General features: G+C 35.6%; 3 protein-coding genes and 1 long non-coding RNA gene across 4 annotated transcripts; 2 read left to right on the forward strand and 2 right to left on the reverse strand.

Moving 5' to 3' along the window:
• Positions 1-22,534: 22,534 nt before the first annotated feature.
• Positions 22,535-22,874, forward strand: LOC121237511. The gene is made up of 2 exons (XR_005934932.1): positions 22,535-22,669; positions 22,776-22,874. It is a non-coding gene; the product is annotated as an uncharacterized LOC121237511 (long non-coding RNA).
• Positions 22,875-25,155: 2,281 nt separating this feature from the next.
• LOC121236590 (protein FAR-RED IMPAIRED RESPONSE 1-like) lies at positions 25,156-26,916 on the reverse strand. Its single transcript, XM_041133035.1, has 3 exons — positions 26,854-26,916; positions 25,817-26,634; positions 25,156-25,720 (listed from the first exon to the last, which is right to left on the reverse strand). The coding sequence occupies exons 1-3, from the start codon at positions 26,914-26,916 to the stop codon at positions 25,156-25,158; spliced, it is 1,446 nt and encodes a 481-aa protein (XP_040988969.1).
• Positions 26,917-28,615: 1,699 nt separating this feature from the next.
• Positions 28,616-29,547, forward strand: LOC121236591. The gene is made up of 2 exons (XM_041133036.1): positions 28,616-28,948; positions 28,993-29,547. The coding sequence occupies exons 1-2, from the start codon at positions 28,616-28,618 to the stop codon at positions 29,545-29,547; spliced, it is 888 nt and encodes a 295-aa protein (XP_040988970.1).
• A 5,029-nt stretch (positions 29,548-34,576) lies between these two features.
• Positions 34,577-41,346, reverse strand: LOC121236918 (ATPase 11, plasma membrane-type-like). The gene is made up of 22 exons (XM_041133428.1): positions 41,185-41,346; positions 40,984-41,085; positions 40,752-40,871; positions 40,546-40,644; positions 40,315-40,452; positions 40,048-40,182; positions 39,740-39,919; positions 39,437-39,643; positions 39,233-39,352; positions 39,007-39,126; positions 38,783-38,905; positions 38,592-38,696; positions 38,222-38,366; positions 37,575-37,739; positions 37,203-37,441; positions 36,997-37,029; positions 36,740-36,821; positions 36,158-36,318; positions 35,788-35,973; positions 35,517-35,699; positions 35,262-35,440; positions 34,577-34,899 (listed from the first exon to the last, which is right to left on the reverse strand). Exons 2-22 carry the CDS (start codon positions 41,035-41,037, stop codon positions 34,803-34,805), a joined length of 2,871 nt encoding a protein of 956 aa, XP_040989362.1. The 5' UTR covers positions 41,038-41,085; positions 41,185-41,346; the 3' UTR covers positions 34,577-34,802.
• Between the last annotated feature and the right edge of the window lie 30,743 nt (positions 41,347-72,089).

Below are 72,089 nucleotides of genomic sequence, written 5' to 3' on the forward strand. Positions count from 1 at the left end.
AGATGAATGGGATGGGTTGAAGATGAAATGAGCACTGCGGATTTCGAGAAGACGAAGACGAAGCGTGTTTAGTTTTTAATTTTAAAACACATACAACATGGCATTCCACGTCAAGAGGGAAGAGGAAACGGGAAGGGGGAGCAGGGTGCATAGCATTTTCCATTTAATTAGTTCCTTTCTATATGTCTATCTCTTACATTAATAAAGACGTTGAAATGGAGTGATTATATATCTTGTATATATATGTACATTATTTTGTTTCAAATAATCCCTTTTATAGAGTTCTTGCTTTCACTACAATAAATTTTAGTTTCAGGGACGAACTAAATTTCGTCTCTAAAAGTAATTATTTAGGGATGAACTACAAAAAATAGATGACTTTATAAAAACATTTGAACGGCAAAATATCCATTCAAATTAGATCTTCTATGATGAATTAGGTCGTCTCAAAAAGTCAAACCATTTCAAATGACAAAAAATCTATTCGAACATGGAATTAATGTTTGTTCGAATGGTTTATAATTTGTTCGAATAGTAATCTTGGTGGGGAAGTAATTTATTTTGCCGCAAAAAGTTCAAATACGTTCAAACCTCAATTGGTTTGTTCAAACGGGAAATATTTGGTTGGAAAATTTGGCAGGAAGGTTGCAAGATTGTTCGAACAACACATATTGCATTTGAGTACAACATTTATGCATTCGAACGGATCATTTGGTGGAAAATTAAATTAAAATTGGCAGGGATTTTTTAAAACCTTATTCGAACGGAACATAAAATATTTACGAATTAATAAATTAGTTTGACGTAATTAATGTAAAAATATTTTAGTGATTTATTTTATGTTAAATAAGATTTTTAGTTAAATAAATATTACTTATAGAGTACTTTTTTATATTATCGTGAACAGTAAGTAAAATGAAAAAAAAAACATAATTAACAATAAACAAGCTAGCAAACACTAAAAATAAAAATCATACTTTAATTGCATCCCAAAAATATAATGTATGGCGGGAATATAATGTATGACTATTTGAATATTTAAATTAATTATACAAATTACAAATAGTCATGATTGTCCATATAAAAAAAATACATTTAATGCAAATCAAATATATACACTACTGGGCCAAATCGTGTAGCACTGCCTCGACTCCAACAAGGCGTGTCTCAATATCAGTCACTCGAGACATGAGCTTCGACTCAGTCTCTGCGAAGGCAACCCTGACTGCATCAATGATCTTTGATGTCTGTGCGCGCATCTTTGCACGCACGATATCTGCAATCTCCTCACAAGTAGCACTGCGTGATGCACCCTATGTAGATGCCTCACTAGATACGCCCTGTGCACCTCCCTGAGTGTGGACTGCCTCTGTAATGGGTGCACGAATATGAAATTTGGAGTGTCCGGTGCTACGAGACAAGGTCGTTGAGTTGATTGGTCCAATCGGCTCCTGAACACGCTCAAACGCATTTGGCCTGACTCCTTTCGCTAAAAGAAATAGTGTGAGCAAGACTCCAAACAGCAATATATCTGTCATAAAATTGTTTTGATAAGTAAAAGTATTATATATATCAAAATGAGTAACCAAGTATACTGAATAAAATAAAACTCTATTTGTCATAATATAGGTGGCCTCTGATCGAATCCTAGCGAATATATATCTCGCTAGGTATATAGGCACCCCACTAGTGACCCGTAGAATTAATCGTGCCTGGTCCATGCTCACCTCAGTCTTGTACAGTCGCGGATCGATGTTGTTGGCTATTATAATGTTCATGATCTTGAAAAAACTAGATAACTCCACCTGTTTAATGCTCTTGCTCCCATCATAGGAAGAAGCATCTGGACCCACAACCAACTGACGAACCTCATGATCAACGAGGCCATCGATCTCATCAGGCATCACAGTATCCTTTTCCTCTGTAGTCTCCCCATCTCTTGCAAGTGTAGACTCTCTAGGCACCACATTAAGATATGCAGTGGGCAGTCGAGTGATACCAACAAAATCAACAACTGCATCAACTGAAAATTGTACTGAGACGCCTCGAGCGGAGAAGGTGTATGCATCATCCTCCTAGCTGGCACAATCAAGTTCAAATACAATATTGATGTAGGAAATTATCTTGTCCGTCCCTTCTTCCTTCTAATCAATGATCAATCTCCAACCACAATCAAGAAAGACAGATACGAGAGAATGTCTCTCCCACATAAGGTCCATAAAATTATCTATCTTCACCTGGCGCTCCAACAAAATAGTCCTCTCTCAAACTTCTTCGCTAAATGATTGCCCTAACGCGACCCGCTTCTTTCCCCGAGAAGCCATTGGAATGACGCTAAATTTTATTTATAAAATTAAGGACAATGATTACAAAATATTATGATTATAATTATATCAAGGAAATAAGAATATACCATTCAAATGACTAACAACATGTTCCAATGGTATTAGAGTGCGTTCGAGCCGTAATAAATATCCATTCGAATGCTAATACATTGCCGTTCGAACCATATAATTGTGGTTTGAACGATCACCATGCATATGCTGTTCGAACGTCTAATAAACGTTCAAATGGTGATTTCTGGATCGAGCTCGGCAATGGCTGAGTCGAGAACCATATAATTGTGGTTCGAACGATCATCATTCATATGCCTTTCGAACGCCTAATACACGTTCAAACGGTGATTTCTGGATCAAGCTCAGCAATGGCTGAGTCGACTCCGCTATTGCCAAAACCGTAAATAATCGATTTATAACCTTCATTTTTCCTCCCACAACAACAATGAGAGGCCAGGATGACGATAGAGTGATCCTGTCCTCCATTTCCAACCAACTACGGGATTGAAATGGAGTTCGTTTCAAAATGCCATTTTCAAACCATTTAAAACAAGTTTTAGGAGAAATTAATCAGTAAAAACGTTGGGGAGAGAACATACTTGTTGCGGGTTGGAGAGTGGTAGTGGACAGTGGCTTTGACGGCAATGTGTGGTAGTTCTTGGCACTGGTGCGGTGAAGTTGTAATACCCTGCTCCTTCCTTCTTACGTACACATCTTCTTTCTGATATACGCTCCTTCTTTCTGACGTAAGCAAATCCGATGACGGGATTATGCAACAGTCTGTCCTTCTCTCTAACGACTGCGAGCCTCGTCATGCGTGCCAAACCCCGATGACGTGTTTAAAAGATATTATGTGACTTCTAAGGCACGCCCAGTGTTTTAAATGTACTGAAAATATTTATAGGGAGTATTTCCAGTGTTATTGAACTAAGTTTGATTTTAAATACGACAATTATAATATTCTTGAAGAGCTCCAAAAATATTATAATTGTCGGAAATCATTTTAATATTATTATTAAAATGATTCCAGTTATTTAAAATATTATGAGATTTAAATTATGTTGGAAGCTTTAATTAATTAAATGGTTTTATCCTTTTAAATATATTAAATAAGACTTCATCATTTATTAATGATGAAGAATATTATTTTATAAACTAAAGCAAGTTTAAATAATATTCTACCTTAATTTCTCTAAGTGCTTTTAATTAAGTTAACATTTACACATTTTCAAATCAGTGTTTTAATTCCCCACCGTTCGATTGTTCTGAGGATCCCAAGACGAAGGGACCGGGTTAAATACCCAGACCCCTCTTCCTTCTCCCTCACTTTTCCCTCCTCTCTCTCTCTCTCTCCTTCGGCTTGCACTGCACGACACTCCCCCATGCCTGATTCCTCCACTGCACAGCCCGGCACCGCCGTGCGCCGCCTGGCCTCACCACCGCCGCCATTAGCTCCACCACACTCCGGCGAGTCCTCCCATGCCGGCCTCCCTCTCTCACACTCTCTCTTCCTCTCTCTCAGCAATGCACAGCCCGAATGGGCTTGGTGCTCATTGCACCGTCGTGTGCGGCCCAACGGTGCCACCACCTCCACGGTAGCTTCCCCTCCCACCGGCCATCATCCTCCAGCAAGCTCAACCTCCACCGCAAGGCCACATTCCTTCCATGCACGTAAGTGGCCTCCTTCATGCACGGGTTCACTGTGCACGTCCCTAGCGCCACCTTGCGCGACCACATTGGCCACCAAACACCACCACGAGCTACTCCTGGTCTCCCCCTTCCTCCTCCAAGTGACCCGAGGCCCATAGCCTCCCTCCACCGCATGGGCTTCTCCCCTCTCCAATGCATGGGTTCTCCTCCCTCCACCACCGTACGCCGCCACCCACGGCGTGTGACCGCCATCTCCAGCCTTCTCCAGCCACCACTGACATATCATGATCACCCATGGCCCCGATCTGCCACCCATTCATGCACAATCTCCCTCACTCTCCCACAGACTCTCCCTCCTTCCCAAGCTCAATCCGCCGTCGTAGGCCACCGTGGCGCCACCCCAGCGCCACCACGAGCTCCACCAACAACCCCTAAGTCCCTCCATGGCCAACCACGACCAGCCAAGCCTTCCCCTTCCAATTTCATGCTTTGAGACAAACGGGTTTCAAAGGGGAACCCACCGTGTTCTGCCCCTCACTGCCACCTCGAGGCCACCATGAGACCACCCTCAGCCTCCCTTGGTCTAACCCTAAGCCTGAACCACCACTTTATGTGGTGGGTAGCCACTGCACATGATGGACAGCCACTGCGCATGGCTAGATTCGCCGTGTTACGCTCTTTGCCACCATCACAAGGCCACCATGAGCCCTTCCAAGTCCACACTTAGCTATCCAAATGCCCAAATAGCCACCGTACATGGCTTAGCCACCACGTACGACCCTTCTGACATCGTCGGTTGTGATGATCAGCGAGTAACACACGGGTTATCCCGTCGATGGTATAACCCTCTATCCCTCGTTATTTATGTTAGATGTTAATTAGTTGATTAGGTTGTGGACTGTGCTGTTAATATTTATGGAGTTCGCTATGTTGTGATGTGTTGTATAGTGAAGTGTTGGGCATTCTGTGTAGTGAAGTGTTGGGCATATCTGTGTAGTGCGCTGTGAAGTGATGGGCGTAGTTGGGAAGTGTGCTGTGAAGTGTTGTGGACTATGCTGTGTAGTGTGGTTGTGGAGTATGTGCTGTATTGGTGATGTGGCATGTAGAATGGGAATAGTACACGCTTAGTGTACTCTATATGTGGTGTAGTATAAGATAATGAGAGTATATGTAAAATATACCCTCCTGGTGTATTGTGAAATGGGAAGAGTACACGAAGAGTGTACTCCATGTGGTGGAGTGATGTACCATATGACGGGTATGCCATAATGGTGATGTGGCGTAGTGTGTATGAAGGGAGTACACGAGGAGTGTACTCCATGTAGTGAAGCAATGCACCATATGGCGGGTATGCCATAATGGTGATGTGGCGTAGTGTGTATAAAGGGAGTACACGTGAAGTGTACTCCATGTGGTAGAGTGATGCACCGTATGGCGAGTATGCCATAGTGGTGATGTGGTGTAGTGTGTATGAAGGGAGTACACGTGAAGTGTACTCCATATAGTGGAGTGATGCACCATATGGCGGGTATGCCATAGTAGTGATATGGCGTAGTGTGTATGAAGGGAGTACACGAGGAGTGTACTCCATGTGAGGGAGCAATGCACCATATGGCGGGTATGCCATAGTGGTGATGTGGCGTAGTGTGTATGAAGGGAGTATCATGGAGTGTACTCCACGAGGCAGCGACACTCTATATGGTGTGTCGCAGAGATAAAGATGGTTGTGTGGTTGATTGGTGTAGAACGTGGTAAATAATGTCGAGAATTGTGGAACAATGTCCCAAAGTAGTTATGGCGTAGCCTGTAGTCTGAGGTGACAAGTGTCACCATGATGGACTTATAGCTAGAAGTATGCGTGAAGTAGCAGAACAAGTGTAAGAGTACGCAGCGGAAGCATGACTGGGCAACGTCACAAAGTGATGTGGTTACTGACACTCATGCTTATGATGGGTGAGGAGTTAGTGTAGAAAAGATGTAGCAGGAACGTACAAGATGTCACGATGTAATAGGAGTACGTGAGGAACCGTACTCGTGATGAGTTAAGGATTGATGTAAGAATGACATAGCAAGATGTCAGGTGACGTGACAAGGTCATGGTGTAGCTTCGGTGTAGTCTCGAGCTATATGACGTGACATAAGACGTAGTGGTGAATGGAGTCTTGTCGTATTAAATGTTAGGATGAACTGTCAAAAGGGACGAATAGCATGAAGAGTCATGCTAGCCGGGTTAAGAAAAGGTTGGTATCAGAGTATGACCCTTGTCCATGTGAGCAGGTGATCAACGTGTCATATGTTGATCTTAGGTGACAAGGGGGTAAGGTACATGTGTAATCTGGTTAGACACATGTGCCGGATGGATTCACCATATGTAATGGGTAATCTGTCCTGAGCACAGTTACACAATGCTTAAGCCTCAGAGTTGGCTTAGAGCCATGTGGCTTGTATGGATGGAAATAAGAATTTAGTGTGGGTTAAGGTGCATGAAGGTAGTGATGGGTGTATTATTAGGATTGGGATGTATGATTCCATCGGTCGGAATCATGCATCGAATGTGGTTAGTAAGAAGAGTAAGATAAATGTCTTATGTCTTAATCCTAAGGTGAATCATGGGTTCACTTTAGTGGATGAGCACTCGAGGCAAGACCTTGAGTTGAAAGATGTGGTGACCGTAAGTGGTTCCCGAAGGGTTTAACATAGTAAAGGGCACGAAAGAGCATGAGATAGAAGGAGAGTGTTCCAAGTGATGTGTAGCTCTATGTCTAGTTTAAGTTGCCTATGCATTAGATAGAGAATGACGTTAAGGTTATGTATATGCATGTAGGTTGTCATCTGACACGCACATGAATGGACTGCATGATATGCAAGTAGCATAGAGTCCAGGTAAGTGTTACGTTCATACTCTTCTAGAGTCTTCTAAAATATAAAGAATGAAAATGAAACGTTTTTCCTCACGATGCTTTACGAAAAGACACGAAAGATGTTTTATGAAAGAAAATGCTAAGTGTTCAAAGGTATACATATGTACGGCCCTCCTTGGCAGCCCCTTTTTACGCAACGAAAGTTTTAATTGTACGCATGTGAATAGATGACTATACGATGTATCTATTGTATGTATTTTCTAAGAAAATCCACGAACTGCACGAAAAACATGAAAATGGACGCTTTTATGGATCCTACAAACCGACGCTTTCATGCATGCTATGAGGTGATGCTCATGGATGCTGTGAAAGACGACGTTTAAGGTGACGCTTATGGACACCATGAAAGTTGACGTTTAAGCTCATGTATGTTTAAAATGATGTTTTCTACGAACGAACTATTAAATGAAGCATAGAACTGAAATGAATTGAAAAAGGGAAAGAAGATTTTCGGGCTTACGCCCCAAACGATGTTTTTCTCATGAAATGATGTTTTCTCATAAAAAGGAATGTCTTCTCATGAAATGACTGTTAAATAAAAGAAAAGAAAATAATGAAAGCTCCAGCTCTTTAGAGCTGGCATGAACGAATGAAAAGCAAAGAAAGACATGAAAGCATGAAATGTATGAAAACACGTAACGGCCACATGAATGAATACAAAGCGTACCAATGAATGGGCAGATTGTAATGCCGGATAAGTAGTACTAGAAGTGCACCCAGTGCTGCCCCTGACAGAAAAGGGATTCCCAATCCGTGGCCATGGGCGGAGTCCGGGTCCAAAGGAAGACCGCTAACCCCAACACACGGGGCGTAACAGTGTGTACTGGCCTATGAAAGTGATAAGAAAGAATGTATGAACGCATGTACGCATGAACTTTTAAGAAATGAAAGCACTGATGGGGGAAACGTTTTATGAAAAGAAAGCCTCTTTTCAAAAGAAAACCCCATCCAGTGATGTTTTCAAATGAACGCACGTATGTATGAATGCACCGCATTCTTGCAGAAATGAAGGCACTGACGGGGTACACATTTTACGAAAAGAAAACCCCTTTCAAAAGAAAACTCCATCCAATGATTTTTTAAATGAACGCACGTATGCATGTATATATAGTATGTGTGAATGATGAATGCATGAATGAAAACCTATGTTGTTATATTTTAACCATATGAAGTAATGCTTACGAGTCATCGACTCATTTTAGTTTTTATGCATGTCCCTCCCCCTCACAAGAACTGAGTGAAAATAGTGGACGCGGCCCATGGGGAAGAGCACGGAAGTCTAGGCACGAGTTTTAATCGTACGAGAGACCCTTTTATTGTAATATTAATGTTTTCCACTGTAAACCTCTTTTATTCTAAAAACACATTTTTATGTTATAAACGTAGAGTCTTGCACCCTGGGTATGCAAGTAAAAAGTTTTAAATCGAATGGTAATTTTCGTCGTCTTTTATAAAAACATTTTATAAAAAGTCCCACCACAAGGACGGGTGTTACAGGAGTAAAGAAGTTTGTGCGTTCTAATGTCACTGGGGTCTAGACACGATGGCTAATATTTACTTTTTACCATTCGAATAGATAGTTATGACGTTTTAATGGTTTCCATAAATATTTTATCCGTTCGAACGTCTTACGAATATCGTTCCAATCGGAAAAAAATATTGCGTTAGTTATTATTATATTTCTTATATAATATAGTATATATACTTAAACTACTTATATATATACTTATACTTAATTATTATATACTTAAGTATATAATTATATACTTATACTTACATATATAGTTATATATATACTACTATATATATAATATACTTATATATAATATACTTATATATTTAATATACTTATATAATATACTCTTATATAATATACTTATAATACTTATGTGGGTGTGCTATATAATTAAATAGTCTTGTACACTACTATACCCTTATCTTCTACTATATATTTAGACTTGTATATATTCTTCACATAAATATTATACTTATATATACCAATACTTTTATATATATAGTTATAAAATTAGATATATAATATAATTATATATATTTTTTGTACGTTCGAACGGGTGTGAGCTGAATTAATCCAAGTGGGAAACGTTTCCCACTTTCCTTTTTTGGGTTTGAAAGGTTAGTAAATTCCGTTCAAATGAGAAAATAAGAAATAAGACGTACAGAAGCACAAATGTGCTGGACATTTGGAAAATTTTTTCTTGAGATACAGAGACCGTGAGAAAGAGAGAGACCATTTGAGAGACTGCTTGTACTGGACATCAACTCTTTCTTTCTCTTCAATTTGGTATTTTTTACTTTCATATTCTAGTTCCATGGAATTTTGTTATTAAAAAACTCAACTTTATGTTCTCTTCAATTTAATTAGTTCTTTTCCCTTCTGTTTTTGAACAAAAGATTAACATTAGAATGATATATTGTGTTTGGATGTGAGAAACATGTAAATATATTTGTGTTTGGATGTGGGAATATATTTATGTTTTTGAAAAAATATGAAAATATATTTGTGTTTGGCTGTGGGAATATAAAAATATATTTGTGTTAGTACAATGTTTGTGAAATATATATCTTATGAGATTGTGTTTATCCCATAAATGTATTCTCTGAGATTGTGTTTTGTCTATGTTTTGTGTTTGGAATCTGTGTTGCAACCATTCGAACACAATGATTTCCAGTTTGAACGTGTTATCCTGTTCGAACAGAATTTGAAGTGTTCGAACGGTTGTACTCCTATGTTGTAATACTTAAACTCAAATTTAATACTTAAAAGATAATTTATTAAAAACGATAATGTATAATTAAAAAATAAGTAAAGTTAAATTATAATTAATACTTAAAAAATAAGAAACATAAGAATTTGTAATACTTAAACTCAATTTAATACTTAAAAGATAATTAATTAAAAACTATAAGATATAATTAAAAAATAAGTAAAGTTAAATTATAATTAATACTTAAAAAAATAAGAAACAGAAGAATTTGTAATACTTAAATTCAAATTTAATACTTAAAAATAATTAATTAAAAACTATAAGGTATATTTAAAAAATAAGTAAATTTAAATTATAATTAATACTTAAAAAATAACAAACATAAGATTTAATATTACTTAAATTAGAATTAATACTTAAAAGATAATTAGGTTAAAAGCTATAAGGTATAATTAAAAAATAAGTAGAGATAAATTATAATTAATACTTAAAAAAGAAGATACATATGAATGATCTCCCACTTAAATTAAAACTATAATGTATAATAAAAATTTAGTGAAATTAAATTATAACTATTGCTTAAAAGATAATTAACATAAGAATTAAAAAAATATGTAATACTTAAATTTAAATTAAAACTTAAAATATACTAAACATAAGAATTATTAATATTTAAATAAAAATTTGTACTTATAAAATAAGAATAATATTGGTGATTTGGAATGTGATTTGATTTCAGATGTAATAATTATAGAAGTTGGTTTACTAGTGGTTTAGTTTACTAATTAGGAGTTAGATGGATTTCAGAGTTATTTTTATATACAATCGAACCTTAGACTCATTCGAGAGTTGTGGCCAGATATTCTCTTAAAGAATGTTTGGGTACAACTCTTGAATTGTCCAAACTGGACAGTTTGGGATTCTATCATCTCTATGGCAGATATATTCAATTTAAACTCTTGTGTTAGTCAATTAAAATTTTGGTTCAGTGTTTCCTTACATTCTTTGGTATGTGGTCTGTAAGTTTCTTGGTCCATGAATAGGGTCGACGACTTATCATGACTAGCATACTTAAATAATTGTAGGAAAATGCTACCAAAATTTTTACTAACATTAGAGTTTAAACTGAGTATATATGCGATAAAGATGATAGAATCCCAAACTGTCCAGTTTGGACAATTCAAGAGTTGTACCCAAACATTTTTTAAGAGAATATCTGGCCACAACTCTCGAACGAGTCTAAGGTTCGATTGCATATAAAAATAACTCTGAAATCCATCTAGCTCCTAACTAGTAAACCAAACCACTAGTAAACTAACTTCTATAATTGTTACATCTGAAATCAAATCACATTCCAAATCACCAATATTATTCTTATTTTATAAGTACAAATTTTTATTTAAATATTAATAATTCTTATGTTTAGTATATTTTAAGTTTTAATTTAAATTTAAGTATTACATATTTTTTTAATTCTTATGTTTATTATTTTTTATGCTTCTGACTGAGATGTTAGGTGGTCTGGGTGCAGGAGTATTTGGGATAAGAGATGGAGAAGGAACATCTACACAGTCATTTGAGGGCCATGGAAACTTTGGAAGACTATGGGAGGATGCACAACGAGAGTTGTACAAGGGGTGCACCCATCATAGCAAGTTGTCATTCACAGTGAGACTACTCCATATTAAGTCTATTTGTTGTATTTCTGTAAAGGTCACCGACATGTTGCTAGAATTATTTAAAGAGATTCTCCCTCAGGATAACGTAGTACCTTGTAATTTTTATGAAACGAAGCAATTGAAGCAAGGGCTAGGATTTGATTATAATATCATCCACACTTGTAAAAATGATTGTGTTCTCTTCTAGCTGCAATATGCAAATTTTTATTCATGTCCAGTGTGTCATGAGTCAAGATGAACATCCAATAAGCGTAATGTACCCCAAAAAGTGTTGAGACATTTTCTGTTGATTCCTCGACTTCAAAGATTTTTTACGTCCTGTTGACTGCGAAAGATATGTCTTGGCATCATATAGAAAGAGTCCAAAATGAAAACTTCCTCTTGCATCCTGTTGATTCCTTACAATTGTAGAAATTTGACGTCGAGTATCCCTTGTTTGCCAAAGAACCTCACAATGTACAACTTGATTTAGAACCGGATGATTTTAATCCATTTGGCAACATGAGCACTTCTCATAGTACTTGGTCTGTCATATTAATGTCGTATAACTTGCCACCTTGGAAGTGTATGAATAATCCATATTTTGTGATGACTACTGATACCAGGGCCAAGGTCACCAGGGAATGAATTAGATGTATATCTACAACCACTGATTGCAGAGTCGAAAGAGTTATGGGATCAGGATGTTAGTACATATGATGTGGACTCGCCGCGGGAGTTCAAGATGCATGCTGCAGTGATGTGGACAATAAATAATTTTCTAGCATATGGAAACTTTTCTGGGTCGAGCACAAAAGATAAACTAGCTTGTTCTATTTGCAACAAAAATACACAATTTCAATGGTTGACAAATGGTAGGAAATTATATTTCATAGGACACCGTCGATATTTACCACATGATCATAGATGGTGTTCAAGTAGAACGATGTTTCATGGAAGGGTTAAGCGTAGGTCATCACTGCCATAGTTGTCTGGGAATGATATTATCGTGCAATTGGGAGATGTTTCAGAAAACAAATTTGGTAAAGATACAAGAGTTTAAAAGAGAAAACAACAAATATCGGAATTGAATTGGACAAAAAAAAAGTTTTTTTTTCGAGTTGCCATATTGATCTACCTTTACATTACGCCATAATCTAGATGTTATGCACATTGAGAAAAATATATGTGAGAATATATTGGGCACTCTGATGTCAATAGAAGGAAAGACAAAAGATACAGTTAACTCTTGTAAAAATTTAAAAGAGTTGGAGATAAGACTGGAGTTGTATTTGCAAGAGAATGGGTCGTCAGTAAATATATCCATTGGATGGTATATACTTTCAAATGATGAGAGAAAAGAATTCTATAACTGGTTCATGACAATCAAATTACCATATGGCTATGCTTCAAACATGTCATCATGTGTTCGAACTCATGATTGGAAGATAACTGGTCTTAAAAGTCATGACTGTCATGTATTTCTACAGCGTTTGTTGTTGGTCAGTGTACTTGGAAATCTTACTCGAGATGTTCGTACTGCTCTCACAAAATTAGGGAGATTTTTCAGGGATATTTGTAGTAGAATATTGAAAGTTGATACATTGTTAAAAATGAAAGATGACATTGCAGTAGTATATTGCAAATTAGAAAGTTTGTAGCCGCCTTCATCCTTTGATGTAATGGTTCATTTGACTGTGCACCTACCTTGCGAGGTTTTAGTCACTAATCTGGTTCAGTATGGATGGATGTATCCTTTTGAACGTTTTTCAGAAAACTTAAGCAATCTGTGGCAAATAAAGCTCTCCGAAAGGTTCAATTTATGAGACTAGATCGAAATTATGAAAGTGGACAAATTAATAGTTCACATGAACATGCGCAATGAACATATACAACTACTTCACACGAATGATGTAACTAACGTAGAAAAGACGCATGAAGAGGAATTCGCCTTGTGATTTGAACATACGGTATTACTGTAAACTCTCATTTTATAATACGAACTTCATACCGCTAAACTCCACTTTTTTTCTATCTAACATTGATAAAACTATAATAATATTTATTGATATATGTTGTATCAAAATATGGTGAAAATTCAGAAGAAATCTCACCAGAACTGTATGCTCTAGCACGTGGTCCTTCCAGGCAGGCCATCCAATACTCAGGATGTTTGGTGCGTGGATATAGATTTCACACAGCTGATAGAGAACGATATAGGAAAACTCAAAATTGTGGGGTCATAGTCGAAGGAAGCCATGGGGATAATAACATTGACTTCTACGGAATTGTGAAAAATATCATAGCGTTAAAGTACATGGGAGGATATTTGGTCTGGTTGTTTAAATATAATTGGTGGGATATCTCAAATCCTATGCTGGGAGTGCGTAACTATGAATATTTTGTCAGTGTCAATACATCTCGTACATGGTATGAGGACAATCCATTCGTTCTCACTTGCCAAATGAATCAAGTTTTTTATTCAGATGATCCGGAGTACGGGAACTCTCATGGCTGGTAGTGGAGAAGTTTGCACCAAGAAATGTATATGATTACATTCCAGAGGCAGACAAACCACATGAACAAGTTGATAGTCCAGCAAATGAAGAAGCCTATCAAGAAAATGAATCAAGCATCAATCTATTTGTTGATCTAACCCAATATGACACGGTCCCATTGCATAGAGAAAATGTTCAACCCGAAGTAATTGAGAGTGAAATGTCAGAAGAACATGAATAAACTAAAGTGTCTAGTAAGGATGAGGGTGACTAGTCCAGCAAAACTGATAGTGAATGAATTTCAAACAAATATTTGTGTAAGTATCATTCTTATAAATATCCATAACGTTTGTTTAAATAATAATTTATTACAATTTCAAACAGATATGTCCCCCAAACACAAAGCAACACGTGCACCATCCCCATCCATTACCGACTCCCACTGTGGTTCACCTGCCATCAATAGTGGGCCAACATCACAAGACCCAGAACAAGACATTTTATCAAATTAAATACCTTATTTAATGCTCGATTTAAATAATATGTTTCTATAAAATAAAAATAATTTAATTAAAATATATGCTTTAATTACTGTAAATATGGCTGTTATAAGCCAGTGCTGAGATCGAGACACTACGAGGGGTGTCCACATAGAAAAAGTAAGGAATGTGGATAAAACTAAAGTTAATATTCTTAATGATCACACTGGTGGCTCTAGAGATTCGGCACGTGGCTTTCTTCTTATGTTAGTACGCTTACTTGCACGTATGCACCGATGGTTACATCCTCTCGGACTAAAGTTTCCCAAGATGTGAAAGACCACATCAAAAATCGTTGCCTGGTAATAAGCTACATCTCAAGAAACTAAGTATAACATGTTAACAAGACGAGTTTGAACTTAATTTTGGCCGACGAAAGGATCGACAAACGGTTGAGAAACTGATGTTGAATGCATTTCGAAGGTACAAAGGTAGATGTCATGCACACTATTAGAAGTTTAGTACTACAACATATGCGCACCAAACGAATGGGAGAAGGTTTGTGATATGTTTGAAGATCCTGCTTATCAGTTAATTTCATTGCAATCTTTTTTTAATAGTATATGATAGATGTATTAAACATATAGACAAAATATTTTTTTTAGCAACGGAGTACTGTGAACAAAGCAGATTGATCAAATTTAACGATACACCATCATGTGGGTTCTCGATCTTTTCGCCATTTGTCTAATAGAATGGTAAGTTATTCTAGTTCTTGTTAAATATTAACATATAATACAGTTTTCTAATTAAGTTCTAATATAAATTTTCTTTTTGCAGAAAGAAGAAAGTCCTACTAACTATGATATGACCCAATTGTATGCTAAAGCACATAAAAATCGTAATGGTGTTTGGACTAGTCACGAAGCAGAGGCAAATTATGTAAATTTAAATTTCTTTAATTCCATTGTCTAATAATATTTTTGTTACTTATACTAACTTTAATGTTTTTATTTTTGTAGGACAAGATGATATCTCTTAAGAAAATTGATGTGGATCCATCTGATGAATCATCTGTCAACGATGCTCATATCTTTTCTCAAGTTCTTGGATCACATTCTGGATATTTGAAGGGTTTAGGACGTTGCGTGAAGCCATCATCAACATCATCATCCTCTTCTCGAGCAAGATCGAATGACAACAAGACTAAAGAATTGGAGGAAGCAACACTTGAGATAGAATGATTGAGGTCCAAGGAAAAAAGTTGCTGACCCAATTAGATCATGCAGCAGATCTTGAGGGGAGATTAGAAGAAAGGATGCAATTGAATAACCAAAAAATGTTTGAACAATTCCAGTCAATCGTGATGTCCCAAAACTCTATGCAACCACCACAATCTTAAAATTTATTTTTTCTTTAATTGTCTTTCTATTATGATGTTCCAAAACATTTGAACAATTATGATGTTTGAATTAAAATTTGTGTAATATTAGTATAGGATTTTTAATTAAATTCTGTTATGTATGATTTATAGTTCGAGGGTCAATAACATGTTCGAACGGTTAATTACCATTTATAAATCCATTCGAACAAAAACATACCTATTTGAACAAAAACTAACCATTTGAACGACAACCGAGAAATATAGTCTGTACGTCCGTTCGAACAATAAAATATTTGTTCGAACAACATTTATATGCAAAACCTCATTCGAACCAAAAGAATTTAAAAAATAAATAGTCGGTTTGAACAGACATAATTTATGTTCGAACACAAGTCATTTGAAAAATTTATTAGTTCGAACGCATAAAATCTGTTCGAACACTTCGAACATTCAAACAGGTTCAAATATGGTCATTTGTTCGAATGAAAAATTCTTTTAGTTTGAACGGTAAGTGTTAGTTCGAACTGATAGAATCACAATCGAACATATTTTGAATTGAAAGGTTTTCGTCTTAAGAAAAAGACTCATTTGAATAGGTTCGACTGATTCTACCCAATTTCGTCCCTAAAAATCAATTTTTGTCTCCAAAAACCTTTTGAGACAGGTTTTTTGAGACAAAATAGAGACAAAAAATTTTCATCTCCCAAAACATTTTGGGACAAAAATTGGGTTTTTTGGGACATTTTTTTCTCTCAAAAAACCCAATCTCTTGTAGTGTTTGAATGATAGATGTAGAAAATTGCATGTGAGAAAACTCTAAAATTCAACATGTATTGACAATGTACATGGTTGGCCTATTTATAATGTAATAAAGTTTGCAAATAAAGGAAATACAATGAATAACTAAATACAAAATATTCTGACCTAGAATATTTACATAATATTACCCTGATATTATTAGAATCTTAGACAACCTACTAATCAAACCAAGGTATGTAAATATATGCTAACATCCCCCCTCAAACTCAAGACAGTGATGCCAAATGGAGTTTGGAAATAGGAAAACCTAACCGACCAGGTGAATGAGATTTTGTAAAAGTATCAGCGGAATTGTCTTAAGAAGATATAGAGCAAAGATGCGGAGTGCCTTCTTGAAGGTGATAACCAACAAAATGACAATCTATCTTGATATGTTTAGTACGTTTATGAAAGGTATCGTTATGAGAAATCTATACAGCACTGTGGTTATCACAGTGAATGAAAGAATTAGTCTTTTGCTAAACATTCATGTCTGCTAAGAGCCATAAAAGCCGCAATAGTTCAAAAGTGGTGTCGGCCAATGTGCAATACTCAACCTCAGTATTTGATCAAAATACCACTAACTGCTTCTTGCTACATCGAGATATCATAGATGTCCTAAGAAAGAAATAATAGACAGTGGTGGAGTGACGATCAATGCCCAATCAGCATCAGGTTAAGCCCAGAGCTATAGAGAAGACTGTGAGGAGAAGTGAAGTCCATGTAATAAAATGCCCTTGACATAGCATAAAATACAAAGAATATCAACATAATGAACAGAGAGTGGCGCACTTATAAATTGACTAGATGAACAACATAAGAAATATATAGTTGTGTATAAATGAGGTAAATGAGACTACCAACCAACTGTCTGTAGAGTGCGGGATACGAAATAGGCATACCATCATTGGCAAGAAGCTTAGTATTGTATCCCAGAGGACTATTGGATGTCTTATTATCAGTCAATACAACCTTAGAAGTAAATTAGAAGCATATTTGGCTTGAGAAAGATAATAACCATCTACGCCCAACATGACCTCAAGTCCAAGAAAGTAGCTTAAGTTCCCTAAGGCTTGTTTGGAAAGCGAGATGATCTCATCTCAAAACTTCTCATAAATTCCTTCTCAAACATCACTCAAACATAAATACTTTTCAATTTTAAATATTCAACTTTTTCATCTAATCATTACTTAATCATTATAACTTTCCCAAACTTTCAAACAAACCACAAAAAAAATATTACTTTTTCAAACTTTAAACAAAAATTATATTAAAAAATTATATTTTAACAATATTTTAACTTTATAATATTTTTATTTAATTTTTTCATTTCCTTTCTCAAAATCCAATAAAGCATCTTAAGTCAAACTATTTCACAACTATTTGTAAATCATTTCACTACTATTCATAGAATTCTCATCTCATCTCACTTAACAGTTTGAAATAATTACCATTTGAAAGAACATACAAGGTTCGAACGGACAGACATGGTTCAAACAGGCAGAGACAAATATGTATGGTTCGAACGAACAAACATGGTCCAAATGTACACGCATGGTTCAAACGAACAAACATGGTCCAAACCGACACACATGGTGCAAACAATTAAAGACAGTTCAAATTCATGGTTTATTAAAATTATTGTTCGAACATATTAGTTATCAAAGTTCCCTATATGTTCGAACTCTCCTCTTAGTTGTTCAAATGGTAGTAAATTGCAGTTTGGAAATATAAACTTTTCGAATGCCCCAAACCTAATATATGTATAAAAGTCCCCTATATGTTGGGTATTCGAACGAGCATTTTAGGGGAGGGAAGAGAATAATGCGTTCAACAAAAGGATTTGCATATTTGTGCATATTCCATCACATTCGAACGGGCTATTTAGAGCGTCTGAACAGAACATATGGTACATTCGAACACTCTATTAAGAACTCGGACTGAAGATGGAGTAGGTTCTTTATGTCTTAGAACAGAAGCTAGCTTATGAGTTATGATTTCTATATATATGATCTATCTCTATATATGTCTATATAATGGATTATATATATGCATAATCTATGCAGTTTAAATTTGCATAAATCTAATATTTATACTATTATGCTATATAGTGTGTGTGTGTGTGTGTTCTTTAATCTATTAATCTATAGATTATACTATATATGTGGTTTAATCTATTAAAGATGCTATAGCTATATTGTAACGCATCGTACCTAGAAGGTCAGGGAGTTAGTTCCTGTCACTTAGAATCACATCCCAACATTATAAATACAACTCCAAATACAATAGGAAGCAATTCTTTAACACATGAAACTTCTCTAATCAAAGTATATGTTCCTCCACAAAGCCATCAAAATGAGTCATCATACCTGCAAAACAAAACCATGGAGATAGGACAAAGAGGAGATGAAAATTTGCCAGCCTTTGAAGACCCCTACTCGACAACATCTAGCATGACCATGACCAAGCTTTTGGGAGGATCATGGTCTTCTAATAAACATATTACTCCCTTAAACTATCCCATATAATTAATGGATCTTTTTTTGTGAGATACTCAATTTTCAATAAAATTATTGTTTTAGAGCGATTCTTCAGGGATGCTTCATTTCCTTCCTTTATAGTATTGAATGAGAAAGAAATATTTAAAATCAAACTAACATATAGAAGACAATAATATTCATTGCATTGAGATGATAATATTATACTCTATACAATATAACAACACAGCAATTAGCTAGAGTCTCGTCCTGAAAACGTGTTGTAAAATTAAAGAAAAGTAGCAAGAGAATTGGAAGATAGCATTATAAACTTAGCTCTTCAGGAGCTCAATACCATTCTCTTTGGATTTCTTGTGTTGTATAAATAATCTTCAAGACACTCTTTTATAGGTATAGGAGGATATATATATATATAGAAAGAGAGAGAGAGAGAGAGAGAGTATCAACTTTTTTTCATTTGAGCTCCGCTAGGGTTATATTCTTTTCTTGCCCCATAAGGGTTTTCACGTAGGGCTGCACGGCAGCCAACACAGGTTGTCGATACATGGATCTCGTCTCGGCAATGCCTCAACCTCTCCCCGAGTTGTCTGTTCTGCTCCATGCGCCTAAAACCATGGATGGAGAAGTATATTTCCAGTTTTCTATGGAAGAAATACTACGATCGGCGGAATCATTTAAGTATTCCATAGTTTTGAAGTTCCTCAGGCAGCGCCCTTCACTGGATGCCATTTGGGCTTTCATACGTAGTAGATGGGGATTAGAAGGAATCCTAGTTGTTTCTGCAATGAGGTGTCCTTGAAATGAATTTATCTGCATGTCCTCAGAGGATGATTTTTTGAAAGCTTTGTCTCGCAAAGCCTGCGATATTGATGGTGTTATCTATTGTGCATTCAATTGGACGCCTGAGTTTAGTGAAGATGAAGAACCATTGTTGGCCCCGGTATGGATTGTGCTGCCAGGTTTGCCACCTAATTTCTACCATGAATCATTTTTACGTATTCTTACTACTCCAATAGGAAAATTTATTAGGCGTGATAATCCAACTCGGTGTGTTACTCGAACTGATGGCGCACGTTTACGTGTGGAAATGGATGCCACTAAAAAGCCTCTTCCTTACTTCTGGATTAGGGCCCCTGGATAGGCATCGAGTCGCAAGCAAGAAGTTCTATACGAAATGCTTCCAGCTTTCTGTTGCAAGTGCAAGGTGCAAGGGCATAATTCTCGGATATGTCGAGCTGGTAAGACTGTGACTGGGGACAAAATCTAGGTTTGGAAAAAGAATCCTATTTCGAGAGGAGCACTAGAGGATAAACAGCCACAAATGGTTGAGGAGGAACAGCCTGACGTGGAGCAAAAAGAATCTAAGAAGAAGCTAGAAGCAGGGGATATGTCGCTAAGTAATCAGGAAAAGTAGTTGGTAGTGGATACTGGCATTGAAGTTATTCAGGGTGGTGAGATGGTTCTTGTGCAGGACCAACATGTGGATACTATGGTTTCTAATGCTTTGGTTACTGATACTCATCAGTTCCCTGGGGTGCTTGCTGCTAAAATAGAAACCGTGGGAGAGGAAACAGGGGTTTTACAGAAGGCTACTGTGGTGCATGTCGAAGAAGGTTTACTGAGTGTGGATGATTTCTTTCTGGAAGGGAAGTCAGTTTCAAACTGAGTTACCTTCAAAAGTCCTTCCTTAGGAGAAAGGCTATTATACAGAAGCTGAGGGCGATGTTGCTAAAAGGAAATACAACAAAAGGCAGTTTTAAAAAGTAAGGAGCTCTTCTCAAGTTCATACCCGAGCCGCTAAATTATCTCTATGATTGGTTCCATCTTTGCGTGGAATATTAGAGGTATAGGAACCTTTAAGGTCATCTTAAGAAATTAATTGGTACTCTAAAGCCTGATATGTTGTTCTAATGGAGCCATTTCATAGTTTTGATAAAGCTCAAGGTTTGATGCAGTGTTTGCAGTTTGAGAATGGTATTTCTAATGAAAAAGCTGGCTGGAAAGTTTGGGTTTTCTAGAACAAAAAATCTATTTGCACTCGGGAGAGGTACCCCCCGTGTACACCGGCCTCCACGTGGACGCCAAAAACGTTGCGTTTCATTTGCAGCCCTCAACTTGTGAAATCCAAGCGAACACTCCCCTTCATCACAAGCACAAGCAACCTCTCTGCTTCCCACCCACGAAGAGCTTCACCACCGTGAGACCTCTCTGCTTCCCATCTTCTTCACCACGAAAACAGGTTAGCATTCTCAACTTCATCTTCTTCATATTTCATCTTCTTCGTATTTCATCTTGGTCAACGTGCCATCGTCCTCCCCCTTCCCACAAAGCCAGAAACCCTAACCCATGAAGAGCTTCCATGAAGAGCTTCATTTCGGCGAATGTGAAGGGATCTTCTTCGTATTTCTTCTTCGCTGTCGCGGATCCAACTGTGCCCTACCATCGTCTTCCCCCTTCCCACGAAACCCGAAACCCTAAGCCATGAAGAGCTTCATTTCAGCGAATCTGAAGGGTGAATCCCCCTTCCCACAGGCCTTATTACCCTTCGTTTCTGTAATTGTTTCTGAAACCTCAACCCTAGCGAACCACCAATTTCCCACAGCCTTTTCTCTGCAGATTTTTCTCCCTAAAAAATTCTTCTACTTTCTTGGAGGTACTTGACCAGGTATTTTCTATGTTTAATTTAGGTCTCCTGATTTTAGGGTTGCTGAATACTGTGATGTTGGATTGTGTTGAACCTCTTCCCCTTGCTCTGTTTTGTTTAATGCATTTCAAATTGTAACTAAAATGGTTGGTTGCTGAATACTGTGATCTTTTGGCGTATTTTCTTAGTTTTTTGACTAAAAGAGACATTGCAGTGTTAGGTGAACAGGTCATTTTTCGTGGTTGTAAGTTGGATCTTCTGAGGGTACAAAGATTTTGAAGTGGATACCTTTGGATTGGCTGACCTCAAATTGGTTTTAGGATTTGAGATTTTTTTGAAGTAGGTTTTCACTTGGTTACAAAATCTTTGTGTTGGTTTGTTGACAACTACTATATTAGTAAGTCTTAATACTTTTGTATGTGTGGTATTCCATGAATAATGCAAGATTTTGAACAATTGCATATGCAGTCCAAAAGTTTTTCTTTATTCTCCCTAGTTTGTAGCCTGAACCATTTGATATTCTATTAAATTTATGGAACTCTATATGCAGCACTTATGGAACTGCTTAGCTGTCCATAATGAAAGCATTCCTTCTTGGTCATTTTATATGATTATGCGCAAGTTCCAAACATCAAGGCCGAAATTGATACTATGAGTATATTATAATTAGCTTCTGCTTCTTTCTTGTTGTCTAAGATCATGTTGTTAGGATATATGTGGTCAACTCTAAATGGTGGGATGGGGCTATGTTGTGTTTGAGTTAAGGTGGGATGAAATATTTAATATAATATTCATTGGGATATAAAGGCATTTTAATATTTTATGCTTACTGTATTTATGGTGGCAAGCAACTAAAATGGTGATTATTTATCCACTTGGTTGTTCTATTTTTTTGAAAACTATATTGGATTAAATTTAAGAATATGTCATCATCCACCACGGTCTTCTTCATCTTTTGGTAAACAAAGTATGAATCAACCATTATGCTTTTGTGAAGTTGAAGCCCAAGTGAGATACTCATCTACTACAAGAAATCCAGGATGATCCTTCTTAGGGTGTCCTAAGTACAACACAAAGGTAACTACATTCATGTTTAATAAAATTTTTAATATAATGTGCATCTAACATGTTTCCAAAATATGTTTAAAACGATTAGGGATTACCATATTGTAAGTATTTCAAGTGGGTAGAGGGGGATGAATACAGGAAGTCCGATCTTTGAGAAATTCACAATGAACTGTTAAGAACCAAGAAAGAGCTGAAGAAGATACTCGACGATATCGAAAAGAGCAAGATTGATCTCTGTAAAAGAGCAGATGAGATCGAGATGAGAGAGATGGCGCTATCCCATAGAAATGAGGAGGTTGTGAACAAGGAGATGGCGCTTGTTGTACGCGAAGCTGAATTAAGACATTCATGCACACTACTCCGGGTGTATTGGGCATTTGCATTTGTTGTCGTATGTTACTTGTCTTGTCGATAAGTGACTTAGGATTAGTGTTAAAAGTTAGTTGCTATGTGTATCTAAATTGTTTATATGTTGGTGATGTTAAAACTTAGTTTGATTGTGTAGATTAAGACACTCAAAATATTTTCAACGTGTAAGTCAGAACTTTATTTTTATTTTTATGTTAATAACTTGTGGAAGAAACTGGATGAAGCTACCGTGTTTGACTTGTGTAGGCACATTCGGGTGAATCTATTCTTGTTTGCAACCAATTTTTTTTGCACCTAGGTGAAATCTGTTCAGAAATGGATGCACCGGACTATAATTTGCATTTTTCTGTTGCAATTACATGGCTCATAAATGCACATGGGTGAAATATGTTCAAAAATGGAATTACATGGCTCATAAATGCACCTGTCCCAAATCTGTTCAAGAAAATAGATGCACCGAAATATAATCTACCAAAAGTGACATTTACAAAGTGACATGAATATGTGTAAACATTCTACCTACATTAACCTGTCCCATTTACAAACCTGTCCCATTTACAAAGTGACATTTACGGATGCCATTTACAAAAAATCAACTTACAAGTTGTAATTACATGGCTCATATCCATCCAGGTCCCATTTTACAAAAACTAATTACAAAAAATCAACTTACATTCAGTGATTACATGGCTCAGCAGCCCCATATCCAATTTAATGTCAACAAAAATGTGCAAAATATCCAACCACATAAACTATATATGCAAATATTATGTAAATTAGTTCTCTGGGCCTTCCAACCACGGTTGAACCAGTTGTGATCCATGGAGTCCAATTTGCACCGATTGTGATCCATCCAACCTAATCGGCATCGGTTGTGATACATCCAAATCAAATTGCATCTGTAAGGATTAATATGCAAATATTAGTGTCATGTCAATGTTACTAATTGAATCTAAAAAGTGCAGACATATTATACTTTCTTGACTTCTAACCACTGTTTCTCCGAGCTGGGCTCCACCAATTACATTAACTGATCTGTCTTGAACATGCTGGTGATAAATAACAAAAATCAATACATAAATATAAGAACTCAAATATAAATATAAAAAAATAATATATTTGCACGTAATCAACATTGGACATATCTATCTCTGATGGGCCAAATAAATTCCTGCACGTGTTCGGTACTGGTGTATCTCCTCCATCTCTCTAATAAACAAGTAGCATTAGCTATTTGTAAGCTTTTGTATTAATAAAATAACCCACATAAACATGTATATTTAAAATTGAATAAGGTGCACCTGTTTACGTTTCCGGTTTACTGGCGCTTTTTTCATCTTTCCCTTAACTTTCCGCATGTCTTTCTCCATCCTGGATGCTCTCCTGAGAAATGGGGGTCTACCTTTCCCTCTAACAATTACTGGACTGAGTACTTGCTTTGAACTACCCACTGTGGTTGTCTCATTTGTCGTACAACCAATATTGGAACCAATGAGGGTCATCGATGGGGGTTCTTCATTCTCACTATATAAGTCAATCATAGCATATAACTTATGTGTGGCATCCTCAGTATGTTTTTTTGAACCCGCTGCATGAGTAATCATTTTATAACAGATTTTCAATAGACTTGAGTATCTGCTAGCATCTGGCCGCTGATCCCCTGCGTCATAGCTGCTATGGATTAATGTGTATCTTCTTTTGATGTCCTTCCTCTATCGGTCTAAAATGTACTTCTTTGGTAGGGATTTTATCCCGTTACATTTAAATACAGCCAAAATGTGCTTGCATAATATACCCCTCATCTGAAATAAACCACAAGAGCACTTTGCATATGCATCTGCATCTTCCTGACTAAAGTCTACAAAATACTTAACCAACTTAGTAAACTCCTCTACACGAACTTCATCCTCTACCAGATAGGTCTTTACTGCACCATCTCTCTTAAGTAACTCTAGATCCAGATCGATAATGCCGGTAAGTTGCAGCTGAACTTCCCTAAATTTAGCATTTGTGTACAACTCTTGAAATCTTTTTTCGATTGGAGATCTAGATATGCATGGAATGGTAACACTAAATGAGTGGAAGTTTGTGCTATTTTCATTCTCAATTTTTTTTTCAATGCACTATCAAACTGGTCGACAAACTCTTTTTAAGTTTGGCTTAGCATGAACATAACCGTCGAAAAAAGCATTCATACTTTCGCTGCATTGTGTTGTACTCATTCCAGCCCAAAAACACTCTTTCAAGAAGACCGGCACCCAATGCTCACGCTCAGTGTATAAACTTTTCAACCAGGCATTCTCATGCAAGTTGTAAGTGGTGATTAACTGATCCCAAGATTTCTCAAACTCTTCAACACTTTGGGTGTCATAAACACATTTCATCAACGCATTTTTCATCCCACTTTTGTAGGAAGCATAGGAGGAAAGCTTTTCAGGGACTTTTTTCAGTTTATGCCACAAAAAAAGTCGATGTTGACTTTTTGGGAAGACAACAGCAATTGCATTTTTCATCCATCTGTCCTGATCGGTGATAATAGCTTTCGGAGCTATACCACCCATACACTTCAACCAGGTTTGGAATAACCACACAAACGTCTCCATATCCTCACTGGAAATCAATACTGCTCCCAACAGAATTGATTGCCTATGGTGGTTTACACCAACAAATGGTGCAAATGGCATCTCATATCTATTCGTCAGGTATGTAGTGTCAAATGTGACCACATCACCAAATTATTGGTAGGCTTCCCTACTACGGGGGTCTGCCTAGAAGACATTTTTTAACCTCCCTTCATCATCCAAATCCATCAGTACAAAGAAACATAAATTTTTGCACTGCATCCTACAAAAATACTCTTGAAGTGCTCCAGCACCACCTTTCCCAAGTCGTAGATGTTTTGCCTTGTTGATATAATTCCGACAATATTTTTCCAAAAATGGAAGGTTCTCAAATCCACCAGCGCCAACGAAGAGAGATCCGAAACTCTTATTCATTCGGATGCCAGCTTCATCGTTGATATCTAAGACTCTTTTTACGGAGTCACTCACTTCTCTATTACATCGAAAGAAGTGAGATTTCTTTGGACTGAGATTGTGGTTATGGATATTATGAATTATTGTCAGTCGGAACTTTCCATCAACTTTTAAGGCATTAATCTTTGTCTTACATTCTATTTTTCCTGTCGGACGTGGTCTGGCGACATTCAACATCCTATTCCGGGCCTTCCCACCACGGGCACAACCAAGGGTGACATATCGAACAGTCTCATCATCCCTCTTCTTAGTCCTTCTTGTCATCACCTCAAACTCACATTTCTTAGCATACTGCTTATAATAATTCATTAATTCTTCAAAAGAATTAAACTCCATCCCCGACTTTGGCTCCTCAATCGTATCACCATCAACTACATCATCTAACTGAGATTTCCCGGCAATGCCATCCTCAGTTTCCTGTGAGTCTGGTGTATCTTCTTTACTTTCTTCTACTCTAGAAGAGGTACATGGAATATCATTGTGCCTACAATCAGGTGGTTCCTCTATGTTCTCAACCCTTCTGCTCGTAACGGAGCTTGTAGTCATGAGAGGAGTCGGGTAACCAGCATTCTGCAAAAAGAGCGAAAAATCAATTACATTATACTTAAAATAAAAAACAAGCCAACTTATAAAAACAAAAATACAAGAACACAATAGTAACCGTGCATGTAATTTTCAAAGTTTGGACAAGTTGATGGTATGTCCTAACATGTTATTATACAAGTTATTCATGTATTTTGGAAATAAATATCAACTCAACATAGTCTTACAAATATAAATATAACATACCGTGATTGGGAGATTTAAGCTACATGGTATTAGCAGAGATGAGTGTTCTTTCCCTTTTTCCATGCTGTATCGGGGATGAATTGCATGATTTCACAAGAGGAATTAAAACTGGCCATACAAGTAGTCCATCCTAAATGAAAAACTCTAAAATAAAAAAATAAAATAAAAAACTTTCCTATGCTTCCATTAAGCAACAAAATCATTTCTAGAATACCATGATTCCATGATTCCAAGACATTAAAAATATCTCTATACTCAAAAATGTTTTGTTGCTTTTGGAACATGGCGGGTAAAAATATCTCCCCCTGCTTTCTTTCAAATATATATGCTCAGTATGTTATTTAATTGTTGTATAAGGGAAAGAAGTTTGCTTTTGGTTTGCTATTCTCTAGTAAATGTCAATTTGATGTCCGTTTAATAAAGAAAAACCATATTTATCTTGGAGAAATTTTATAATTTGTCATTAAGTAGAAACAATTTTGAAGGTCTTGTGTTTGCTCTGCTGGAGTAAATCGTGTGAGATACTTGGTTTTCATGTTGACTGGATGGTCATTCTATTTTCTTTTATAAATGCATATGACAATTAATTTCATTACTTGTTTCTATTTCCAAGCTAATATTGTAAATGTTATCAGCACCATTCAACAGGGTCGTTGAAGACAAAATATTTAATGAATCAATATTTAATGCAAATGTTATCAACACCGGCTGCGTTTGCTTTCTTCCTCTCCAAATCAACATGAAATATTTATATGCATCCTTTTACTTAGCTCAAAAGCATTAGCTTGTACGTGCAAAACATCACAAATAAAACAAAATAAAATGTGGCTCTCGCTTTTACTTTACAGTCCAGGTGCAAAAATTGTTTGTCCCCTCTCACTTTAATGTGAACTTTCAGATTTTTGCTTGCATTTCCGTGGGAAAAAGAATTGTAGTGAGAACAAAACCCACGGCCAAAAGGAAGAAAAAGAAAATTACAACTTCAATGTAAAGAACTGCAATGGGAACAAAACTCATCCATTTTGTTTCTATAAACAGTAATCCAGGTTGAGAAACCTCGGTCAAGAATCAAATAATGGAAAATACAATCAAACCTTGGTTGTTCTATTGTTCAAAGAATCAAAGATATAGAAAAATAGAAGCATGAAACATAGGAAAATAGAATCAAACCTTAGTCTACCCACGACGGCACGACAACACTCTCCTAAACATAGAAATCGACCACCAGTGCAGATGAGGGTTTGACGGCACAGCGACGCAGCTTCTTCTGGGATGGGTTCGATGCTACGATGGGGGTTGGTTCGACCGGACGACGGCAAGTAGCAGCAAGTAGACCTTCGTTCTTCACAACACACTGGGCTATATTTTGCTTTTGATCTGGTTTTGGCGCTCGTGAGGGCATTTTCATCTGTCTGAAATCGATTTTTTTTTTTTGTTTTTTTTAATAATTAGCCACATCAGCCGGTTACGCAAAAGGTACGCCATGGCAGGTACCTGTAGAATTACTATTTCTAGAATAATGTCGTGGAGGTGCATTGTTCGCAACAGTTCTCAATTTATTTCTATTCGTGTAAGGGCGGGTTCTCAACAGTTCTTATGTAATTTCATTTACGCAAAGTGTACTCAACTGGAAAGGCAGGAGTTATGGGATGACCTTAGCTCGAACCGTCTTTAGGCTGAGCCTTGTTTATTTGTAGGAGAATTCAATGTCATTCGATCTGACCCGAAAAGAAGGGGTGGTCGCCCTAGGCCTCTGGTTGCTATGGAAGAGTTCAACAGTTGGATTTATCAAGGTGGCTTGCTTGAAATGAAAACAAAGGGTAGAAGGTTTACTTGGTGCAATGGTCAGCGTGGGTTAGCCAAAAGCTGGGCGAAGCTTGATCGTGTGTTTCTGAATGCCACTTTAATTTCAAGATTTGCAAATGCTGTTTGTTCATATTTACCGAGATCAACATCTGATCATTGCTCGATGCACATTGAGTTAACCAAAGATCTTTTCTCTTATGGCCCTTCTCCATTTGGTTCCAGTAGATGTGGGTTGATCATCCTGAATCTTTGGCTTGTGTTCAAAGAGCTTGGATGGTACCAACTAAAGGTATGGGTTTATGGAAGCTTGCGAATAAATTAAAACAATTTCAGGTGGCCCTTCGTCAATGTAATAAGGGGGTTTTTGGTCGGACCATGGCCAAGATTGATCAGCTTGGGGAGAAAGTAGAGAGGCTTGAAAGCAGATTAATACAGGGTTGGGATAAAGATGTTGATAGGGAGTTACAATTGGCTGCTGCAGAACTATCTTCGTGGAGGCTCAGGGAGGATACTAGGTTGGCGCAGATGACTAAGTTAAAATGGAATGTGGATGGGGATCAAAATTCCTCTTTTTTCCATGCTTGTTTGTCGAATAAGAGACGGAAAAGCATTTCGGATATGAAAGTTGCAGATAGGGTTGTTTTTTATTCACCAAAAGCTATACATCAAGGAGTCGTGGATTATTTCTCTGGTTTTTTTCAAAAGGACCCTTCGAGAGACCTTCTGGATCTTTCTTATTTAATCTCACTCGTTATTTCAGACGAGGAGAATGCTCGTATCTGTTGCACTCCTACTATGGATGAAGTCTATGCGGCTATTTCTTCTATTCCAACAAATAGTTCTCCAGGGCCTGATGGTTTTGGATCTTCAAGAGCTGCAGGGAGTTAGTGAAGGTGGATGTCTGGGAAGCAATTTTGGAATTTTTCCTCTCTAAGCAATTGCCAAGACTCTATTCAGCCTCATAAATTGTCTTAATTCTAAAGGTTGATGTGCCTGCGGGTTTTGATAAGTTTAGGCCTATTAGTCTTTGTATGGGGTTCTATATAATATGTGCTAAAATTATTGTTAATCGGCTGACAAGTCTCCTTCCAAAGATGATCTCTCTTGAGCAAGGTGCCTTCATCCCTGGGCGCAACATATTTGAAAATATTTCTCTTACGCAGAAAATGGTCCATTCTATTAATAAGAAGTCTCATGGTGGCAATATCATCCTTAAAGTGGACATGGCTAAAGCGTATGATCGGGTCGATTGACATTTCTTGTTGGAGGTTCTTCGTTGTTTCAGTTTTTCCCCTCAGGTATGTGATTTACTTTGGACTTTTTTCTCGTCGCCTTGGTATTCGGTTATGATAAATGAGACCTCTAAAGGTTTTTCTCTAGGAGGTCATGGTTTGTGTCAGGGGGATCATCTCTCCCCATACCTGTTTATTATTCTTTAAGAGGTTCTCTCTAGACTTCTAAAGAACAGTGTTGTGGAGAAAAGACTTGGTCAATTTTCACAAGCTAGAGGTACGATTCAAATATCTCATCTTATGTATGTTCATGATGTGGTGATTTTTACCAATGGTAATACAAGATCAATTCAAGAGCTTTTATCTGTTTTCGATAAATATGAGAAGTGGTCAGGCCAGAGGATTAATAAAGAAAAAACTGCAATGTTTTTTTCTCAAGAAATTTCTTTGGGTCATAAGAGACTCTTAAACGTGTGACTGGGTTTTTGAAAGGTTTCTTCCTTTCAAATATTTAGGGGTGTCTATTATTTTGGGAAGACTTAAGCAAGTTCATCTGGCAGAGATGGTTAACAAAGTCTGGAATAAAATTAATTGTTGGAAGATGAAGCTTCTATCTTCAGGAGGTCATCTTATTTTACTACGACATGTGCTTTCTAGTATGGCTTTGCATTTGTTTGCTGTTTTGCAGGTCTCTCAATCCATCATCAAAGAGTTACACTGATTGATGAGTACATTTTTTAGGGTGAGGCTAATGGGAAAGGGAAGAAAAAATGGGTGGCTTGGCACTAAATGTGTAAACCAGTGGACAAAGGAGGATTGAGTTTACGTAACCTGGATGACTTGCAAAAGGCTTTGCATATGAGGTTCGCTTGGAATTTAATCCAAGGTAATTCTCTTTGGGCTCAGTTCTTTAAAGGAAAATATGTGGGTTCTAAAGCTCGGACTCTCATTGATATGAACAAGGGTACGAGATTTTAGAAGATGATTGTTAAAAGTGTTCCGTTGGTCCTGGATAATTCAAAATGGCATATTAAGGAAGGTAATCTTTTCTTTTAGTATGATAAATGGAGGGATCGGGGTTCTTTAATTAATGATCTTCAAATAGTGGGTCGACCTATGCTTAAAATTATGGATTGTAAACTGTCTAATTCGTGAGATATGGATTTGTTGGTTTGTTTGGTGGGGCATAAAAATGTGGATGATATTATTGATGCATTATCTATTTGTAAGGAGGGATCGGATGTGTTGATCTGGACAAGGTATGACAGTGGTTGTTTTTCTACAAAATTAGCTTGGGATTGTATCCATATAAGGGATTCTAAATGGCAGGGCATGTTTGGATGTGGCATAAGATGCTTCCTCTGAATTTTTTGGTTTCTATGTGGAAGGCTTGGAATAATGCTCTAAGTGTTGTTGATCATCTTCGTCGAATTGGTGTCCCGATTACTTCTAGGTGTGATTGTTGTGATGAGGGTAATTATGAAGACCAAAATCATGTGTTGTTCAAAGGGGACTTTGCTGGTAAGGTGTGGCGATACTGTGGTGCTATCTTTGGTTTAACTATCGGTGACACTTGGAAAGAGACGGTGGAGGCTTGGTTTAGACGTGCATCTTCTTCTTCTCGAGTGGGGATACTTGTGGGGCTTCTCCCTTCTTTTTTTTCTTGCGTCTTTGGCATGGAAGATGTGTCACTCGCATGGAGGGCCGTCTAGAGTCCTTCAGTGTGGTTTGGCAATCCATTCAACATTGGATTAGTTCAATCTGTCAAGACATTCACAAGGTTTCTAAATGTTCCAAGCATGATACTCAAGTTTTACATTCCCTGTTTATTTCGCCTTTAGTTCTGTCAAAGCGCATTCCTAAGTTGGTGGCATGGAAAAAACCCACTCAATGTTGGTTTAAGTTAAATACAAATAGTAGTAGCTTTGGCGATCCTGGGCCTTCAAGGGTGGGTGGTATTATCAGAGATGATAAAGGTAATTTGATTCAAGTTTTTGCTTCTCCAATAGACGTTGGTTCGAATAATAGAGCTGAGTTATTAGCTCTTCTACATGGTCTTAAAGCTTGTGAAAATCTAGGGATTGGTTTTGTGGAAATTGAACTCGATTCTCAAGTGCTGGTGTCATGGTGGAAGAGAAGAAAATGTGGGGTATGGTATATGAAACACTTTTGGGAGGAAATTATTGTCTTTATGGATTCTATGGTTTGCTCAATGCAACATGTCTTTAGAAAGGGTAATAAAGCTACAGATTGGCTTGCAAAGTATGGTACGATGGGTCAACACATGGAGTGGCAAGTCCTTGGGGAAGTGCCGATGATGCTGCGAGGCTTAATTCGATTGGACAAGCTGGTCTTCCTTCACTTCGTTGCTACTAATTCATCTTGCTTTTTCTGTTTTTAATATATTTCTTGCTTGGTATTGTTTTGTTTTATTTTTGCATGTGCTAACCTTGTTTTTGCAGGTTGTGTGTGTTCCTTTTGCTTTGATTGTAGAGCTTTTCTTTAGTTTATATTGTAATGTGGTTTTATGATTTAAGTTTTTTTTTTATACCCGGGTTTGGGTCTTTATGATTATTTGTAGCCTCAGGTGTCCAGTTATAATTACGATTTCCTCCATCATAAGTGAGGGTTGTCAATAAATTTAGGATACTGTCTTTTTTAAAAAAAAAAAAAAAAAAAAAGGCATAGGAGGATTAGGAATATGAATAGATGATACATGAATTAATGAGATACATTGATGAATTTAGAAATTCTAAGGGTTGGTACATGAATGAGAATTCTAAGAGTCGATAGATGAATGGACTAGAATTCTAAGAAGTGGAAACTAAATAGTCATCAACCAAATTCATGTATGCATTTATAATACATTAAAAATTATTTTAGATTCATGGTCGTTTAACACAAATGGATGGTATGACTTAAAACGAGAAAAATCATTGCTTCATAAGTTAGTAAAAAATTATATCCAGAAAAAAAAAATGTTATAGATAAAGGGTTTTCCATATTTGGAGTTCCTAACTTCCAAGACGTTTGAAGTTATTTAAAATTTATAGTCATTTAACATATAAGTAGATGATATAGCTCAATCGAAAGACAAATTATTATAGTTGAAAGAGGACTATTTGACCTTTAAAGTTATTGTAAATCTATGATCATTTATTTATAAATAAGAAATTGAAGGGGCTTTTTTGGAATAAAGAACAAAGGGCCTTTTGTACATTAAATGGTCAAATTAAAAAATAATAATAAGATGCTTGTAAGAAATTGAAGGGCCTGTTATCTCGTGGTGTTCATGGATTGAACGATGGAAAGCTCATTTGAAGGCAAAAGAAGAAGTAGATGTTATTTGCTTCAAAGGTGAAATCCATGTTGGCTGACTGCATGAGGAAATTGTCAAAAAGCGAAGGCTTTACAAGGTGAGGACAGTTTTGTTCTTATTAGAAGACTTCAAAAGTGTACATTTTTGTTAAATAATGTTCCTCCTATAATTATTTATAAATTATTTTATAAAAATGCCCTCAAATACTAGGGCTGCTCTTGTTACACAAAACTAAATTATCATCTCATTTCATCTTATCTCATATAATCATTACAACTTTTTCAAACTCTCACATAAAATATAATAAATAATTTAACTTTTTCAAATCTCAAAATAAAAATTATATTTAAAAATTATATTATAATAATATTTTATTTAAATTTTAACAAAATATCTTATCTTATCTGAACTGTATAACCAAACGAGGCAAAATGTGTGGGAGAGAAAAGGAACCCCCGTGGTATTGAAGAACTTACCAAAAGAGAAGTGTTTCTCAAAAGTCAGATACAGAAGGGGGCTTCCCCAACACAAATACAAATTTTGGTGGAATTTTCTATAGTGCAAGCCTATGTCAACGCTGGTCTGATCGATCGGCTGGTCAGGATTCGGAGTAGAAATGAGATAATTTTAAATAAAGATGAAATTTGAAAAAATATTATTAAAATATTATTTTTTTAATATTATTATTGTTTTGAAATTTAAAAGATTGGAAAAAATTTAATTGTTTATTATATTTTATATAGAAATTTAAAAAAATTATAATGATGAGATGAAATATTTTCTAAATCCAAATGGGACCTTAAGCTGATTTTCTCTTTTCAAGATAGATTGTTTTGGGTAGGACACAACCTCCCTCAACATCCACACACCACATTTTTTAAAAATTTTAAATTTTTTAATATCTTTTTTAAAAAAAAAATTGAATTTATTCTTTTTAAACTAATTCAATTCTTCAATTCATTATTCATATATTAAATATTTGATAAAAGAAAAAAATAATAAAAATTAAAAAAAGCGTGGTGCGTGGAAGTTGTGTGAATAGTAAGAGATTGTGTAGATTTTTTCTTAAAGAAACTACTAAATCCTGACTTTGCTTTATACTTGCATTTGTCAAAAGTAATTCAAACAAGAAGCTGAGCAATGCCATATATCACCAACTTGTGTACAGATTTATCTCTTTTTTACCATTATTTCTTACTCAATTGCAGCTGGGAACCTAGGGCATGCCCATAATGAACTATTAAGAATCACATGTATTACAACTGGTAGCAGCTAAAACTTCAAGAATCAAGGGCAACGGTTAGTTGCTTGATAGCAGGATAAAAGGTCATAAGGGTAAACCTCAATCACTGACACGGACAGAATATATGCCATCAATATTATAAAGCACTCACTATTATTGTATTTGTGCATTACAAAGGGGTCCAAAAACACAAAAATACATAAGATCTGGAATGGGCATTTTAGCATCACAACATCAAAAAGTTGTTTGGGGGTAAACTCACAAGGCCATGTTGATTGAAGCTTTTTACTCTCAGCACTAGTTGAAGCATCTTTCACGGTACTGAGTAAAGATGATAAATGAGATCCCCTCAGACTGTGTATGATTGCTGAATTGTGTCTATGTCAAGGCCCTTCAGTCTCACCACAGATTCCACATGACCTTTCAGTGTATTGAGTTCTCTCAGCCTGCAATATGCCATGAGAAGAAAACAAATCGGATAAGCAGAATTGGGTATAATATGAACAGACACAACCAAAGTTTGGCATATCATGAACCAGATCAGCAGAAGGCATCGAATTTATATAAAAACTTGTTCAGAGGAATTAAAACTTTTCATAACTCCAGCAGTCTCACATGATATTCTTTAAAAAAAATGTAGGAATGATTTCAAAGCAATACCCATCATCCTCTTGCATAGATATGTAGGTACGATTCTTGGTTAGCTTCATGAAAATAATCAGGTTATCGGCAGATGGGTATCATGAGGAAATTTTAATATGCTTTCCGTGTCAAGTTGGAGTTACAAATTACTAAGATCACTTACTACCTTGCAATTTCAGCTCTTCTTTTAGCTTCTTCGGCTATTTGATTGAGTTCTGTGAAATGTGTTCGTTCGGTAAACATCTTGGAGTCAGGTGGCTGCAACCCATGCAATGTTCTCTGCGCATGTGCCCATTGGAGCTCCCGTTGTTCCTTCCCAAAGTCCTTTTGTCTCGTGAAAGCAATCTACATTATCAAGAAATTAATCAAAAACAGCTAATAACAAAAATTTATTACTCCAACAAACCAGTGCCATTCATACCCTCTGTTCAATGACAAGATCCCAAGCCCTCCCACTTAGAGCATAGCGTATAAAAAACTTGATGAAATCGAGAGGGAAATAGAAAATTATGTTATAAAGCCAGATCACGCCAGCCCAACCCCATCCAATCCCTTCAATCGCAGCAAAACTCCAGCTAGCATAGACAGCAATCAAAGTGGCAATCTGCTTCCAATGAAAAATTAGGAACAAGTTTTTCCTCCTAACTACTATCAAAACAACAGAAATTGAAATGAACAGGCAGTTAACTTACCAGTTGAGCAATAACAAAAGCCACTACAAGCAAAAACCCTGGGCGTTCAATGAAGGACCAACTTCTAGATCGTGTCACAAATATGAGGGCCTGACTAATGATGCTCACTTGCAGATATATAGCTGAAGCAAGCTTTCGGATATCATCATGAGCTGTTTTCTCAAGGGTCGGCACCCCAAATATGCGCTGAAAAAATAAGAGCGATAAAAAAGATTAGCAAGTTACTGAAAGAGGAGGCCAGAATAGATACATGGCCATATAAAAGAACGATGATGGATACAAATATACTACCAAAAAAAATAAGAAGATATTTTCATCAGGAGGGGCTCATGCAAGGCCCACGGCTGAAATGGAAGGTGGGCCATCTTACCGGGAAGAAGTCTGTCTTGTATGCAGCCCAGAAAAATATAACTGTCATCATTGCCAGGTAACTACCAAGAATAATGCCTGTCGTAAAAATCTCAGACAGCTTCCAACTATCCGGTAAAGGAGATGGTTTCACCCTATCTTTTGATATGGTCATGATGGTACCTAAAATGTCATAATGCTAGTAAGTAATTGAGTTCATGATGAGTTGCAACCAACATTTAAAAAAAGAACATTAGTAAGACAAAACATATGAAATTTAGAAGAGCGTTTAATTGATTACCGCAGCAGAGAGGTTTTCACTAATATGATAGAAGAGAGAATAAACTATCAACAGTATCAACATAAGAAAGTGTTATGTAAACAAATATGAAGTTGAAAAAAGACAGATCATGCCTTCTCTATTTTGCTGGCATTTCAAATTTTCACTAAACAAGATCATTGAATACTATTATGAGCTAGAAAGTTAACTATTTAATGTGTCAGAAAACCATGGTATTCGTGCATGCGCTGCACAAGAGCACACACAAATGGAGGGAGAGAGAGAAGGGGGGAGGGCAGATTCTTGAGAAAAAAAACCACGAACCATCATTGAGGATGGCAATGATAAGCACCATAAAGGGCGGAAAGTCAAACTCCCATATTAGTGCGAGCAACATGAAGCCAAGCTGTAACCATATCAAAGAAACAGAACACTGAGCATAAAGTGACTCACTAACTCATCTAATATAATATCAACAAATTTATCAAGAAAAAAAATATAATATAAACAACGAATTTCCAAAATGCAGTTAGAACTTAGAAAATGTCGCCTATGTTATAAGATAAAAACACTTGGCTTACCACAATACGGATGGTAATGGAAACTGCATAAATCTGCATAGCAGAATACAAATTTTAGTAAATGGATCAAATATGTCCTTGTACTGAAAACCACAGTATAAACCTACTTAACACAAAATATTTCATAAGTATTAGTGTAAGAATTATACGTTGACGGACAACATAGAACTATAAGCATACTATATTGAAGTTGAACCTATCCTTACTGTGTAGTTTTTCATCCTCTGAAAGATTGCCCGACTGGTCAAGACAGCACTAATGATAACACTAAGACCAGGTTCTGTGAGGACAATGTCAGAAGCACTGCGAGCTGCGTCTGTTGCATCAGCAACAGCTATCCCAATGTCAGCTTTTTTGAGAGCAGGTGCATCATTCACTCCATCACCAGTCATGCCACATATATGTTTCCTTGCTTGCAAGCGCTTCACAATCTCGTATTTGTGCTCTTAACAAATAATATATCAAGCCAACAATATAAGGAGAACATTAAATTATGTCTGGTAAGTGGTAACCAAGAGTATCAATAAAATTATTTGGACACAGAATACAACTCATATATAAATATAAATTAAATATACCAGGGAAAACCCCAGCAAAGCCATCAGCTTTCTCTATCAGCTCATCAATCGGTAAAGCAGCAATAGACTCATCCTTGTCCTGTCCTAGCAAAGCAGATGAAGGATACATGTTTGTACCCATTCCCAACCGACGTCCGGTTTCCTTTCCTATTGCAAGTTGATCACCTTACAGAAAACACAAGGCTCAGCAACACAAGCCAACTCAGAAAATGAATTACTGTAACTTGAAAGGAGGGTGGGAAAAAGATCACAAAACAAATAATACAATAACAACATCAGAAGCTGATCACTAACATTATGAATGCATAAGACCAAAGTCCTCTCCTGCCCATTTCAGGTAGTTAAAAGGACGAATGAGAAAGGTGGTATTACACCTCACAAACAATGCTTTCACTACCCAAAACCAGAGTGTGGTCAAGCCAGCTTTGAACTTATAGATCCAATTTGAGCTAGTCCAAATATCAAAACTCAACTCATGTTCAGAACCAGATTAAAGGATTTATGGGATGCGGATTTCTATATCAGCTCACTCACAAGCAATAGCATTTTATTATGCTTTTAGATCTTTTTGCCAGGTAAAGATGGCAGCAAATTTAGCTAACTGGACTTCAACCAAAATCATGGCTTCCAACTAGAATAGAACATACCTGTAATCATTTTCACATTCACTCCAAGGTTTAAAGCCCTCCTTATTGTCTCAGCACTGTCATGTCTAGGCGGGTCAAAGAGAGGCATTAGACCGATAAACTGCCACGGTCCTCCAGCACTCTCTTTCCTTGCTTCCGGAACTTCCTGAGGAAAAGGATGAAATGCCCAATAAAATGAGTGCCCATGGGGAAAAGGTAAAATTAAATACATTAACAAAGCAGTAATAAACATCTTATCTTGTTTGAATTTGAATTTTAAATTATTCTAATTTATAAAAATATAAAATATATATAAAAAAAAAAAAAAAAAAAAAAAATAAACGTCTTATCTAATTCCTTTGGATTACAAAGAAAAACAAAATCGGGTTACCTGGTATGTGACAGCAAGAGATCGTAAACCTCGCTCTGCAAACTTATCGATCACAGTATGAACTCTACGCTCAATGTCTGACTTATTATGTGCAAGGTTCAGAATCTAAGAATCATTATTTCAGACAATAAATTAGAATAGAATTGTGATATCGGACTACCTCATACATAAGGATAAGGAGGAATACTTACCTGTTCTGGTGCACCTTTGCTGACTCTGTGCATTTTACCATCACGGTCAATATAAGTCAAGGCTGTTCGCTTATCAGTAGGATTAAAAGGGAGGAAATGCACTTCTTGAATTCCAGAACGTGCCTTTTGGTGGAAAGAAGGGAAAACATTTTCAAATAAAAAAAAAGGGAATCAAATAACTAAATTAAGTGAACTGACTAAATTAAAAATTTCTTACGAGTTACCTCCTTTGGATCAGCCAACATCCCAACTATAGCCGAATCAATTGCATCTTGATTCTCCACTCTAGAGGCCCGAGCAGCCATCAGGACAACAGTATCCGCATCAACTCCTTTGGTGAAAACCTGACAAGTTAAATTCAGGCATACAATTAAAACAAGGAATATTTTACATTCTTATTTCGGGAAGAGAACGCTGCTACCCAGAAAGCAGCAGCATCACCTAACTGACCTCAATAAGAGCCTTGTCAACACTAAGCTTGTTCAGTGTCAATGTTCCAGTCTTGTCACTGCAAAGTACGTCCATGCCTGCCATCTCTTCAATTGCTGTCATCCTCTTTGTGATAGCTCCCTGCCATCATTGTTAGGGTAAATCATCATACACCATAAACTCCTCCTGCCACACTCGAATTGACAACTAGAGAACCCAACCAACCTGCTGAGATAACCTATGAGAACCAATAGCCATTGTAACAGAGAGAACTGTAGGCATGGCAATCGGAATTCCTCCAATGAGAAGAACTAGAAGATTGTCAATTCCAGGGCGATACTTCCGGTCTTGAATAGGATACATGACAATTATCTCTATAATCATACCCACAGCAATTGAACATATACAGAAATTGCCAATTGCAGTCAAGACCTACAAAAGCACATGACAAGAATAAATTTGAAATGAGAATCATGAAAGACACAGCATAGTGATCAAGAATCAGATAGAGTACATCTATCTGCTTGCCTTTTGGAAGTGGCCCACTTGGTTTGTGGTATCAACAAGGTGAGCAGCCTTCCCAAAGAATGTATGGACCCCAGTGGCAATGACCACCGCTTCAATTTCTCCCTGTTTGCAAGTTGAACCAGAGTAGACACCATCTCCAGGACCTTTCGTCACAGGAAGCGACTCACCAGTAAGTGCAGACTGCGAAGCCCAAAATATAACTTGAGAGAGAGAGAGAGAGAGAGAGAGAGAGAGAGAGAGAGAGAAATTCAACCAATCCAATGTAAAGATGAATATAGATTGCGAAACACTCGGAGCAGAAGACCAACCTGGTCAATTTTCAATGGATCTCCTTCAAGAAGTCGAGCATCAGCCGGTATAATATCTCCCAGTTTAATACTGACAATGTCACCAGGAACTAGTACCGCAGCATCATACTCACTCCACTTTCCATCTCGAAGAACCTTTATAACAAATTCATTATGATCGAAAATTACTCATCGCTCTTAAATAAACATCTAAACAAGACCATATACCCATGAGAAGTTTAAAAGTCACTAATTTGCATCAGAAGAACAAGTCATCAAATCTGATACCTTCGCTTTTGGAGCTAGACGAGCCATGAGAGCCGCCGCAGCATTACCAGCATTGTTTTCCTCAATGAAACTAATTGTTGAATTGATAAAAAGTAGGACTATGATACCCACAAAATCTTGCCAGTCTGGGGGCTTCCCCTGCATCAATTTAAGGTTCAATTCAATAAATTCATAGCGAATCAAACAAATTCTCAAAGAAAGCAATAAGAACCAGAAAAGCTGAGTACTCACTCCTCCATTCGCAAGCGCAATCGCCATGATAGCAGCAGCTTCCATCACCCAAGACAGAGGGTTCCACATGAACCCCAAAAACTTCAGGAATTTGCTATCCTGAAAAACAACCAAAAGACAACATTTTGAGAATTGGAAAAAAAAAAATGGCCAACGTCTGAGTTAACCAAAGAACAAGAAGGAAAACTATAGACATAAAACGGTACTTTTTTCTCTTCAAGCTTGTTGTGTCCGAAAATGGCCAGCCTCTCCTCGGCAGCCACCGTGGTGAGACCCTCTTTGCTACATCTCAGATTCTCAAACACTTCTTCAATGGGTATGTTTTCCTACACTCAAAAATTCCGAAATTTAAATCCAAAAGACCCTTTTACTCAAAAACTACAGCACAAATATAATCGGCAACCAAAAATAAAACTTCAAATTGTTTAGATCTATTACCAAATCCACAACTTCCTTCAAAACAGCATTCAAGACTTCAGACTTCTCCCCCATCTCTTCCTTTCTCTCTAGCACACAGTCACACACTCCTTATCTTTCGCTCTGTTGTCAGAACCATTCACAGATCAGAACCCATCAAAGAGTCCCCGCGAAAAAACTCAGAATTTAAACAGAAACCAAGCAATACCCAATTCAAAAAACCTGTTTTTTGAACCCAAACTATGGTTAGAGACCAGAATGAGAATAATCCACCAACACCAAATCTGCAGGGAACCGGAAACAAGAAAGAGGAACTGCAAAAAGAGCGTTGGAGTAGTGGTGAGCCACTAACAGTCACAATCTTTTTCTACTCTCTTTAAACAAGATTATGATAAATAAGCCCCTCAGCAAAACCGTATCTAATTTAGTAACTCCAAGGCTTCAAAAGCATGTAAAGCAAGCAGCACTTGAACCATGTGCCTTCATTGAAAAAAATAGCCCCTTCGGCAGTGAGAAAAATAAAATAAAATGCGTTACATGGACTAGTTGGATAATTTCATCATTTCATGACGAGCAATGGCCATGAACAATAAAATACAAATTTGCTTCGGTCCTAATCTTCCTTTTTTTTCACTTTTCTATTTTTTAATCTCAGAAGTCTTTTGCTTTTCTTTGAAACGCGACCTTTTATGACTAGTATCTCTGAAACGAATGTCATTTGCACCTGCTTGATTTCTCATGCAAAAAACATGTTAAATCTAATTAAATAAATGAATGATAAAAAAAAAATCTTACTATATATGTCTATAATAATCTAACAATTCATGCAAAAGTAAAAACTAGGGGTGCAATTCGGTTCAATTCGGTTCGGTCTAGTCTGGTGGTTATGGGTCCATCATTTTCTCCGTCCGGTCCAGTCCGTTCGGTCCGATTGGTCCAATCGGTCTGTTTAGTCCGACCCAATTATTTTTTTATTCTTTTGTTTTTAAATAAAATAATAAAAAAAGTTATTTAAAATACTAAATTAAAATTAAGTGAATTATTAATGTAGATTATGTAACTAACTTAATAAAAAAATATTTTATATGGTCAATGATAATAAATTAGATGAAAATTACATTATTAACTTATATAATTACTATATAATTAGTTAATTAATATTATACATTAGTTAATTGATAGATTTTTTTTTATATATATAAGTAGTTAATTGATAGAATATTAGTTTGTTAATAACATATTTAAAATTTTATATTTTTAATGGTGACAGGTTATATGAAAATTACATAATAAATTATATAATTATTATATAAATAATATATATAATAATATATTTTTTTAATTCAGTTCAGTCCCCTTGGACGAGACAGGACCAAACCGGACCAACTTCGGTCCTCTATTTCTTGGACCGATCAGTCTGGTCGGTTTCTCTGGTCCGGACTGACCGGCTAACACCCTTAGAAAAAACAATAGCGTAGTAAGATAATTGAATAAATAAAAGGAAAAGTGTTCGATCCTGGACCAGCACTAAAGTACTCGCTAGCTCGAGGAGAGCACTTTGGGAGGTAAAGTGCTTGTACCAAGACAAGCAGCTCAAGAGGTGAAGTGCTCGAACCCTAGGCGAGCATTGTAGGAAGCAAAGTGTTTGGACCCTAAGTGAATATCGTGATGAGCTTGAAACTCGCCACCTCGACAAGAAACCTAAAAAGTGAAAGTGCTCACTATTCAATTGTGTACCACTAAAGGCAAAGTGCTCAGACCCCAAGCAAGTAGCTAGGGAGGCAAAGTCACAACTAGACAAGCACCTGAAGAGTGCTCGGATCACAGGCAAGTACCATGAATAAGCATAAAACTTGTCATCCTGAAAAGCAATGCACTCGAATCACAGACGAATACCTTCGGAAGCAAAGTGCTTGTATCGCCTACATTTTCCATTTTATCCACATTTTTGGGTCCTATATATATTTTTGGGTCCTATCTTTACTTTTGTGTTGTAGCTCCAAATTTTCCTCATATCTATATTTTATCTTCGTATCTCAAATTTTCCTTGCATTTTTCTATCTCTTTCTTTCCGTCCTAGCTACATTTTTTCGTCCTATCTATTTTTTTTCACCAAGTCTATATTTTTCCATCCTACCTATAAAATCACGTGGGAGGTCAGCTCCCAAGCATGATGCAACAAGCTTAAGTACTCACCCCACCCGACCATGGCCAGGTTTCAAGCACTGATGGAATTGATCAGATCATCTAGGAGCTCGGCTCCCAAGCATGGTCGCCGCAAGCTTAAGGGCTTGCTCCGCCCCGATGCTTGTCCTTACTATGGAAACAAATGCAAGGGTGCAGAATTCAAACCTTGTTGATGTTAATATGGGCTTAATGATAGAACAAGACGAGCAAGACTGCCAAACGCATGGGCGCGAAATTCAAACCTTGTTGATGCTAACATGGGCTTAATGATAGAACATATAACGTGGGAGAACTTATTACTTCCAGCGAGACCCTCGCCCCACTCGAGTGAGATTAGGGCACTGAAGGCCTGCATTCTAGTAAATAAGGTAGGAAACCAAACGGAAGGACAAGCCTTACCATATGGAGGCAACCTACCCATACAAATAACCACCAGGTATGCATCAAGGATGCTTGAATTGGACTTGCGAAAACACAACTTATCATCGCTAATATGGATACATGAGGCAGGTATGGGATTTCCTTTATAAAATCCATGTATCCGGATTTTTTTTTTTTTAAAAAAAAATAGTTTTTTGTTCAAATTTAGTTCACGGGATGTTAGGATAGTGAATTAAGATGAAATGAGTTGAAATGAAAATTAAATAAAATATTATTAGAATATTATTTTTTAATATTATTATTATTTTGAGATTTGAAAAATTTAAATTGTTTATTATATTTTATGTAAAAATTTAAAAAAATTATAACGATTAAATGAGATGAGTTGTGAAACATTTTGTATGCAAACTAGGCCTAAGATACAATCTGAATTTTTGGATTTTCAAAAATTCAAATAGATATCGGTCGAGATTAATTTGAATAGATCCCAAAACATATTACATGTCCAAATCCGAATCCAAATATGCACATTCGTACTCGGATTAACAGTCCAGCAGTAATCCATGATTTTGAGAGTCGAAAAGAAAATTTAAAAAAAGAGTAGTGCTACGACCACAAAGGATCCTCACCAAACGGCAAAAAGTTTTTTTTTTTTTTTGTTTTTTTAAAGATTTTTAAACACTTTAAATATTTTTAAAAATACAATCATAAATTTATTAAAAAATACTTTCTTAATTATTAAATAAATAAAAAAAATCCACTCGGCGGATTTTGTCCATGATTTTACATGTGGGAGCAGTGTTTTACTTTAAAAAAAAAAAAAACAGAGAAAAAGAAAAGAAAAAATTATTAGGAGAAGATCTTGTTTGATTTTGTCTAACAATCCTATATTCTTTGATTGGACAAAAAGCATTTTTCTCATTACAATAAAGCAGTTTGGTGTACTTTTAAGTATTGGAAATACCGACGTCCGTCGGTTGAAAGTTTCTTGCTTCCTAACTCGAAAACTACACTTTTTTTTATCATTCATGAAAAGTCCTATTCTTATTAAATACGTGGCATATAGATGATAATTAAAAATTTTAATTATTTTAAGGATAAAAAAATAAATAATTAATTAAGAAAATTAAAAAAATATTGTAATATATGGTGTGTAGAGTTTATGAATAATAAAACTCTTTATGAATTACTATGACTCTAATAATGTAGCCGCCAAATTTCTATTATTATTTTTAGCTTAATTTATAAACTATAATATTTTTTATTAGACATTGCTCATAACCTTTTACATTTTATAAATTTAAAAACAGTGAAAGACATATTTTGTACATAAATAAATTTATAAATCTAATCATGAAAAGGCATTCAAAAGCAATTCATGCAACTAGCATGCATATTCATTCAAATGATCAAACATATTATTTAGGGCAACGATGCATTCATTCATGGGAAATGAATCTTTTAGTGGAGGCAGATGTTGATGGCCGAATACACCACCAATCTTCAAAAGCTTCTTTATTTTCAATTTTGATTAAACAAGAGAAGATCTATCAACCCAAAATGGCCAACAAATTAAAGAAATAACCCACTTGACATTTTTTATTTTTTTTTTAATAACAAAGCCCATTGAGAAAACACATAAAAAAAAACGAATTATCATTTACAAATGATCTATCAATATTTTCTATAGTAACATGACACTAAAGTATCAAATCAAACTAGTACCATGAAAATGAGCTAAAGATGAAAAGTCCGATATAAAAAGAAAAGTAAATTAGATACAGTATTAGAATGTACAAGTCTCGCACATCTTATTTAAAAAAAGTGAAATTTATCATTAAAAAAATTATTTTTTTATATAGATTTCAAATTTACTTATTTTTTTCAAAATTAGTGTACATAACTTACATATTCTGAAATGATAAATATCATTTCTCTAAAAATATTAAAAGTAACTATTTTGTTAAATTATTGTATATTGTGTGATGACGTGAAAATAGAATATATGGTTTGTTTTAATATTTTTTAATTTGAAGAGATACATATAATAAGTAGGTTCTACAGTTTTAAATATTGAGATTTAAATATAAAATATAATATTTGAGATCAAAATCTTCTTAAATTATTATCCAAATCTCAAAATGAAGAATATAATATATATATAATTGAATAATTTTGTTTGAAAGTCTTTACACTATATATCATTCACGTGACATAATTTGATTTGAAATATAATTTTTAAAATTTGAATCTTATAAATAAAATAATGTTACGTAAATGATATGTGTGTAAAAGTTTTTAAATAACACTATAACATGAAAAGAGTACTATAACATTTATTAAAAATTTAATAACTAATGTTACATCGAAAATTTATACAAATAATAATAAATATTATAAAATTCACTTTATATATTCTTTATGTTAAAATATCTCTTTAATATTTAATATTAAAAACTTAATTTGTGCATGTTTAGAATGTTACAAACCTGGATTTTTTTTTTTAAAATAAAGTTTATAATTTTTTTTTTTTTTAAACTATGCTCCGTACCTATACTTATACCTAATCTTACATCTCGTATTTTTGTGAAACCAAAATGAGAGTGAAGCATGAGCCATGAATGAAGATGGTGGGAGAGGGAGGGGTATAAAAGGAAAGGAGAGTGGGGAAAGGGCAGACGGCTCATCTGACATTGAATAGACAAGAGAGCATTCGGTTGTTGGACGCGTCAAAAGTTAAAACATCCAAACAACATTAAACAACACATGGGAGATATAAGACGAGGAATCTTTTGTCCCCTTCACAAAAAAAGTAAAAATAAAATAACAAATAAAAAAAGGGTACACACGTCCGTACTTCACCGTAACATCTCATTGATGTTTGATGCCCACCAAATCCCATTCATTACTTTTATAAATGCAAACAATAAATAATGCTATTATACCGTTTTATTTCTGCCCGTGACTCCTTTTGCCTTTTATTTTTCCAAACGGCCTTTTGTTTTTATTATTATTATTAGAAAAATAATATTTTTAATTATAAAATGTGTAAATATATATTTTTTTAAAATAAATATAAATATTAATTTTTTAATAATAAGTGCATGAATTTTTTACATTCTATATATATTATTATTATTATTATTTATGAGATTCTCATTCAACCATTATTTATTTATGAGTACTTCTTAGGGGTTGGAAAATTTTCGGCCGGTGCTGACTCCAGCAGATACTTACTTCTGTTTCAATTCTGACAGAGTCAAAGAAGTCAGAATTTAGAGTTGGAGTTATTCCGAAATTTATGTTCGGAGTCGAAGTTGGAGTGTGGAGCCCATATGGACTCCGAACTCCGAAAATAAATTAGATATAAAATAATATCATTTTGAAGATAGTATTTTTAAGATATATATTTTTTAATTTTGATTTTTAATATTTTTATTAAAATCTAGACAAATTATTAGACGAAAAGTTAAACAAATTAAATAATAAATTTCTTTGATAGATAGGATGATATTTGAGTTGAAGTCGATTTTTTTTTAAATTAAAATAAAACTTAACCAAAGATAATAAATCGGCTGTAGAAGAATCTCCAAGATGGACAAATTTGTCTGGCATGGAACTCATGTCCAACTAATTAAAAAAATAACAAAATAAAATAACGCCACATCAGTCATGGCCCTCTAATATTAAGGACCCAAAGAGGCCGAGACATTAATGCCGGCAACGCCACCACATGTTGTGCTTAGGAGTATAATTGATCCGGTCTGATTTGGTTTTAGATAAAATTTAAGATCGAATTAGTATATATCAGTTTTACATTTTTCAAAATCGATTACGCCTCGATTATCCTCCTAAACCGGTATCTCTGGTTTTATCGGTTTCCAGTCTGATCCGGTTTTTTAAAATGTAAAAATATATAATAAAGTGTTACCTCTTATGATAAAATGTTATTAATAATTTAATATATATTTTTTTATATCTAAAGCATATGATTAATTAAATTTTCATCTTTAAGATTAAACTTTTATTTTATAAATTATAATAATATTATCGTATATATAATTATATTAATAACATATAATCAAACAAATTACAAATATTCATATTTAAGATTAACATTTCATGTTATAATTTATAAATTATAATATGAAATTATTTCATATATGATATATAATTATATATATTATAATATAATTATATATCATATATAAAACTTATATATATAATATTTTGTATAATATATAAAATTAATTTTTATATATATTTTTTTAACTGGTTTGGTTCAGTCCGGTCTGGTCCTGAAAATTACGGAACCGAAATTGGACCGATTCCGGCCGGTTTTTAAAATATAGGAACCAGTTTAAAAACCGGACCAATCAGTCCGATCCGATTTTCCGATTTACCGGTTTAAATTTACACTCTTAGAACTTGTGCTTGCCTCCTTGTCTCCCACAGTGTCTATCATTCGATTTGGGTGGGTACGATTTATGCTGTTTTAGTTCGAGGTACCATATATCATTAAAAAAATTTAAATATAAAGTTTTTTATATTAATTGATGTGATAGATTTTTATTTATATTTAAAATAAAAAATTTTCTTGAAAATTGATGGGTAATTATGATGATCCAAACATGAAGAAACGAAGATAAGGGTCGGCAATCACATCTAAATGCAAGTCGCAATGTCGTGAAGCTCTTCTTTTTTTTTAGAAAGTCCAAATGAGTCTCGGCCGAAATGGAGGGTGAGAGCTATGTGAATATGTTTTATGCCCTCCTCTCCATCTCCATTTTCATTCCACTACTATTGTGAATTTGTGTGAATATGTTTTCATGGTAATGTTTCTTTCCTCTCCTTCGCTCCATCGATTCGGTTTTCATCAGATTTACTGCATTCTGACCACCATTAGTCGACATGCGCCCCACCACGCAATCCTATTGTCGCCAATCTACAGGGACAACATGAAACCGCGCCAAAATTCTTGGCGCGTGACCCTCACACACGACTTACTTCCGCACGTGGTCTTTACGCGCGACCTTGCCCCAACGACTCTGCTAGCTACAAGAGTCGTTTCAACAGATTCTCCATCTCACAATCTTTTAGATCTTCCCACCTCACCTTCCAACTATCGACATGTGGCCTCCACATGCCACCACAGAGGCGAGAGAAGATAGATGATTCACCATAGATCTGTCTATCCGATGCCGGTCATTTTACTATATTATTGATTTTCCTAATCGATGATCTTGAAAAAGGGATTACGAATCTCTCCAAAAAATATTTCAAGACAACAAACTTCAGTGCACCAACAGCTTACACCACCTCTAGCAGAGCTTACTTAAAAACTATCTTTTAAGATGGTGCCCTCTTTGCAGGGCATGGGTGGAGACTAAGAAGTTGATCTTAAAATCGATTTTATTTTCTTTTTTTCCATATCTTTTGTAGTGTGATTATTGTCCTGAAGTGTTTGTTAGGGAATCCCACCCCTTCTCATATATTATTTTTTCATTTTCTAATGAAATTTGCTTATTTAAAAAAAAAAAGAATAATAATAAGAAGAAGAAGATAATGGTCGGTTGATTTTCTGTTCCTGGAAATTATAGAACCCAACAAAGGCCCATTGATTATTCATGATAAATGAACAACTATATTGTTCCTCAGTCTGAGACTTGACTGATATGTACGTTTAGAATATTTCAAAATCAGTTCTTCTAGGTATAATCGCCAGATGTAACTGCGGAGCAGTTGGTTGTGCCACGTCAGTCGCTATATAAAAAAAAAATCAACGAAAATAGAAAGACTAGAGCCATGCTTTTCTTTTCACGTGGAACTGGGTATGGCGTTGGTGCTCTCTCTTCAGTGGTCTTATTCTCGAGCTCGTCTTTGGCTTCGTGGTCTTCAAGACCAACATTCAATCAAGCCGTTCAAAAACGAACCAACAAATCATAGAAAAGAAAAAAAAATAAAAAAAGTATTTTTATAAGAGTTAATATTTCGTTGTTATTGCGCGTGTTGGGTAGTAGGAGAAATTGAAAAAGGAAAATAGAAATGCAACGAAAAACTTGAGAGGATAAATCAAGCAAAGAGATCAGAAAGAACCTTGATAACAAGTTACAAAGCGGTTCCAAAAAGCAGAGCTTGTGGAAGAATGAAGAATGAGAAGGAAGGAGGAGAGTAAAATTGACAGTGACAGAAGGCGAGAGGAATATGCGAGAAGGACAAAATAGCCAGTAGCGCCTCCCACTTCTTGTTCGAGAAAGAAGACCGTTTGAATGGCAAAACGTGTTTGTTTACTTGGAAAATAAATATATACACACAGTTCGCAAAGACCAGAGTATCTTTATTGTTGAGTTTGAATATATATATAGCGTCTAAAATATGAAAAAATATTTACGAAGGGAGGGAGAGTACAAAGAGATTCAGGGATGGGGAGAGTTTGGTCTGGGGTTCGAAGGGAGGAGAGTTGGGAGGGGAAGAGTGGCCTGGGGTTGAAGGGATTCAGAGAGGGGGAGAGTTTGGAACTAGGTCTTCGAAGGAGGGAGATACAAAACGACGCGCTTTATTTTTCACGTATGCACCGATTTCGCGGCGACTACGCATGCTGACTGACTTTAGTGTTTTTCTTTCAAAATGGACAGTGCTACTCCCACATAGGGAAGTCCACCAACACAACCACCAAATAGGCAAATTTTTTTGTATTTTTTCTTTTTTTTTTCAAATATTATTTTTAAATTCATTAAATGTTTTTTTTAAATAAAAAAATATAAATTCATTTAAAATAATTCCTTAACAATTAAGTAAAAAAAGAAAAATACAATCATTGCCCACCTTCTGTGGGAGAAGCATTTCTCTTTCAAAACATATTTCAATAGTAATAAAATGGTTTAGAAATAGTAGTTAAACAATATGAGTTAAAATGTTATATTGGATTTTGAAAAATGAGAGAAAAAAATTAAATAAAAAGATTATAAACTTAAAAAATTATTTGAATATAATTTTTATTTTGAAGTTTGAAAAAATTGTATTGTCTTTTATGTTTTATTTGAAAGTTTGAAAAATTTGTATTGGGCTAGTTTGAAAAAGTTAAAGATTTGAAATTGAAAAATATTTTATGTTTGAGTGATATTTAGGAAAAAAAATATCTAAATATATTTGAAAATATCTCGATATCCAAACTAGCCCTCAGAGTGCATGTGAGTAACAAAGAATTGGTTGCTATCATGCTATGGGTGAGTTTATGTATTTATTTAGTTTTCAACAATTTATTTTAGATTTATTTTAGATTTATTTCATTCAAAAATACCTTTTTAAAAAAAAAAAAAAAATTACTACTTGTTGCTAATTTCATGCCGTTGGAATAGCTAGAGTCGCGTATTTGTTATGCTATAACATTGAAAAAAGCCAATGTATTCATGCATATATATGTTTTTAGGAAGCTGAATTTATTGCATATTACTTAAGGTACATTAGGAAATTAAGGGTCTAGGACCTCTCATGAATTATACTCGTGGTATGCTAAGACTCCGTTTGAATGTTAAGAGTATTTTAGATGATTTGAGTTTATCTGTTAATATTAGTAAGTTAAGATGTTTGAATGAGTTTTGTAGGTTCTATTGAAATGTGATTGAATGTATGAAGTAGGTTGAGATATGGTTTAACTTTTAATGAGAAGTTGAAAAAGTAATATATCGCATCAATGATTGGTCTGTTATTATAGTGATGGAATAATAATAAAAATTTCACCAATAAATAATGTTGAGTTAAGATGAAAAGAGTGAGATTATTTTAAATGAAATAAGTTGTGTGTGTTTAGGTGGAAAATATATCTATCTATACAAAATTATTTCAGATGACCTGATATCACCTACACATCCAAACGGGTCATAAGAGATTAGTTTGGTATTTGATTATGACGTTGTAGGTACGTCTCACATTAGCATTTTCTGTCAACGAATTGATAGAGTTTAGGCAGTTTATTTTGGTATATGGACCTAACCCTAGAGATCTATGCAATTCCTTTTTTCAATTCAAGAATCCATTTAAAACAAATTTAATCCCAAGTGCCTGTACTATTTTTTTATTTTTCAACAACAAGACAAGAACTTAAGGATTGGCTTAAGTGATAAAAGTTTTAATTTTGGTGGCATGCTCTATTTAGATTTAATTCGAACATTAGGTGTAAATAATTTTTATGAGCCATCAGACTGTAATAATCTTTTTTTAAATGGTAAAGCGTGGTGTCAACTTGCCAATCACTGCACTATAGGGCATAAAGGATATCAAAGTATAAAGAATAGCCTTTTGATTGGAAAGCAAAACTTTTTGACGAGTGAGGGCTGATATCGTAATTTATTTTAATTTATCTTATTATTATTTATTATTATTTATAAATTTAAATTTATAAATCTTATTACTATTCATAATTTATTTCATTATTATTTACAATCCATCTTAATCTATCTCAACTCAATTTCGAATCTAAACGACACGTAAAAATCTAAAAGGATGGGTATCTTTTACCTGCACTTGCTGGTGGAGTCTGATGTACACGTATCCTTCCTCTGATTTTTTGTGCTTTCTTGTAACTGATCATGTATGACATATCCAAAAGACAAAAGATAAAGTTGTTGGCTTTCTCAAAAGAAGACAGCTAAAACTGTATTTGAGGATTCGAAAACAAACACGAAACCTCGATGTGATTGTTTTTATACTAGAAGAAAAGGTGAAGATCATCATTCCAAATTTCCACGTATCAACCCCACTCCATTTTCATGCTTGTGCTCCAAATTAGCAAAATAAGAGAAGCATGTTTTGTTTTGGAGGATTTATGTACTTGAATTTAAAGATATGATGCTACAAGCATGTTGGCAAAAAAGTTACTTCCTAATTTTATTCTATTTCTAATTTCATTTAGAACTTGATTGTGAAGTTCTTAGCATATAGTCATCTTCAATTATAGATAAATTATGTATAAATGAAAAAAGATGAAATGTTATAGATGCAAAAAGTTGAAGTATTTTTTACCTTCAAAGTTTTATGACTTTTAAAATTAATTTAAATTTATGGTCATTTAACGTGAGAATGGATGACCTAAATCAACAAGAGAAAACAATTATTACAATTTATAGTCATTTATCACATGAATGAATGAGTAAAGCTATTGTTTCGAAATTTATATATTTTATAGATTTTGGACTTTCTTGTTGAAAACGTGTTTCACACACTGGGTACTAGGCTCAATTACCTGCAATACATTGAAATGAAGGGCTCGAGGTTGAAGGGTCATCTCCGATGCCTAAGTTAGTGTTTTGTTCATTGGAGAGAATTTCAATAAATAGGAGAACGTAAGTTAGTAATTCTAACTTGGTGCCTGACTTTTATTGCTTGTCAGGATGGTACTCTGTATCTCGTGTTAGAAGCCATTGTCTCCCATATGGGATACCACGTTGTCGTCTTTAATGCGGCATGGCCTCCCCGGGCCACACCTTAGTGGCAGGTGGGTGGGTGCAGCCACCTTTCGTGCGCTCTTTTAGGGACTAGGGTTCTTGCCATGATCTTTGTCCACGTCCTGTATTCGATCCTTAAATTCAGAGTGGCCCTATCACGACGTATGTCTACAAGGTAGTGTCAGGATAGGCAGCATCCTATCTTGCCACATCGACTTGCTCCCCGTGCAAGCCCTTAGGGCTTCTTCTTTCTTACGCAACTCATGGGTCGACTGTACTACTAATCACTGGGCCTCTAGGATAAGCTCAACCCGGCTCGAGAGGGATGTAAATATCCCTTCCAGTTACCCCACAAGTTCATGCTACACGTGTGTGGAGGTAATTTCCTCCTGCTTTTCCCCTGATCTTTCCCCCTTCTTTTTTTGACCCACGATATTCTGTTGGTTAGTCATACTCGATGGGTGTGTTACCCATTGTGTGCATCGGTTCACTTCCCCATGTCTAGGTTGCGTGTGACGGTTCATTCCCACGTCGATTTGTGTTGTGGAAATCGCGGGATCTATTCCTGTTGTTCCACTTTTGGCAACATGTGTCGCCCTTCGGTTTGGGGAGCCTAGTAGGTGTGGAAGCCTATTTAAACCCGAAACCCATCCCATTGTCTTCCTTCCTTTGCACCCTCCCTGTTCTTGTTGCAATTTCTGAGTGTCTGCAATGTTCTTGCTTCTCTACCCTCTTCGTTCTTCCATCCTTTCCAACCTTCCTTCTTCTGAGTGTCTTCAATGTTCGTGCTTCTCTAACCTCTGAATGTCTTCAATGGTGCCCAAGAGCTCTTCCCGTTTTGCTCCTCGGGGTCGCTCATCTTGTTTGGAGGGATCCTATATGGTTTTTTGAGGCCTAGATCCCCCTGAGGTTTAGGGGGACTCCCAATACTTCGAAGGGTATCACTAGTCCTCAAACGTCTCCCAAGTCGACCTGAGCTCTTCTTTCAGAGTGTCTGATTCTACTGTCTTGGAGATCCCAATGGGCTATAGATTTAGAGGGTTTCACCACAAAAGTGGTGTTGTACCCTTCGATGTTCTCCAACGGTCTACAGCTCCCCTTCTACCATCCCATTCGAGATGTCTTGGATTGTCTTTGACTGGCCCTGTTGCAGCTCCACCCCAATGCATGGCAGACTTTGATTAGCTGATGCTTCGTGTGGCCCTTGGTCTTGGGGTCGCTGGTGAGGATTACCTATACCTCACTGCTAGGGAGTTCCTCTTCACCCATGGGGTGCAACGGCTTGACGGCAACATCTCTAGCTTCTGTTCTCGGTTGGGATACAGGGGGGATGCGCTTCTCGCACTTAAAGGACTGGTTCAAAGATTCTTCTTCGTGTCGGGTCAAAATTGGGAGTTTCCCATGGAGGAGGTTGCCCGTCGTGAGTTCCCAATTTTAGCCGTTTGGGGGAGTCGTGCCAAAGGATAGAGAGATTGACATGACTCTGATTGAGCAGGAACAAGCCCGGTTGAAGGTTGTAACACCCCGCTCCCCAGGTTTAAGAATAAAATCACTTTTAGATATTCTCGGGAAAGCTGGAGTGTTATAACTGAACTTGACTTAAAAATAATTTCTTTTATTCTAAAGGAAGCGCCAAATACAAAGATTCCTTATACAATCATTCTTTATTAAAAATACCAAAATTATAAAAGAGAGTGTGTGGAAGTATTTATTAAAATTTCTCGAAATCTGTGCTATAAAATCATAACTTAACATCTGTGCACATGATCTAGGTCATTGTTATGCCCCCTGAACTAAGTCTCGTCTTGCAGCTCTACCTTTATAAATATTCTGACCTGAGTAGTTTAAAAATATAAAATAACTAAAATGAGTTGATGACTCAATAATAAACCTATCATACGTAAACATATTTAACATAAAATTTTCATAAAATATTTCATGCTGAGAACTTAAAATCATGATCATTCATACGTATACTTATGACATACATGACTTATTTTAACTTATCTGACTTATCTTACTTATCATACTGGCCCACACAGTTAACCCTATGTGTGAGGTGGTGTACAGGCCCCACATCTCGTGGCCGTAAAGGGAGCCGCTAATAGTATTCTAGCAAACTATGGTGGACCATGCTTAGGTCCGTGCCTTGCATGTCCACCCATAAATTCACATTGGTTCCATGCATCTGAATGACCATTTGGTTAACTATTATGAGCTTATCTTACACTTGATCTTATGAATACTTATGTGTCTTATGTAACGTGAGATGCATGAAATGCATAGTTCATACATAACTATAATATACGGAATGAAACGTGATGAATGACATGCTTGCAAATATTATGACATGTGTGGTATGTAAACACTGGCTTCCAAAGAACTAACTTTAATAATAATATATATAACTAGCTAACGTATACTAATCCTAATTTATGATCAAGCTGCTTACCTTATAGTGTTGCTTCCTAAAATTTCTGGCACAAAATCGATTACGGTGTGATGGAGGTACGACAGTGGTTATGATTAGGAGGGAGGAAGAGACAGTGGTGGCCTTGTCGTGTTTCATGGTGGAGGAGATGAGGCCATGGCATGCTGAAAATAAAAAGAGAGCTAAAAATAAAAATCCTAGGCTTGAAAAGGTGGGTGCACGTACAATGCATGAGACTCTATTTATAGAATGGTATAGGTTGGATTTAGGAATTTTAAGGTGAAGAAGATTCTAGAATTGTAATCCTAGTGTGTTTAAAATTAAAGATATACTCTAATAGTTCATTTAATGTAGGATTGGAGTGACTAAGACTGTGTAGGAAACTTCAATCAATGATGATTTTAAATTGAAATAAATTTCTAATATCCAATCTTGAAATTCTAAAAAGAGTCTAACTCTTTTAATAAATAATAAATGAGATTTAACCTAGTTATTGAGCCTCATTAACACTCCTAATCAATCTCAATCATTTATCGCTTGTGAGCTTATTCAATATGACCATTAAATATAATTTAGGCCAAATAAAAATTATCAATGTTTCGACCGTAGAATTATTGGGCCGGGTTGTTACAAAAGTGGTCTACGCTTGAGTGGAAAAACACCAAGAGGAGGCCCACTCCGACGTTCTGCTAAACCCAGCCAATATTGATTGGTATCTGATGTGGTAAACGTTGGGCGGTAATATCTCAGTATCCCTACTGAGAGATGCAATCTGCCAGTCTAAATAACAAGTCATCAGAGTCGTATGCTAATTACTTAAGCTTAAGGACATTATATATAGGAAAATGCTAAGTAGATTGAGAGGAGTGATCAACAAGTATTATTGATAGGGCATTTATGTTTTTTTTCAATATTTTTTTAAAAAATGAATGCACTGTTCGATAAGACTTTTCAATCATTCTTCTCAGGCACTATAGCAGCACCCTTATATATATGGACAATGCTATGGTGCACACCAAATGTGCACCCCAAATATGCACACCAATATAAATGATTTTTTTTTCTTTTAAGTATTTTTTAAACATCCTAAATCATTAAGAAAAAATTAAAAAAAGATACAATTTCACTAATAGTCACTTCTTAATCATTAAGAAAAAAAATTAAAATATATGAGTGGACACATTTGGTAGACATATTTGAGAATCATACTATTATTTTATATCTATTATACTATAAAAGAGGCTATCGGCATGTGAACAGGAATCCACAGTAATTTTGTTTGACACTTTTTTTTGGGATTGGTTGTTATTACGATTTTGCCCCTGACCGAGTATGAACAACTTTTTTGTCCACTAATTTCTTCCCAATTTTGCCCCAAATTTTGTGACGAAATTCCATCTTTTTGCTTTCTTTTGTCCGACTTCACAGTGCTTTTTTGTTTGATAGTTCTCTCTCTCTCTCTCTCTCTTCTGCCACTACCATATTAAGTTTCTTCCCAATCTCTCCTTCTGATGCACAAAGAGCTTCGATTTACACCCCACTCCGACCACCAAACACCAAGACTCACCACCATCAGACAACCACCAAGCACTAAAAAAACTGTTAATGAGACGATTAAGAAACAAAAACAAGGGAGATCTTACAGATTCTTATACCGAGGCACTGAGGCAGTGTGAGGTTGTAGGCCGTGGAGGGTGGCGGTTGTTGTTGGTGAAAGTTGGACGAAATAGAGAGGAGAGATGAGAGAGTGTGATTAAGTGATGGCAAGAGAGAGAGAGAGAGAGAGAGAGAGAGAGAGATGGACTAGAAGAGTTGTGGACATAGACAGAGGGAGGAAGATGGTGGCCGCTGCCGTTGGTGATGAGAGGATTTGACGGCAAGACAATGGAGAGAGTTGCGAAGAAGAGTTGCAGAGAATGTGGTGCAGTAACGGAGAGGGAACGAGAGAGAGAGAGAGAGAGAGAGAGAGAGATGGACTAGAAGAGTTGTGGACATAGACAGAGGGAGGAAGATGGTGGCCGCTGCTGTTGGTGATGAGAGGATTTGACGGCAAGACAATGGAGAGAGTTGCGAATAAGAGTTGTAGAGAATGTGGTGCAGTAACGGAGAGGGAATGAGAGAGAGAGAGAGAGAGAGAGAGAGAGAGAGAGAGAGATGTGGGGAGAGAGACGTAGGCCCCGTTTTAAGCTGAGTCTAACATCTAAACACCCAACTCTCAAATCACTAAACTCATCTCAACTCAAAACTTCTTTACACGTGAGACCCACAATCTTTTTCAACTCAACATCTCTTTACACATAGAACTCACAACCTTTTTCAACTTCTTTTAAATACATTGAAACTCATCTTAACATCCAAATACATCTAAACTCATTTTAGGTGGGCTCTACAAAACTCACTCCATGATCTCAAGTCACTACTATTCATAAAGAACTCAACTCTGCTTAACATCCAAACGGGGGCTGAAAGTACTTGTTTGCGAGAACATGATGGGTTATTGGCGCAGGATGGAAGGAAGGGGAAAGGGAGAGAGAGAGAGAAAGAAGAAAAAAAGAAATTTTAGGGTTTAATGTATTGCCTTAAACGACACTGTGTGGAATTTGGGAGGGGGGGGGGGCTTGGCTTCTGTTTATAACCTTTGGGCTTAACATGTGACAAACAGACCATTTTATAAATAGTCTAGGTAAAAAATTTATCCCAAATGGCCTATAGTCTTATTTTTTTTCCTTGCAAATTGACGGTAACTCTTCATAAAATCTTTATTGAAAAAAATTAACTCTTGAAAAAATAAACTTTAATATTGGACAACATTTTATTTTATTTTATTTTATATTATGTGCATATTGAATCGAATTGTTACATTTTACTATCAATCTATAGTTGGTTATATAATTTTTTTCCCCGTTTCTTATTTTTTTCTCCTTATTAGTTTATTAAGATATATAATTTTGACAGTTAAATGTTTGCTTTATTTTTCTATGAATTGAATAGTTTACTTATTAACCTAAAATTAATAGTGAGATCATTTCCACGTGGGATAAATTTTTTTCTCCATCACAATTGTGGGTCAGCCTCTCTTAGTAGACTTTATCCTTGTTTCCCGAAATAGAGTCCTTCCATCGTGCAGTCATCTCCCAAACCTTCCCCTTTAGGAAAAATCTCTTACTTTTGTCCTCCATTCTCCAATTCCCCATATCACCCACATTTTGGTTTCTAGAAGCATGTTGGAAACCCCATAGGAGATTGAGCAACTCATCACTCAAGTAAAGTCAATCTCTTGGAATGATCTTCATCTTGAACTAGAAATAGGTACTGTAAGGATATTCTCAAATTTGACACTGATCGGTAAGCTCATCTCTTCCAAACCCCTCAACAAAAACACATTCCATATCACAATTAAAGCTGTGTGGAGCTTTGTGTTGGGTTTGATTTGTGATGATATCGAAACAAATACTTTCTTGTTTACGTTCCCATCCCAGTTAGACAAAGAAAGAGTCCTGGAAAATCGACTATGGAACTTCAAGGGGTTCCTTATGGTCCTAAAAAATTGGCCCCCTGGTTTGAGTATTTTGGAAGTCAAGCTCAATACTTCAATTTTTTGGATTCAAGTGCATGGTCTCCCTCTTGAAATGCTAACCACAACGTGGAAACAATTGGGAATGTCTTAGGCAATCTCATTGAAACTGACAAAACTTCAATTTTTAGAATTTCCCTAAGAAAATATCTGCATATGAGAGTTGAAATAAATATCGAGCAATCACTATTAGAGGGCTTTGATCTAAAAAGGTCAGGAAGACTCCCAAAGAAAATCTTGATCAAGTATGAGAGACTGTCGGAATTTTGTTATGCATGCGGTTTTCTTGGTTAAATGGTTCATATCTTCTGCATGCAGTCTTCCCAAAACAATCAAGATACAGGCCTCGGATGCATGCGAAAAATTCAAATTTTCGACGAACTCTAAGATAGTTGCTAGATATGAACCCCCCGCTTGCTGCTGCTGCACCTGACCCCTTACTAGCAATGCAACAACCCCTCGCTCCTGAAGGCATTGGAAACCAGCCACAATAATCAAAATTTGAAGCACAGGAAGTGCATGCTCCAACACCAACAAGGAAGACACCACGTACCATATTTCCTCCAGTACGCATAGGGGAACCACGAGTGAGTGCAACTTAAGCTAGAGCCTTCACTGAGAAAACTTTCTTCAGCAAGGGGAAATGAAAGATGTTTGTGGATAAAGTTAATTGTTATTCCAAGCTTGAGAATAGTGGTAATACAATCAACATTTATGCAGGAATATCCAATGTTGAATCATGGAAAAATCAGGAAGACGAAAAAACTGCAAGAAGTGCCTCCTTTCATTTGGAACAGTTGCATTCGAGCAGTAGGATGGTGAACAGTGGGCCAAACCCTTGTCTACCAACTCATTAATTTCAGGCAGCCCAACACTCAATACCCTTGACAGCAGACCTCCTTCAAGCCCTTCACCATATTTACACCAGGAGATTCATTGTAAGTCGTAGAAGCCTTCAAGTCTGACTTCTAATTGCAGGCTAGCTCCACCACCGTTTATGACCCATCGCAGCCTTCTCAAGCTCAACAGAATTGAGCCCATCAAACCTTTGCCTCATAAGCCCAGTTATAGCCCAATTTCAAACCCTTCGGTCTATCATCAAATCCAAAAGAACTTTGACTTCCTTAATGGCCCAACTTACTCGGTTCAACCCATTGATTAGCTGCCTCCTTTGGAAACAAATATTGGGAATGTTTTAAAGGAGATTCTTGCTATTGACTCTCATTTGGACCCCCATGCTCAGGCCCAGAATGTTGATCCAAATCCCCAGGTCCTGTCGAACTCCCCCTACACTGTCCCCCTGCCTATCCAACCATTAGAGCCCACTAATAAGGTCCATCTCCTCGATCCACCGTCTCTCTATGAGCCACTCGGTAAATTCAAGCCTTCATCCATGCTTCCACCCACACCTTCGAGTCTAGTCATTCCCTCAAACCCTACTCATCTCTTGAGTCAGTCGATATCCCTTAATCCTTTGGTTGAGAAACCTTCGATCCATATCACTAGTGAGGGAAACACCCATAAAGCTACTAAAAGAGGTCTGGACCACTTTGAGGTGGAGATACCCTCGAACAAAGGGCTAGTAGTTCTGCGAACCATCGTCTCTTGCCTTCAATCTAGCATAGACATTGAAGATGTAGGGGAGCTGAGGTGCTCTAAAAAGCAAATCAAAGAGGAGAAAGTCTTCCTAAGCATGACAACGTATTGCGAGGAACTTGAAGAAATTGACGGCATAATAGTTGGTAACGATTCTCTCTACTTTTCACAGAATGCAATTTGTGTTCCTGAAGTGGCTGAGGTGGCGGGCCCTAACCTGCCACCACCCTAGATATGAGGATCATTTCTTGGAATTGTAGAGATATAGCCCGACCTTTAGCAATTCGTAGTTTGAGGGCTCAAATCAGGTGTCATCACCCTAATTTAATTTTCCTTTCAGAAACTTTGTTATCCGATGATAATACTGTTAGTTTGGTTAATCGGCTAGGTTTCTCTATGTATGTACATGCTCCTCCCCTAAAGAAATGGGGAGGTTTATTATGTCTATGGAATTTAGGTGTGGATGTAGAAACTGTTTTTGTTAATAGTAATGTAATTGCTATGTTGGTGTACTCGGATCCCGTTTATACTCCTTGGCTCCTGTTAATAATTTATTGTCCTGCTCAAACTCAAGAAAAGCAAGCTTTCTAGACTCTCCTCAATTCGATTGCATCAACCTTCCCTGGTCCAATTTTAGGCATAGGAGACTTCAACTTTGTGTTGAGTCAAAAAGAAAAGTTAGATGGGAAGCCCTTTGCCTCCTCATCCAAGATTTACCTGGACCAACAATAGAAGTGGTGCTGGTCACATTCATCAACGACTAGATAGGTGTAGCTAACCCCTAGTTGGACCCTTCTCTTCCCAGATTCTAAGGTTTTGTATTTACCTATCCATACGTTTGATCATGCACCCCTTCTTCTTAACACCTCAGCTTCTAGAAAAGCTCGTAGATCCTTCAAATTTAAGGAGTTCTGGATCCGTGATCTTTCTTGTGCCTTAGTCATTCAAGATACTTGGGAAAGGGCTTTCACAGGGACTCCCTCCTTCATCCTTTCTCAAAAATTAAAAATAGTTAGCAAGACTCTTAGCATCTGGAACAAAGAACATTTCGGTCACATCCAAACCTCCATCAAATCCATAACCTCTCAGCTTGCACAAATTCAATTGGAGGACCCTTCAGATTCTTCCCTAATCAGGGATGAAAATCTGAAACTTTACCTCTCGAAACAGTTGAAAAGAGAAGAGATTCTTTGGAAACGAAAACCTCGTCTACAGCGGCTAACCACCACTGACCTCAATACTAAGTTCTTCCATATGACTACAACCATGAGGAGGAGGAGAAATGATATCTCATATCTCAAGAATTCTTCCAATCAATGAATCAATAACCCTGACACCATTAGATCCATGTTTCTTGATCATTTCAATCAGATTTTTAGTTCTTCTTGTCCGAATCTTCTTGTTGATCTTGAACAATTGTTTCCCCAAAAGATCTTCTCAGCTGATAATGAAATGCTTTGTAGGATTCCCTCAAATGAAGAAATCCTGGCCACCATCAATCAAACCCCTTCTTCAATCTATCAAGCAATTCTTCTTGATTGGAAATTTTGTGCAACATCTTAATCACACTCACATAGCCCTTATACCTACCTAAGAATGATTCCCCCAATACTGTCCATCAGTTTAGACCAATCAGTCTTTCTAATGTATGTTATAAGATTATTGCAAGAAATTTAGCCAACCGGCTCAAGCTGGTTCTTGATCAATTTATCTCCCCATACCAATCGGCCTTTAGCCCTGGGAAAGTCATTCAAGAGAATACAATTATAGCTCAAGATTTTTTCATTTCATGAAAAAAACTAAGAAAAGAAAAGGGTTTATGGCGATTAAGATCAATATGAAAAAAGCGTTTGACTTCATGGAATGAGAATTCATTCTTAATGTCTTAGCTTGTCTAGGATTTCATCCTACTTGGATTCACTTGATTAAGAATTGTATCTCAACTGTCACTTACTCAGTCCTTATAAATGGAGAACCCTGTGGTCACCTTCATCCTTCTAGAGGATTGAGTCAAGGTGATCCTCTCTCCCCTTTCCTATTCATTATAGGCAGTGACGTACTCTCAAGACTTATCACCAGGGAAGAAAGATTAAGGAATCTTCAAGGCATTCAGGTAGGGAGACATGGCCCTTTCATAACCCATCTTCTTTTTGCAAATGACCTCATCCTCTTTGGGAATGCCACTGTCAATAATGCAAATGTTTTCCTCAATTGTCTTGATAAGTATACTTCCTGGTTGGGTCAAAAGGTCAATTGAGACAAGCCCTCCATCCACTACAGTAAGACAATTCCCCCAGTGTCTATTAGAGCAGTAAGGGATATTATGGACCTCAAGATTTTTCCAAAAAATCTCAAATATCTTGGTCTTCCCTTAAACATGGATAAAAGTAACAATTTTTTGTTTGAAGATATCCTGGAAAAAATTCAGAATAAGTTGACAAGTTGGAAAGCCAAGCTTCTTTCTCAAGCTGGGAGAACCACTTTAATTAGATCTATTGCAAGTTCCATTCCAGCTTATGCAATGTCTAGTATCATCATTCCCAAAGCCATGTCGAATAGCATTGACAAGTCTTTTATGAGATTTTGGTGGGGGTTTTGACCATAAAAAATCTCATAATTTCACTCCTAAATCCTGTAAGTCTATCTGTAAGCCCAAATCGATGTGTGGCTTAGGAGTAAGAATCAATTCCAACTTTAATAAGACACTTTTGTGCAAATTAGGTTGGTCTTTGTTCTCAAAAGACACAAATCTCTGGAAACTTGTTCTCTCGAGTAAATACTTGAGTAATTGCTCTTGGTTTGAGTAAAAAAATCCACCCATATGATTCCAAGATTTGGAAAGGTCTGGTTAAGCAAAAGGATTTTCTTGCCTCAAGTTTCTGTTATCATATTAATAATGGAATAAATACGTTAGTCTGGAAAGATCCTTGAAAGATCCTTGGATAGCTTCTCTTTCCCCACCTCTCTTGATCCTTTCATTCCCTGATCACTAAAAGGATTTGTCCCTTAGGGTGTCTGAATTAATTCTTGAGGAACCAAGACGTTGGAATACTTTGCTGCTTCAAGCTCTTTTTTTTTTTATGAAACTGTTAGGGAAATTGAAAAAATTCCTCTTGCTCCGTACGACTTCCACAATCTGAGAGATAGCATTAAGTGGAGTCATCACCCTAGTGGAATCCTTTTTGTCAAGTCGGCCTACATTGCTCTTAACATTCCAACTCATAGGCATGACAGTTCCCATCCCCCACAAACTTGGAAAAATTTGTGGTCCATGCACATTCAAGACTACCTCAAGTTGTTTATTTGGAAAGTTCTCCACAACATTTTACCCACTAGATCTTTACTAAATCAGTGCATTCCTTTTAACAGTGACCAAATTCTCTACCCAATTTGTCTTTCCTCTTTGGAAACAACCTCTCACTTGTTCCTTTCATGTGCTTACTCGAGAATACTATGGAGACAATCCCCTTGGCCATTGGATATTGAAACTCTTGTAGGTCTAAATATCACCAACTAGATCCTAGCCGTCTTAGAGCCTGTGACCAAGTTGCAAATCCCTAGTCAAGATGCCACAATTTCCAACTCTTTGCTATAATAGCAATGGACAGCCTATGGTTTTATAGGAACCATATTACTCATGGATCCCAGCCTACCTCCATAAACCACTTCGTGAGTAAGGTTCTCAAGAATTACAAAGAGCACAGTATAGCTTGGGAAACAATTGATAAACCTTGTGTGGAACCCTCCTCCCTAGGTCAGATCTCAATCTCCTTTGATGTGGCAATTCATTCCTCAGGAAGCACGGCCACAACTGTAGGTAGCGACCATTCAGAGGTTATAGTTGGCTGTAAAACAGAATTCACTAGATCTTGTAATCCAAATTGTGGAGAAGCTCTAGCTGCTTTTCTAGGAATTTAGCTTGCCTTGAAGAAACAATGGAAAAACATTGTTATTGAAGGTGATTCCCAGGTGGTAATTTCAGCTTTGACAAACCACTGCAAAGTTTTGGACTGGATTATTGAAGGCCTGATTAGAGATGCAAGGATGCTGCTTAACAAGTTTGAAGCCTGGAGAGCAGTTAAAATTCATTGGACTCAGAACTGATATGTACATTTCATTGCGCAATGGGCATCTGCAAACCTAATGTTTGGATATATACCCAGTATCAAGATCCCAGAATGTCTTTTGAACTTCCACAGTGAGAAGGATCCACCTAGTGAACCTTTGTAAGTTGCACTTTCAATTTCTGCTTTATTTACTTTCAGTCTGTGTGCTGTGTATTATGGACCTCTTTTGATTAATGCAAGTTATCAATTTTGAAGGAAAAAAAACCTAAAATTAATAAAGATATTCAAAACATATTTACATTTCAATTTTACTATAGTTTGTTTATTTTCTTTTAAGGCCTCATTTGTTTTAGCAGATGAGATAAGATGAGTTGAGATTAAAGTTAAAAATTGAATAAAATATTATTAGAATATATTTTTTAATATTATTTTTGTTTTGAGATTTGAAAAAGTTTAAATTATTTATTTTATTTTATATAAAAATTTAAAAAAATTATAATAATTAGATAAAATAAAATGAGATGAATTAAAAAATTTCTTCAAAATAAAAGTGGCCTAAGTTTAAAAGATGGGTCATTTCAATTGAAATATGGATAAACTTTATATGTATGTGCATATCTGACAAACTTTCATGTCTATGTGTGAAAAAGAAAAGGACAAAAACGAGAGTACTCTTCATGTGCTTTCTAAAAAGAAAAAAAGATAAAAAAAAAAACTTCTTTCCTTGCAGCCGGTTGAAGCAACAGTCTATCTCAGCTTGAAGAACCGATCACGGTCCTCAGTAAAGATGTAAATTTAAACCGGTAAACTGGAAAATCGGACCGGACCGGTTGGTCTGGTTTTTGAACTGGTCCGGTCCGAAACTAGTTCCTATATTTTGAAAACCGGTCGGAATCGATCCGGTTTCGGTTCCGTAGTTTCCGGGACCGGACCGGTTGAAAAAAAAATATAAAAATTAATTTTATATATTATACAAAATATTATATATATAAGTTTTATATATAATATATGATTATATATTAAATTTTTATATATAATATATATATTATATATTATATATAAAATTATTTCATATTATAATTTATAAATTATAACATGAAATGTTAATCTTAAAAATGAACATTTGTAATTTGTTTGATTATATGTTATTAATATAATTATATATACGATAATGTTATTATAATTTATAAAATAAAAGCTTAATCTTAAAGATGAAAATTTAATTGATCATATCCTTTAAACATAAAAAATATATATTAAATTATTAATAATATTTTATCATAAGAGGTAGCACTTTATTATATATTTTTACATTTTAAAAAAATCAAAAAAGGGACCGGACCGAACCGGAAACCGGTAAAATCGGAGATACCGGTTTAGGAGGCTAACCGGGGCGTAATCGGTTTAAAAAAATATAAAACCGGTACATACCGGTTCGGTCCTAAATTTTGTCCAAAACCAGACCGGACCGGTTACACCCCTAGTCCTCAGTTCCTAAAAACGCGACCAGTGTCAGTGGGCAATGGCATTGAGAGAACAAAAACCTATCAACACGGTAGTCTTAGGTCACGTTCAAAATTTGGATTAGTCTTGTTTATTTTTAAAGATGAGATGAGATAAATTAAGATTAAAATTAAAAAATTTAATAAAATATTATTATAAAATATTTTTTAATATTATTTTTATTTTGAGATTTAAAAATTTTGAATTGTTTATTTTATTTTGTGTGAAAATTTGAAATAGTTGTAATGATGATATGATATGAGATTAGATGAGAGATTTTCAAAGTTTTAGATTTTATCCTTGAACGCAAACAAATTGAGATCAATTCAATTTAATCTAATTTTAATCTGAGTCTAATATCTAAATACTCAACTCTCAAATCACTAAACTCATCTCAACTCAAAACTTCTTTACACGTGGGACACACAACATTTTTCAACTCAACACTTTTTAAAACGTGAGATCTACAATATTTTTCAACTTCTTATAAATACATCTAAACTCATCTTAACATTCAAATACATTTAAACTTATCTTAAGTAGGCCTCACAAAATTTATTCTACTATTTTAACGCACTACTGTTTATAAAGAACTTAACTTATCTCAACTCAACTCAACATTTATACAAGGTCTAATTAACTTCAATCCGTCAATGAAACAACATCCTAAAGCTTTAATATATTTTCTTATCAAATTTTTCAAAATTGTAATTATATGATGAGATAAGATATTGATATTTATAGATCTATCACCTGTTAACTTTATATTAAGTTTACTTAACTTGAGTAAATTCACAATCCTTTTTTTAATTTTGTTTGACCTTTTTTCTCTCATTTCTCCTATCTCCTTTCTTATCAATTGTATTTATCAATTTTTTTGGACATACGTGCACGTTATGACTTTACTAGCTAGTGTGTATATACCAACTGGGCATACGTGCACGTTATGTCTTTTTACACACACACATATATAAAAGTGATCTCAAACTTCATATGTGAGATATTTGTGAGTCCCGTTTGGATATTTGTGACTTGTAAGTGCTGTATATCAGCTCTGTCCAAAGTGTTCATGTATAACATATCAACTCTGTTCAAAGTACTGTATATAGGATATTTGTGAGTCTCCATCACTAAATAAAACAACATAGTGCTGGTCAAATTGCATGTCAATGGCATTTTGTAACCGTGGTTGTGGCTAATGGCATTTTGGCACTTGTGGCTTATTTTTTAACACTTGTTTATATGTGACTTGATGATTTTGTTTTTTCTTTTTATGGGTGAATTTCATTATTTTTAAAAATAAATAATAGTTACAGTTGTGAGTGTACAAACACCGTGTAATCATTTTGATAAAAAGTAAATAAATAAAAGATTTGCATGAAAATAAATTAATTTTTTAATAATGAATCCTACGTTTTTTTTAAAGTGATTGTACGATACTTGTGTATTTTATGACTGTATGTAACATTACTTATTTTTAAAAGGATTGTACAGAATTCTCGTGTCTTAAATATGCACAAATATTTTTTCTCTATTTATATATTTAAAAGTCTTAACAAACTATAATTTGTAGATTTCAAATTATTAATACTTTGACTACTAAATATATCGCCTTTTATTATATTGTTTGTTTGCTTGTGATGTGAAGTACATATTTCAAATTAAAAATAATGATTTTATATAATGATTTTATAACTCGTTTATAGTTGATAATTTATATGATAATCCATTTCATAAAAATATTTATTTATTTTTTAAATTCAAATTTCGAATTGGAGTTCTAAAAAAAATAAAAGGTGTATCCTTGCTCCTTTTTTAATAGGCATTGTATGGTCCCTGGAGAATCCTGATAACCCATTTCGCTGCTATGGTCACATTCAAAATGAATTCTTGACACGTGACTCCAATCCCAATAACACGAACGTGAGAGAAGAGTGCAAGTTGACGATGACTGTGATTTGCAGAAGACAATATCTATGTGTCTTGTAGTGATAGGATATCCCGCATTCTTGCTTTGCACTCTCGAGGATCAAACCTTTGTCGACACAGTTTGATCGTAAATGTGTTTTAGGTATTTTTAATTGTTAAACTTATCTGAATTTAGTTCAATTCAGTTTAATTTTAATTTAAATTTAACATCTAAATATTTAATTCTTAAATTATTAAATTTATCTCAATTCAAAATTTCTTTACACGTGAGATTCAAAATTTTTTTAACTTTTTATAAATATATCTAAACTCATCTTAACATTTAAATACATTTAAACTCATCTTAAAGTTGTGTTTAGTTGCAATACTCATATGAGTTCAGTCTAATTTTAAATTGAGTTTAACATTTAAATACTCAACTCTTAAATTACTAAACTTATCTTAACTCAAAACTTCATTACACGTGAGACTCACAATCTTTTTCAACTTAACACAGTTTTATATGTGTGATCCACAACCTTTTTTAACTTTCCATAAAAAAGTATTAAACTCATCTTAACATCCAAATATACTTTAAATTCAGTTTAGATGGATCTACATAACTTCCTCTACTACTCAACTCACTACTATTCATAAAGAATTGAGCTCAGTTGAGCTTAGCTCAACATCCAAACGCAACTTTAAGTGGATCCCACAAAACTCACTCTATCATCTCAACTCACTACTATTCATAAAAAACTCAATTCAGCTCAACATTTAAACACAGTTTAATTTAATTTATTTTAATTTTTTAATAATTAAGAAAGTGACTAATATATATATTTTAAAAATATTTAAATATGTTTAAAAAATATTAAAAAAAAAAAAAAAAGAAAAAGAAAAATGCATTAGGGGTGGCGCTCCCTGCCATTGTCCTATTAGAAATATACATGGCTTGGCTACTTACCCTAAAAAAAAACCCAAATCAATATATGTTAATACGAAACGCACACCCTTCTGTAATTTTGCAGGGAAAATGGCAACCTTAAGGATAAATAAAGAAGAGGAAAAACATAAAAGAAAAGAAAGACAAAAGAGTAGCAGGCAGGAAAAATGGCAACATTCGGAGTTTTTGGGGCTGGGACATTGTTGAAAAGGTCCATTACTTAGGAGATCATGCAGTACATATGTTGCCGCGAAACATATTAAAGCCTGCGAGCAAAATAGGAGATTGGGCCTGCGAAGTTGTTGACAAGGCCGTCCATTCCCTTGCTCAGTCATTCACTTGGGTCACGAGATGAAGCAGGCAACTCTTGCATTGTTCACAATTCAAGAACATGTCTCGACATTTCGAGTCCAAACGCTGTCTTAATTGCAAGGGAGTGTAGTTTTTTGGGAATAAGGATCTCTCCATAATCTACAATCAATTGGAAAAGATCTAAAATATGCATTACTTCAGAATCTGTACAGCCAAGGGAGTCAACGGACCATGCCCTGATTAATCACAATCAATAAATACTAAAAGGGAGGAATCCCATTTTATACAATCCTATTACAAAAAGCTAACCAGGACAGGGAAACCAGACACCAAACTCCACTAAACCATACATCTTATAATCCAGCATGAAGAACGCATCATCTAGTTTCAATACGGTAGAGAATAAAAGAAAACTGATAAGAATATAATATAAATAATAAAATCTATATTTTTTCATTAATTTATGTTTTTGGAATAAATGATGATTTCATATGTATCAGAGCGGAGTCTTGAGTTTGAATTCTAACCCTACACTCTACTATATTTAATTAAATATTTCACATGTTTGAACTTATTTATTGAGAGAGAGTGTAGCACACACTTGAGGATGAGTGTTAAGAATAAAATATAAATACTAACAAAATTTTTTTTTATCCGTTTAAACTTTCGAGACAAATGTTTAATCACATAAACCAAGAACGTCCAGCATCGACCCAATCCTACACCAAGAGCAAGCCAGCCACCTACATCCAAACAAACAGCAAAAAAGGAAAACCAACAGGCACAAAAACAAAACAGCAGCACAACAGGTCGTACATGTTGGCTGACCAAAGCATATACTGTCATCACCAGGCCGTCAAAAAGATTCAGCGAGTTCAAGAGTTTTAATGCAAAAGGGACATCTTGTAATTGCGGGAACAAGGTAATTGAAAGGATTCAAATAATCTGTAAAACAAGCAGTCCATCCATTATTATTTTTTCTCTGAAAATTTACTCAGATCTTAACATATCATTTTGGAGAATTAGGACCAAAACCACGAGTTATTTTGAGTGGAGGTAGTTACCTTAACATGGGCCATCCAAATAAAAAAGCAAGGATTATAGATGGATATAAGAGCAAACCCTTTGAACTTTATTTTTTTTCTCTTTATAATGCCCAACTCCATAGAATATTAGAATACCTCTACGGTCCAAGGCAATTCTACAATCCAGAACAAGATAAAACATGTAAATCACAAATTAATTGCTGATAAAACAGCTTTAGAACTCCATAGTTTTACATCCATCAAGTAGAACCTACTAACAAGGCAATACCAAAGTATATTACCATATAAAAACATATATTTCTCCCCATAAAAGGTTTATATAGAAGGAGTGTGGTAACTTATAAAACACAAGATGAGTTTGTTCCCAAGCCGTGTGAGACTTCACAACACGCCCCTTCACGTGTAGGTTGGTATTTCCGGTACCATCATCGTAGTAGGTTGCTGGAGCCCATTATCGGTCATAGGTTAACCTGCTTTGATACCATGTAGAAATATACATTTCTTCCCATAAAAGGCCTAATAAAAAGAGTGTGGTAACTCTTTATAAAATCCAAGATGAATTTATTCTTAAGCCGTGTAAGACTTCTCAACATGGATCAACCCACTAAGAGCTATCTTGAATTTGGTAATTGACCCAAATGCTAACTTAGTTGAAGTCATATTGTTGCTACTTTGAGCACATTTATATAATGTCCCCATTGATCATCATGCATGGTAAACAACTGTAATCAACAATTACCCAGATTTGATAATTAACTAATGAGACTTATCCAAATCATAGAATGTCTAGCCTGGACATGCACACCTCTCTCTTGTCATATATAATGCCGGAAAGTGCTAGATCTATAAAAGTATCTTATAAAAGTAAATTTATAAACTGACGCAGCCTGATGTGATATGTCAGTTTTACTTTACAGTAAAAAGAACTTTATAATATGATCTATTATATTAAACTACGTCAGTTTGTAAATTTATTTTTGTCCCAAACACTTCTCCATAATGTCCCCTCCATCCAACAGAGCCACACACAAGGAAAATTATGCCCGACTGTAAGTCCCCCAACTCCACTTCCCAGTACACATCAAAACCAACAATTCTGACTTCACGCAAAAGTGACATAATGAAAGAAAATTATAAAAACCCAATTAAGACGGATCCATGAAACTATAAAACTACAAGGAAAAACACAAACTAAACTGTCGTGTCTTAAACATACAAGGGTTAAGGAAAATGATACATCTACAACTAATTTATAATTGTTATACAATTCTATTTAAAATGAAGGGCAATTATATAAGAATAATGTTACTATATCGCTTCATTTTGCCCTCTGATTTTGACCGCTCATGTATTTAACTTCTTTTTATATTTTTTTTCTTTTACTTACTGATTAAGAAAGTGATTATTATTGTATTGATATATTTTTATATTTTTTAAAAATGTTTAAAAATACTAAAAAAATATGAATAAGAAAAATGAAAAAAAATAAAAAGGAAAATTTTGCTTAGGGGGGTGACTGCTGGCGGCACCCTAGCAGCACTCATTATATAAAATTAAAAATATTTTTATACTGAAGTGGTACAATTATATTAATTAATTCGAAATGAGTAGTAAAATAGTTGTAAAAAAATTGTTGGTGTATTATTATCCTGAACAATTACATGTTCCTTCTAATGTTACAATTCTAAAGTTTTTTTATCTCCTAAATTTTCAGACTCGTCGTCTCATAGATA

Source organism: Juglans microcarpa x Juglans regia, chromosome 6S, assembly GCF_004785595.1.
Source record: "Juglans microcarpa x Juglans regia isolate MS1-56 chromosome 6S, Jm3101_v1.0, whole genome shotgun sequence".
In the NCBI taxonomy this organism is placed as follows: Eukaryota; Viridiplantae; Streptophyta; class Magnoliopsida; order Fagales; family Juglandaceae; genus Juglans; species Juglans microcarpa x Juglans regia.

What these genes read in the sequence shown, in the direction of transcription:
- LOC121236918 (XM_041133428.1), bottom strand. Translation starts at nt 41,037, where the DNA reads ATGGGGGAGAAGTCTGAAGTCTTGAATGCTGTTTTGAAGGAAGTTGTG. An exon ending in ATCCATTGAAAATTGACCAG is followed by an intron (nt 39,920 to 40,047) that starts GTTGGTCTTCTG and finishes TGGGCTTCGCAG; the next exon opens with TCTGCACTTACTGGTGAGTC. An exon ending in TTGACAAGGCTCTTATTGAG is followed by an intron (nt 39,127 to 39,232) that starts GTCAGTTAGGTG and finishes TTAACTTGTCAG; the next exon opens with GTTTTCACCAAAGGAGTTGA.
- LOC121236590 (XM_041133035.1), bottom strand. Translation starts at nt 26,916, where the DNA reads ATGGAAAAAGGGAAAGAACACTCATCTCTGCTAATACCATGTAGCTTA. An exon ending in GCTTAAATCTCCCAATCACG is followed by an intron (nt 26,635 to 26,853) that starts GTATGTTATATT and finishes CTCTTTTTGCAG; the next exon opens with AATGCTGGTTACCCGACTCC. An exon ending in GATTTGGATGATGAAGGGAG is followed by an intron (nt 25,721 to 25,816) that starts GTTAAAAAATGT and finishes CCTGACGAATAG; the next exon opens with ATATGAGATGCCATTTGCAC.
- LOC121236591 (XM_041133036.1), top strand. Translation starts at nt 28,616, where the DNA reads ATGGAAGAGTTCAACAGTTGGATTTATCAAGGTGGCTTGCTTGAAATG. An exon ending in TTGGATGGTACCAACTAAAG is followed by an intron (nt 28,949 to 28,992) that starts GTATGGGTTTAT and finishes AAACAATTTCAG; the next exon opens with GTGGCCCTTCGTCAATGTAA.